The 69,672-nt window shown below is 58.9% G+C and overlaps 2 protein-coding genes and 1 pseudogene across 2 annotated transcripts; all 3 read right to left on the bottom strand.

The window, feature by feature from the left end:
* Positions 1–406: 406 nt before the first annotated feature.
* On the bottom strand, positions 407–9,632 carry LOC143696199 (Fc receptor-like protein 2). Its single transcript, XM_077191888.1, has 11 exons — positions 9,495–9,632; positions 4,459–4,540; positions 3,755–3,775; positions 3,436–3,666; positions 2,960–3,214; positions 2,581–2,859; positions 1,742–2,011; positions 1,350–1,652; positions 1,177–1,264; positions 602–681; positions 407–516 (listed from the first exon to the last, which is right to left on the bottom strand). Exons 1-11 carry the CDS (start codon positions 9,630–9,632, stop codon positions 407–409), a joined length of 1,857 nt encoding a protein of 618 aa, XP_077048003.1.
* A 24,974-nt stretch (positions 9,633–34,606) lies between these two features.
* On the bottom strand, positions 34,607–49,661 carry LOC129133520 (Fc receptor-like protein 3; annotated as a pseudogene).
* Positions 49,662–54,543: 4,882 nt separating this feature from the next.
* LOC143691871 (Fc receptor-like protein 4) lies at positions 54,544–58,898 on the bottom strand. The gene is given in 11 exon segments (XM_077191920.1): positions 54,544–54,615; positions 54,617–54,705; positions 54,708–54,799; positions 55,021–55,042; positions 55,594–55,680; positions 55,764–56,066; positions 56,156–56,425; positions 57,388–57,642; positions 57,864–58,094; positions 58,183–58,203; positions 58,868–58,898. Coding segments are annotated over 11 exon segments (1,473 nt in total).
* Positions 58,899–69,672: the final 10,774 nt, after the last annotated feature.

Raw genomic sequence — 69,672 nt, forward strand, 5'->3', positions numbered from 1 at the left:
TTGTGACATCCTCATGTGGGGAATATGGCAGAAGAGTTGTTTGGTACAGGGGAGAGGAGGATCCAGAGCCTCTTGAAGGCTCCTTTTGCCACCAGAGCAAGGAAGGTCCAGGGACCTTGCAGGTTCCACTGGTGGAGGAAACCTGCTGGGGGAAATATCTGGGGTTTGTTTCTTTTTGGTGGCTTTCCAAGGAAATCGTTCCTTTTTTCACCATTTAGACTCTGAACCTTGTTGTTGCTGTTAGTTTTATTCTCTCTCATTGCAGTTTCAGCAAATTGTTCTTCTCTCATCCCTTTGGGATCTTTGTGCCCCCACGGGGAGGGATTGGGGCAGTTTTTAGTGGCAGCACAGACATGAGTGGGTTCCCATGGGTGGGGACCCCCAGTGCCCCCAGTTCCCCCCAGTGTCACAGCACATTCCCGTAGATGTCACCGGGTTCCCACGGTCGCCCCTGGGGTCCCCGCAGCTCCGCGTAGGTCACCTGGGGATCCTGGAGGGTGGTGGCACGGGGGGACGCTGCGAGAGACACGGGCTGTGGGATCTGGGTGGGGTGACACTCGTGGGTGACGTGTCCCTCTGCGTGTGTCCCCCCCGTACTCACCCCCTGCCCTCTTGGTGACCACGACGTGGGTGTACAGCACCTCCCCCTCCTCTGGGGGTGCCGGGGGATCCGGGGGGGCCCTGAGGGAATAAAGGGGATGTGGGGGAGGGAGTGGGAGGTCTTTGGGGGTTGGGGTAAAAGGGGAGAGTGTGGTTTGAGCCTCCCACTCACCTTTCCTGGTGCTTCCTGGCAGCTGCAAACGAAAGAGGGAAGGGGTGATTGAGGAGTCCCCAGGGCCTTGAACCCTCTGAGGAATCCTGTACCCCCAGGGCACCCTCAATCCCCCTCAGTACCCCCAAGCATCCCTGAAGCCCCCGAGGATTCATGAACCTCCCCTTTGGCCCCAAACAAATCACCCTCAAGAACCCAAAGCCCAGCAGGGACAGAGACCCCCGAACACCTACAGGGCCCCTTAAGGAACCCCCAGCATCCCTGCAGGACTCTCCAGCACCTCCCCAAACCCCACAGGACCCTGAACCAAAGTCACAATTGTGGGTATGTGGGTCGTCACCTATGGTTCCCAAATTCTGTGGGCCTCTACAGCTCCCTGGGACCCCCCATCCACCCACTGTCACCCACCCACACGGTGCCACCAGTGCCAGGTCAGAGTGACAGCCATGAGGAGGACCAGGAAGGAAAGGGCCCCACCAACCCCTGCAGCCACTGCAAGAAACAGAGAGGGACACATCAGGGTTACCCATCCCCAGGGGTCCTGTACTCCCTGGTGACCCCACCTGTGTGACCCCACCTGTGACCCAGGGTGAGCCAGGTGTCACCTCCAGGGCCAGCTCAGGGCTGAGTGCCCGGAACACGCGGTGCCCGTCCTGTCCCAGCTGGTTGGTGGCCACGCACTGGTAGGTGCCCCAATGTCCCACTTCAACGTCACTGAGCTCCAGGTGGGGACCCCGGGCCACCTCCTGCCCATTGTGCAGCCAGGTGAAGGTGACAGGGGCTGAGCCCACCTGCACTGAGCAGCTCAGGGTCACATTGTCACCTGCATGCACCTGGTGTGCCAGGGGACCGGGGGTGATGGTGGCATTGGCCACGGGCACTGTGGGGACACAGACAGGGCTGGTACCTGGCAAGGTGGGATAGGAGTGCTCTGGGTGGGCTCATCCCCAGCCCGAGGGTCCCGCTCACCCAGGACGGTGACATTCAGGGGGTCACTCTCGGCCACGCTGTCCCCGTCACTGACCCGGCACCGGTACTGGCCGCTGTCATTGTCCCCAACGCGGCGCAGCTCCAGGTGGGGGCCGGTGCCTGGTAGTGCCCCCGAGCCCTCTCGGTGCCAGGAGAAGGACAGGGCACCTGTTCCCATGGTCACTGAGCAGTTCAGCACCAGGCTGTCCCCGAGTGCCACCTGTGCCCCGGGGGGCTGCGCTGACAGGGACACCCCCGAGGGAGGGACCCCTGCAGGAGAGGGGGACACCAGGGGACGGTGAGGGACCCAGGGGGTTCAGGGAGGGGCAGGGGAACTCCAGTGATGGAGAGCGGGCACAGAGATGGGGGGGGCGGGGTGGTTCTTCAAAAGGAACCCTGAGGGATGCTGGGGGGGTCAGGGAGGGAACACCTGGAGAGGGAGATGGGCAACACCATGGCAGGTACGGGGACCCAGGGAGGGGATGGTGTGATCTGGGGAATGTGTGGAGAACTCAGAGAAGGGTGACGGGAGGCAGGGAGGTGTGAGGGGACCCAATGTGGGATGGAGGGAAACACAAGCCAGGAATGGGGGGACCTGGGGAGGGACCCGGGGCAGCAATGACAGGACATGGAAACGGTGCCAGGGAAGGATGGGGGTACCCATGTAGGGGCTGGGGGGGTCCCAGGGAGGGACCCAAGAAAGGATGGTGGGAGCCAGGGAGGGATCCAGGAAAGGTTGGGTAGCCCAGAGCAGGCATCAGGGAGGGCTGGGAGATGCCAGGCAGTGTGGGGGACCCAAGGAGGCTGTGGGGGCTCCCCGTGCCCATCCCTGCACTCACTGCGCACCGTGACGCGGAGCCGGGCGCTGCTCTTCCGCACGGCCCCACCCTGGGAGTGCACCTCACAGCCATAATTCCCTGAGTGGGAGACCCCCACGGCGGGCACCAGCAGCTGCGGGGACCCCTGCGGGCCCCCCACCACCTGCCCGTCCCGGTAGAATACGTGCAGGAGGGGGGCTTGGGGCCGCAGGGGGCTGGGGGTGCTGAGGCAGCTGAGAGTCAGAGGGGACCCCTCGGTGGGTGTGGGGGGACCCTCCAGCACCGGCACCGAGAAGAGCTCTGGGAAGGAGAGGGGAGGTAAGGACTGTGGCTCTGAATCCACTGGGAAGTGGCTTTGGGGTTGTCAGGAGATTGGAGTTCCAGCCCTGGGGGTGCTCACCGTGCACTGTCACTGTCACTGGTGCTGACCGGGACTGCCAGGACCCCACCAAGCCTGCACAGCTGTAGCGGCCGCTGTGGTGCAGCTGCAGGGGGGACAGGGACATCTCAGTTCCCCTGAGGGACCCCCTGAGCTCCTTCTCATCCTGGTAAAATCGCACCCTGCTGAGATGGTTTTCTTGCCGGCACCGGCAGCGCAGTGTCACTGTGTCCCCCTCCAGCAGTGCCCGCGCTGGCACCTGCAGCACCAGTGGGTCTGTGGGACAGGAAGGTCACATTTTACTGATGAGGCCATTCTGAGGTGGGTGCCCATAGCACCAGGGACATCTGGGTGCTCTGGAGTGCACTGGGCTGCACTGGGATGTCCCTGTGTGCAGGGCACAGGCTCTCGCCACATGAGGGGTGTGAGGCCACCCATGGAGTGGGGCCCACCCTGACCTCTCAGGGGCCACCCTGATCATGAAAATCCACCCTCACCATCTAAGATTGTCACGGGGGGGCTGCGCCTGGTGCCGGGTCTGCCACATGTGTAGGTGCCACTCCTGGTGACACTGAGGCGGTCACGTCCCTGCTGCCCCCAGCGCTGCCCGTCCTTGTACCAGGTGGTGGCACCGGCGGTCCCCGAGCCCTGGCAGGTCAGGGTCACCCGGTCCCACAGCACCGCCGGCCTCCAGGGGGGCTCCACCAGGAGCTGGGTGGTCTGGGCACCTGTGGGTGACAGGGGACACCAGCCTGCCAGGGCCAGTGCGGGGCTGGGGACAGCGGAGAAGGGCCATGGCATCCCTTGAGGACTCACCAGCGAGGCCGAGGGTCTGGGCTAGAAGGGAGAAGGGACAGGGCTGGGTGGGGGTGGCACTGCAGGGAAGGAAGCACCAGGGTACAGGGTGTGGTGGCTGTCCCCAAAAACTGTCCCCATGGGGGCAGCATTTCTTGTGGGAAAGTGTGTGTGTGTGGTCTCAAAAAGATTTGGAGAGGTAGGGGGACATGTCTGTGTCACAGCCACCTGTGCACCACATCCCTGTGACACAAACACCTTGGGAACAGGCCACCCTGGGCTGAGGCAGAACATGGGGACACTGTGGATACCCCTGGCACGAGGACACCACAGACACAGCCCATGCTGGCCCAGGTCATCCCCACCAGCTCATGATCCCATCCCCATGATCCCATCCCCATGGCCACATCCTCATGGTTCTTGTCACTTTCTGTCCCTGCATCCCAGTTCCCTTGTCCTTATCCCCAGAGTTACATGACCCAAAGGTGCCAGTCCCCACATTCCTGTCCCCACATCCCCATCCCCAAATTCCTGCCCCCCTATCCTGTCCCCAAAGCCACCCTACATCCCCAGTCCCACCAAGGTCCACTGTGGTTAACATGGACTGGCACTGCTGGCATTGGGGACCTCAGGGGTCCCCACAGCTCCCCTGTGCCCCCTCCCCTCCCCATCCCTGGGGTGTCAGGCCCGTGCCTGGGGCACTCACCCCACAGGAGCAGCGCCACCTTCCCGGCCATCCCGGTGTCCCCAGCCATGTGCACTGGCTGTCACTCGCTGCTGTGGCCACCGCTCCCCTGGCTGGCGGCTCTTGGGATGAAGGGGAAGGAAGCGAGGTCACGTCCGTCCCCATGCGTAGGTGGCCCTTGGTGGGGGTAGGGTGGCCACAAGCTGGGGACAGGCTGTGGGCAGGGTGGGGACAGCCTGGGGACATGGTGGGGGATGCTGTTGCCAGGAGTGGGGGGCTCAGAGGATGTGGGGAACCCAGGATGGGTGTCCAGCAGAATTGGGGTCCACTGCAATTGGGGTTTCCATGCCTGGGGGAAATTCAGGGTTGGGGGTGCTGTGGGAACATGGTCCCCAGGGATTTGGGGTCATGGTGTGTGGGTGCCAGGGCTGGGGGTGCAGGGGGAAAAAGGGGACCCTCGGGAATAGGGGTTCCAGGTGAAGAAGTAGCCCATGGGATGGGATCAAGGCACTGGTGGTACTGGGCAATGTCAGTCCTGGGATGGGGGTCCCAGGGAGGAGAGACCAAGGCAATGGGGGTCCTATGGTTGGGTTCCCAGGGGAATGGGAGTGCCAGGGATGGGCAGTGGCTGGGTGGGCACGGGGATCACAGCTCCTTCATGGGGTACCTCAGATTTTGGGGTGACTCAGAGCCCAGCACAGTCCCCACCCTGGGGCACCCCATGGCTCTCCTGGGAGGTTCTGTGTCTCTGCCCCACTCACCCCTGGGCTTTTTCCTGTCTCCCCGCATTTCCTGGTTTAACCATCCCAGGGAACAGCTGGGAGAATCCCAGGAAGGGAAAAAAGGGGTTGGGGGGTGCAGGCAGTGGTTTCAGGGCTGTGGGGAATGGGGCTCCCTGTCTGTGACCCCCCAACTTTTTCTCTTTCCTGCAGCAGTTTGTGCTGAGGCAAGGACATGAATTCTGTCCAGGGGCACATCCAGAGGGGTCCAGCCTTTAGGGAAAAGGGCAGCTCTGCTGTGCTGACACCCGGCTCTTGTCCCAGGCTCTTGTCCCTGGGAGCTCCTCCTCGTTCTGGGGGTGCCACATCCTTGGGGATTCCTTTCCCAGAGGTGGCACATCCTGGGGTCCTCTGTCCTGGCTGGGCCTTGAGCATTCCTGCTGTCCCCAGTGGGTTCCTGTGACCTCTGGGGTGCCCAAACTTAAGGAGGCATCTTTTATGACCTTGCCCTGATGATGGTAAATCCCAGGATCAAGCTGGTTGAATTCCCTGATGCCCAATTGCTTTGGACAATTCTGGGGTCATATTTTGGTCTCAGATTTTGAGATGACTCAGAGCCCAGCACAGAGCCCACCCTGGGGCACCCCAGGCTTGTCCTGGGAGGCTCTGGGTCTCTGCCCCACAAATCCCTGGGCTTTTTCCTGTCACCCAAATTTCCTGTCTTAGCAATCTCAGGAAACACTTGATGCCCTATTGACTGTGACAAAATTATACATCAATAGAAAAAAGGCATAAATCTTTTCCTATACCAATTTTTTCCCAACAAAAAACAAACTCCTGAAAAATCAAAGTGACAAGGTATAATATTCTCTGGTTTATAGAATCCTTTTAATCATTGCTTTCCCAACAAGAGAAAATCAAAACACAATAAAAACAGAAATAAGTGGATATAAAAACCACAAGAAAACCACAAACAAATCACAGTGAAATGAGACTTTTTGGTTCCCTTTAGCAGCCCCCTGCTGCATCCCACAGCAGCATTTGCTTGTGGATAACACAGAGGGTGGAATCTCCCTGAGTGTCCAACAGCTCCATGGGATTGTTCCCTGCCTGCTGGGCAGCAACCCAGCCTCTAAAGGAACCTTTTCTTGGGCCGTATTAAGGAACTCTCCCCATTTTGCTCGTTCCCACCCTGAAACTTGATTGACTTCCCATGGAGGAAGGGGAGAAGCTCTGTCCATGCTTGGGACAGTGCACAGGAATCTGTGGAAATGCCCCTGTGTGCCTCAGGGTCTGATTCTCTGGTAAATCCACTCCAGCCTGCCCTGAATTCCCCTGCCTGGGCACTCCCTGCTCCTGCTGTGACACCCCTGTTCCCCAGCCCCTCGTGTGCAGCCCCTGCTCAATATTTCCACACTTTTCCCTCTCTTCTGGTGTGCACACCCAGAACACAAACATTCTTTCTAGGAAGTTCCAAAGGGCTGCAGGTTTTGTTCAAGAAGGAGGGCGCAGGTCAGGTTGTTGAGAAAATCGGTGTGGGATTTGCAGCAGTTCTGGGGCTCTCTCAGTCCCTTGCTGAGAGGGACAAAATGATCAATTGCTGCATTTCCGGACTGGGTCCCCCACAGCTGCCCCTGTAGGGGCGGTTTCCAGCCAGCCCTGCTCTGAAAACCATGACAGGCCCTCACAGAGCCACTGCTTGAGCTCCCTTTGGGTTTGTGCTTCTTGCAGCGCTGAGCAAACCACAGGCAGGGCCTTTTTCCACCCACAGAATTCTCACCTCTGCAGCAGCTCTAAAGCTGCCAGAATCAAAGCCAAGGGGGCAGGGGGGACCCTCAGGTGCTGGCTGCCACCTGGGGCTGGGCAGAGCAGGGCTGGGCAATGGCCATCCCTGTGCAGTGGGGCTGGGCCATGGCTGGGCCCCAGCCTTGCATTGACAGGGGTCCCCAGGATGTGCCACCCCTGGGACAGGCACCCGGCCAGGAATGTGCAGGGACATTTCTGGAACTGCCACACCTGGGACAGGACCCCCCATGCCAGGATGTGTCACTCCCTGGGACAGGATCCCCCCAGGACAGGAGCCTCTGGATGTGCCACCCCAGGACAGAACCCCCCCTTTCCCATCTGACTCTCAGCACAAACGGCCTCTTCCTTCTTGTCCAGGAAAAGGAAAGTGAAAGTGTTGAGGGGGCACAGCCCAACACCTCCATCCCCCCCAGCCTCCCCACCATTCCCTGCACCTCCTTCTCCCCATTTCCCCCTCCCCTGGGTCCCCCCAACCCATTCACTGCTCAGGTGCTCCCCGGGATTGCTGAGCCAGGAACCGGGGGTGAGGGACATGGCAAAAATAAGGAGAATAAGGAAAAAAAGAGAAATAAAGAGAGGAAAAAGTCAGGGGCAGGGGAGGGCATAGAGGCAGAGCTACCCAAGACCCCCATGCAATGCCTGACCAGGACACAAGCACCCCAGGGGTGATTTTGCAGGGCCCTGGGTCACTCCAAAATCTGAAGCATCCAGGGAAGGAGCTGTGACCCCCAGGCCCCCTCAGCCACCGCCCATCCCTGGCACCCCCATTTCCCTGCGACCCCAACCTTGGGACCCAATTTCCTTCTGTCTTCCCTTCCCTGAGACCCCCATCCCTGGACTGCATTTCCCCAGGATCTCCAACCCCAAGGAACCCCATCCCAGTAATTCCAGTCCCTGGGACACCCCTTTCCTTGGGGACCTTGATTTCCCCTGTGCCCCCATTCTCACAGGGACCCCCTTGCCCCTTGCACCCCCATGCCATGGCCCCCATCCCATGATCACAAATCTTTGGAGGCCACGTTGTTCTGGGACCATCATTCCCAAGTCTGAGTCCACCCAACCCTTGGGACCCCCATTTCCCCGGGACCCCATCCCTGGGCACCCCATTCCCCTGGACACCCATCCCTGGCTCCCTACACAGCCTTAGACCCCAGATTCTGGCAACACCATATCCCCACCATGTCCCACCCTGCCTCCCATGTCCCACAGCGTCCCCACCCTGCCCCCACCAAGGGCCACCTACACATGGGGACAGACGTGACCTCGCTTCCTTCCCCTTCATCCCAAGAGCCGCCAGCCAGGGGAGCGGTGGCCACAGCAGCGAGTGACAGCCAGTGCACATGGCTGGGGACACCGGGATGGCCGGGAAGGTGGCGCTGCTCCTGTGGGGTGAGTGCCCCAGGCATGGGCCTGACACCCCGGGGATGGGGAGGGGAAGGGGGCACAGGGGGGCTGCGGGGTCCCCTGAGGTCCCCAATGCCAGCAGATCCAGAGCAGGGCATGGAGCCCAGTGTGACCAGAGTTGTGGGGTGGCTTTAGGGACAGGAACAGGGGAACTGGGATGTGGGGACAGGAACAGGGGGATAGAGGTGTGGGAACAAGGATGTGGCAGAAGGAGCCTTGGGGCTTGGGTAGCTGTGGGGACAGGGACAGGGAAATAGGGATGCAGGGACAGGGACAAGGGGCACGTTGCAAGGGGATGGGCGGGGAGAACAGGTGCCATTGGAATGGGATGATGGGCACAGGGCCATGGATTATGGCTGTGGGGACAGGTGCTGTAGGGCTGCTGGAGGTGACGTGTGCAAACATGGGGTGTCCACAGTGTCCCCATGACCCCCACCCAGCCCTGTCCCTTCTCCCTTCCAGCCCAGACCCTCGGCCTCGCTGGTGAGTCCTTGGGGGATGCCATGGCCCCACCCCACTGTCCCCAGGTCCACACTTGCCCTGGCAGGCTGGTGTCCCCTGTCACCCACAGGTGCCCAGACCACCCAGCTCCTGGTAGAGCCCCCCTGGAGGCAGGCAGTGCTGTGGGACCGGGTGACACTGACCTGCCAGGGCTCGGGGACCGCTGGTGCCACCACCTGGTACAAGGATGGGCAGCGCTGGGGGCAGGAGGGACCTGAACACCTCACTGTCACTGAGAGTGGCACCTACACATGTGACAGACCTGGCATCTGTCTCAGTCCCCCTGTAACTGTCTCAGACAGGGAGGGGGGTTTGGGTGGCCCCAGCCTGGCACCCAGGGGACCCCGAGGGCTCTCCGTGGGCTCCACTCCATGGTTCACCTCCTGGTGTAACCAGAGCCTGTGCCCTGCTATGGGGACATCCCAGATTATCCTAGTGTCGGGGAAACCATGTGGGAATTGGGGACCCCTGGTACACTGGGTGTAACCCAGATGGGGTCCCAGTGCCATCGGGTGTAACAGGACCCCTCTGTCCCCCAGGCCCGCTGGTGCTGCAGGTGCCAGCACAGGCGCTGCTGGAGGGGGACACGGTGACACTGCATTGCCAGGGCTGGTGGAACTGCACGGTCACCTCGGTATCCTTCTACCGTGAGGAGAAGGGTCCGGGGGGACTCCATGATGGCACCGAGCTGTCCCTGTCCCCTCTGCAACTGCACCTCAGCAGTCACTACAGCTGCAGGGTCTGGTGAAATCCTGGTGGTCAGGGAGGTCATGAAATTCGGCATCGGTGACAGTGACAGGGCACGGTGAGCACCCCACAGCTGCCACCCTGACACCCCCACAGCCCCTCGCCAGGGATTCAGGCTCACAAATCCCCCTCCCCTCTCCTTCCCAGAGCTTTTCTCAGTGCCAGTGCTGGAGGGTCCCCCCGAGCACTCTGAGGCGTCCCCCCTGACTCTCAGCTGCCTCAGCACCCCCAGCCCCCTGCGGCCCTGAGCCCCCCTCCTGCACGTGTTCTACCGGGACGGGCAGGTGGTGGGGGGCCTGCAGGGGTCCCTGCAGCTGCTGGTGCCCGCCATGGGGGTCTCCCAATTGGGGAATTACAGCTGCCAGCTGCACTCCAAGGGGGGTGCTGTGCAAAAGAGCAGCGCCCGGCTCCGTGTCACGGTGCGCAGTGAGTGCAGGGATGGGCACGGGGAGCCCCCACAGCCTCCTCAGCTCTCCCAGGCCTTCAGGGGATGCCCAGTCCTTCCAGACACCTGCCCTGTGGCCCCAACCTTTCCCGGATCCTACCCTTGCTCCCCTGCTCCCTTCTCATGTCCCTCTCAGGGTCCCCCACCCCTAGAGGGATGCCCCCATCCTACCCCTACACATTTTCCCTGTCCTGCCATCCCTGCCCCGGGCCCGTCCCCAGGTCCCCCCATTCCTGGCTTGTGTCTCCCCATCCCTCTCTGAGTCCCCTCACCCCTCCCAGCATCCCCCCCATCCCACTCTGAGGTCACCACACATTCCCCAGGTCACATCATTCCCTCCCTGAGTCCCCATACCCACCCTGGTGTCATCCCCCCACCCCTCCAGGTGTCGCTTGGGGTTCTTTCCAAGCCCCACCAATCTCTGCGCCCCCTCTCCCTCACTGGGGTCTCCCTGCCCCTCCCCTACCACCCCCCCGGGTCCCTCACTGGCCCTTGCTATCCTCCCCTCCCGCAGGGGTCCTGCCCTCCGGGGTGGCCCTGTCAGCACAGCCCCCCGGGGGACAGATGGCACTTGGGGACAGCCTGGTGCTGAGCTGTATGGTGGCCGTGGGGACAGGTCCCCTGTCCTTTTCCTGGCACCAGGAGGGCTCGGGGGCACCACCAGGCACCGGCCCCTGCCTGGAGCTGCGCCACATTGGGGACAATGACAGCGGCCAGTACCGGTGCGGGGCCAGCGACGGGGACAGCGTGGCCAAGAGTGACCCCCTGAATGTCACCGTCCTGGGTGAGCAGGACCCTCGGGCTGGGAGTGACCCTACCTATGGCACTCCCATCCGACTTCACCAGGTGCCAGCCCTGTCTTTGTCCCCACAGTGCCCGTGGCCAATGCCACCATCACCCCTGGTCCCCTGTCACACCAGGTGCATGCAGGTGACAACGTAACCCTGAGCTGCTCAGTGCAGGTGGGCTCAGCCCCTGTCACCTTCACCTGGCTTCAGAACAGGCTGGAGGTGCCCCAGGGTCCCCTCCCGGAGCTTGGAGACATCAATGTGGGACATTCAGGCACCTACCAGTGCGTGGCCACCAACCAGCTGGGACAGGACGGGCACCGCGTGTTCCAGGCACTCAGCCCTGAGCTGGCCCTGGAGGTGACACCACGGGGACACTGCAACAAAGGTGGGGTCCCACAGGGTCAGCAGGGAGTGCAGGACCCCTGGGGTGATGTGTTACCCTGATGTGTCCCCCTCTGTTTCTTGCAGTGGCCGCAGGGGTCAGTGGGGCCCTTTTGTTCCTGCTCCTGCTCGTGGGTGTCATTGTGGCCTGGCACCAGTGGCACCGTGTGGGTGGGTGACAATGGGGGCACAGGTGTCCCAGGGAGCTGTAGAGGGCCCCAGTGTTGGACAATAATTGGGCAGCACCCACAGCCCCAAAACTGTGGCATTGTCTGGGGGTCCTTTAGGGTTTGGGGAGGTGCTGGAGGGTCCTGCAGGGATGCTGGGGGTTCTCTCAGAGGCTGTTGGAGTTAGGAGGTCTCTGTCCCTGCTGGGCTTTGGGTTCTTTTGGCTGAGTTGGCTGGGGACACTGGGGAGGTTCCTGTATTCTGAGAGGCTTCAGGGATGTTTGAGGGTTCTGTTGTAAATTGAGCATCCCGTGGGGGGTCAGGAATCCTGGGAGGGTTCAGGGCCCTGCGATCCCACAGTCACATCTCCCCTCTTTCCTCTGCAGCTGCCAGGAAGAACCAGGAAAGGTTGGTGAAGGGCTTCCGACATGTGTCCCCTTTTACCCCCACCTCACAGCTCTCCATTCTCTCCCCCACATCCCCTTTATTGCCTCAGGGCGCCCCTGGATCCCCCGGCTCCCCCAGAGGAGGGGGAGGTGCTGTACACCCACGTCGTGGTCACCAAGAAGGCAGGGGTTGAGTACGGGGGGGACACACGCAGAGGGACACGTCACCCACCAGTGTCACCCCACCCAGATCCCACAGCCCGTGTCTCTTGCAGTGTCCCCCCGTGCCACCACCCTCCAGCATCCCCAGGTGACCAACGTGGAGCTGCGGGGACCCCAGGGGCGACCGCGGGAACCTGGTGACATCTACGGGAATGTGCTGTGACACTGGGGGGAACTGGGGGCACTGGGGGTCCCCACCCATGGGCACCAACTCCTGTGTCTGTGCTGCCACTAAAAACTGCCCCACTTGCTCCCCGTGGGGGCACAAAGATCCCAAAAGAGCTAAAAGATGAACAATTTGCTGAAACAGCAATGAGAGAGAATAAAACCAACAGCAACAAGGTTCAGAGTCCAAAGGATCACAGAAGGAGCAATTTCCAGGGAAAGCCCCCAAAAAGGAACAAACCCAAGACATTTCCCCCAGTAGGTTTCCTCCACCACAGGAATCTTGCAGAGCCCTGGACCATCCTGGCCTTCAGGAGGCTCTGGATTCTCTTGTACCCTGTCCCAAACCCTCCTCTGCCATGTTCCCCACACGAGGATGTCAGAAAGGCCCTCTGGGGGTTCCAGAGTCTCCCTCTTTTCCAGGGCAGTCAGGATCAGGCCATGGCACAGGGTGGGTGTCAGAGACAGGAAAAGTTTGATGTCTGGAGGTATTTTGGAACACCTCCATGTGGCAGGGGTGGGTCAGGCCTTGCTTATGGTGAGACAGGGCCCCGTCTGTCAATCAGTCTGTCAGCCTTGGCACATTGGGGACAGTGCGACACTCTGCCAAAGCCAGCTCCTCAGTGGCCGGGTGAAAGGAAGTGCCAGCTATGGAGAGGGCCCTTGCTGGCCCAACTGGCTTAAAAGGTAGAGCATGAGGTGGCCAAGTCCCTGACCATGTCTGCTCATGGGTTGTCTTTCCCATCCAGGCTGGAATCCTGGCTGGAGTTGGCAACTCGTTTAAATGAGAAATATCTGCCAAGCTAAATGGGAGCGTTCCTGGAATGGAAGGAAGACCCATGTCTAAAAATCTTTTTAATTTCAAAACTGATGGGGCTTCCAGGCAAAAGTGTAGGAAAAGGAATACCAGCTCTTTACTGGGAAATTTATAAAGCAGAACAGAACCAACAACACAAACCCAGAACTTTCCCTCCTGCTCAGCGCTGTTGGTTTTTGTGGCAGTTATAACCGCGGCCAGCAGGGGGCGCTGCAGGGAGCACTCCCGGCCAGCAGGGGGCGCCCCGCTCCAGCTCCATCCCCTCAGGGGCCATGGCGGCCTCGGGCGGGAGGGAGGAGGGGAAATCGCTCCTTTTGCAAACTTGCAGATTGTTGTTGTCTTTGCAGTAGTTCTTGGGTCTCTCATTCCCTTACCAAGAGGAACACATGATCACCTTATGGACTGGTTGCCTCAGAGCGGCCCCTGCAGGGGGGGGTTTCCAGCTAGCCCCACTCTGAAAAACCATCAAAAGCCCTCCATGTTGTCATCTTATTGCAAAGGTTTCCATACCTTCTTGGTGATTTCTTATGGGCACCTCCTAGCAGCACTGAATCTTTCATCTTCACAACACAGCTAAAAAACACCAACTCTCTTTACCCAGCTAACTCACTCTTTTGTAGCACTCATCTTCTCATTAGACAGAGCTGTGGCCTGTTAAGGGCAGGCTTGTTCTTAATCTTTGGTGATTAGTACAGCTGCAACTCTTCAGGTGTGAGGCTACTTTCTGCAGTATCTTTACTTTCTTACATTCTATCCTTCCACACTCTCAGAGCCACTGCTTGGGCTCTCTTTGTGTTTTGTGCTTCTTGCAGGGCTGAGCAAACCACAGCCAGGCCTTTTTCCACCCACAGAATTCTCACCTCTGCAGCAGCTCTAAAGCTGCCAGAATCAAAGCCAAGGGGGCGGAGGGGACCCTCTGTGACTGTGGTCACAAGGGTTTTCAGGGTGAAGAAGAGACGAGAATGTTGACTCTATGATCAGAAGGCTTGATTTATTATTTTATGATATATGTTACATTAGACTATACTAAAAAGCAATAGAAAGGAAAAGGTTTCTTGAGAAGCTAGCTAAGCTAAGAATAGAAAAAGAATGAATAACAAAGATCTGTGTCTCAGACAGAGCAAGAGCCAGCTCTGCCATGAGTGGTCAAGAAATCCAAACACCCACAGGAGACCAATCACCTGTTGCATTCCACAGCAGCAGATAACCATTGTTTACTTTGGTTGCTGAAAACTGCAGCTTCTCACAAGGAAAAATCCTAAGAAAGGATTTTTCATGAAAGATGTCTGCGACAACCCTCAGGTGCTGGCTGTCACCTGGTGCTGTGCAGAGCAGGGCTGGGCAATGGCCATCCCTGTGCAGTGGGGCTGGGCCATAGCTGGGCCCCACCCTTGGATGGCCTCTGGCTTCAAGGAGCAGGAGTTATGGAGCTCCTTCCTGTCCTGGGCTCCTTTCCCCAGCTGCTCTTGCTGGCTCAGATCCTGCAGGGGAGGATCAAGAATGGAGAAGTCTGGAGTCCCCCAGAGCTGCCATGCCCCAGGACAGGACACCCATGTCCAGCCCATGTCCCCCCTGGGACAGGATCCCCCCCAGCACAGGACAGGAGCCCCCTGATGTCCCCCCAGGAGAGAACCCACCCCCGTGTGAGAAAGGTGTCAAACGGCCTCTTCCTTCTTCTGCAGGAGAGAGAAAGTGAATGTGTTTGGGGGGGGGGGGGGGGTAAAAGCTGGACCTCCCCATCCCCCACAGCCTCCCCAGCCCTCCCTGCAGAGCCCTCACCCCTGCTTCCCCCACCCTGGGCTTCCCCAGCCCATTCCCTGCTCAGGTGTCCCCTAGGATCATCAAGGCATGAACTGAGGTCTTGTGAAATTGAGGGATAAAATGATGGAAATGGAAATAAAGAGAGGAAAAGTCACTGGGAGCTGTGGGGGCACAGACCCAGAGCCCCTCAAAATCTTTCTGGGGTGATTCCCTGGCTGCTGGCACCTTGTGGGGCCTGTGCTGGCTCTGGGTCACCCAAAAATCTGAAGCACCCAGGGAAGGAGCTGCAACCCATGGGCTCACCCAGCCACTGCCCATCCCTGGCACCCTCATTCCCCTTGAAATCAAACATGGGAGCACCATTCCTTATGTCCCACCTTGCCTGGGACCCCCATCCCAGTAATGCCATTCCCCAGGATCTCCATGGCCCAGGACCCCATTCCCAAGGAACCCTCTCCAGTTCATTCCATCCCCTGAAACCCTCCTTCCCCCAGGACCTTGATTCTCCCAGGACCCCCATTCCCACAGGGACCCCCATTCCCTCAGCATCCCCATCCCATGACCCCAAATCCCTGGAGCCCACTTTCCCCTGGGACTCCCATCCCTGAGTGCCCTCCCATCCCTGGGAACCCCCCATTCCCTTGGACACCCATACCAGGGTCCCCAAACCCACCAAATCCCCCACTATTGGGAACCCCATGTCCCGCTGTGTCCCACCCAGCCTTGTCCCCATCCTGTTCCCAACCTTCCCACAGCCTGTCCCCACAGCCACATCCCCATGATCCTGTGCTTGTGGCCACCCTGTCCCCACCAGGAGCCACCAACACATGGGGACAGACCTGACCTCACTTCATTCCCCTTCATCCAAAGAGCCGCCACCCAGGGGACAGCCACCCCCGGCAGCGAGTGACAGCCAGTGCACATGGCTGGGGACACCGGGATGGCCGGGAAGGTGGCGCTGCTCCTGTAGGGTGAGTGCCCCGTGCATGGGCCTGACACCCAAGGGATAGGGAGGGGAGGGGGCACAGGGGGGCTGTGGGGTCCCCAGAGGTCCCCAAGGCCATCAGAACCAGCGCATGAGGTGACTGGGGTTGTGGGGTGGCTTTAGGGACAGGGGAAGGGAGACAGGAATGTGGGGACAATAACAGGGGGTCAGGGATTTGGGGAGGCAACATGGGGCAGGTGGGGGTGACCTGTGCCAGCACGGGGTGGCTGTGACATCCCCAGTTCAGGGGTGTCCACAGTGTCCCCATGTCCTGCCTGAGCAAGGGGTGGCCACAGTGTCCCTGTCCCCAAGGGGTCCATGTCGCACAAGGACACTTTGGGCACATCCCCCACACCCCATGCCCCTGTGCCTCTGTCCCCATGGTGTCACCCCCACCCAGCCCTGTCCCTTCTCTCTTCCAGCCCAGACCCTCGGCCTCGCTGGTGAGTCCTCAGGGGATGCCATGGCCCCACCCCACTGTCCCCAGCCCCACACTGGCCCTGGCAGGCTGGTGTCCCCTGTCACCCACAGGTGCCCAGACCACCCAGCTCCTCGTGGTGCCCCCCTGGAGGCCGGTGGTGCTTTAGGACCGGGTGACACTGACCTGCCAGGGCTCGGGGACCGCCGGTGCCACCACCTGTTACAAGGATGGGCAGCGCTGGGGACAGCAGGGACGTGGCCGCCTCATTGTCACTGAAGGTGACACCTACACGTGTGACAGACCTGGCACCGGGCACAGCCCTACGGTGACAGTCTTACATGGTAAGGGGGGTTTGGATGTCCCCAGCCTGGCTCCTATGGGGACCCCAAGGGCTCTGGGTGGGCTCTGCTCCATGGGTCACCTCCTGTGTGACCAGAGCCCGTCCTCTGCTCTGGGGACATCCCAGACCATCCCTGTGCAAGGAGACTTCTCTCTCACAATGGGCGGCTCCTGGTGCCTCCTGGTGCCATCATGACCCTCCAGACACCCCTAGTGTGACAGGACCCCTCTGTCCCCCAGACTGGCTGGTGCTGCAGGTGCCAGCACGGGCACTGCTGGAGGGGGACACGGTGACACTGCTCTGCCGGAGCTGGCAGAACAAACCACTCACGGATGTGTACTTCTACCATGATGAGAAGAAACTGGAGGGGCTCCCTGATGGGACTGAGCTCTCCCTGTCCCCCCTGCGGCTGCACCACAGTGGCCGCTACCTCTGCGGGGGCCGGGTGGTGTCACAGTGGAGAGAGTCAGAGCAGGTGACAGTGACAGTGCACAGTGAGTGCAAGGATGGGGACAGGGAAGCCCGACATCCTCTGAGGGTTTCCCCAGCACTGCCTGAATCCTTCATCCCTCCCTTTACTCCTCCCTGGGTCACCCCAAATTTCCGAAGTCCCTCTTGGTTTCCCCCATGACTGCCCAGTTCCCCCTGCACATCCCTCATTCCTCTCTTTGTCCTCCCCAGCCCTCCCTGGATTCCCCACCCCTTCCAAGGTCCCTGCTCCACCCTCTGGTCTCTGTGCCTTCCCTGGGTCCTCCCGCCCATCTCTAAACCCCAAATCATTCCCTGAGGCTCCTCAGTCTCTCGTCTGGTTCCCCATCCCTGCCTGGGTCTCTCCCCCTTTCCATGGGGTCTTGCCATTGTCCCCAGGTCCCAACGTGCCTCCCAGGGTCCCCTGCTGCTCACTGGGATCCTCTCTGGTCCCCTTCTTTCCCCTCTTTCCCCTCCCGTGTTTCCTACCTCCCCTGGGTCCCCAATGCCTCCTGTGTCCCCCCATAGAGGTCCCGCTCTTGGGGGTGTCCCTGTCAGCACAGCCCCCCCCTGTCCTTCTCCTGGCACAAGCAGGGCTCATGGGCACCTCTGGGCTCCTGCCCCCTGCCTGGAGCTGCACCATATTGGGGACAATGACAGCGGCCAGTACCGGTGCCAGTTCAGTGACGGGAACAGCGTGGCGAGAGTAACCCCATGAATGTCACTGTCCTGGGTTAGCAGGACCTTTGGGCTGGAGATGACCCAACCCACGGCACCCCCATCCCACCTTTCTTTGTGCCAGCCCCGTCTGTGTCCCCACAGTTCCCGTGGCCAATGCCACCATCACCCCTGGTCCCCTTGTCACACCAGGTGCATGCAGGTGACCCTGTGACCCTGCACTGCTCTGTGCAGGTGGGCTCAGCCCCTGTCACCTTCACCTGGCTGCACAATGGACAGGAGGTGGCCCAGGGTCCCCTCCTGGAGCTCAGGGACTTCGATGTGGGACATTCGGGCACCTACCAGTGCATGGCCACCAACCAGCTGGGACAGGACGGGCACCGCGTGTTCCGGGCACTCAGCCCTGAGCTGGCCCTGGGAGTGACACCCTGGGTCACAGGTGGGGTCACACGGGGTCACCAGGGTTTTCAGGACCCCCGGACTTCCAGGTGACCCCAATGTGTCCCCTCTGTCCCCAGCAGTGGCTGTGAATGTCGGCAGGACCCTCCTGTTCCTGCTCCTGCTCCTGGCTGTCATCGGGGGCTGTCACTGGTGGCACCACCGGGGTGGGTGACAATGGGGGGGGATGGGGGTCCTGGAGTGAGGGGAAGCCCCAGAGTGGGGGCAGAGATTGGCAGCACCCAGGGCCCCTGAGCTGGGGGACACTGAGCCTGCAGTGACCTCGGCTGGGGATCCTGGGGGATGTGGGAGCAATTTGGAGGATCTTGGTTGGGCTCCAGGGTCATTGCTGGGTGGGCTTTGTGGCACATTGGGGTGGCACTGGGAGCTCCTGAAGGATTTGGGGAGCTCCTGGATGTCTGTGCAGGGATGTTGGGGGATCTTTCTGGCGTCCTGGGGGAGTTTTGGGGTGCTCCTCCCTGCCAGGCTTGGGGTTCTGGGGGCTCAGAGGGTTGCAGACACCGGGGGTGTTGGGGGCCCTGTAGTGGTGCAGAAGTTCCAGAGGGTTCAGGGGCGCTCAGAGTGTCTGGGGAGAATCAGGGTTCTGGTGGGAATCAGGGCTGCAGTGGGGATTTGGGGGACCCCTGGGTGGTTGGAGCTGCAAGGTCCCAGGAAGGTTCAGGGGTCCCGGTGTCCCCTCGGTCACCCCCTCCCCTTTCCCTTGCAGAACCCAGGAAGCTCCAGGACAGGTGAGTCGGGGCTTGGGCTGGGACTCCCCTTTTCCCTTCCCCAGACTACTGAGACCCTCCCTTATCCCCACAGGACCCCCCCACTGGAGGAGAGGGCTGTGCTCAACACCCACATCATGGGCACTGAGTGGGCAGTGGGAGAATTCGGGGGGGACAGGGACACGTCACCCACGGGTGTCACCCCCCCCCCCCACCCAGGTCCCAACAACCGGAGTCACTCTCACAGCCCCTACAGGTGTCCCCCAGCCCTGCCCCACCTCGGGATCCACAAGTGACCAACGTGGAGCTGTCGGGACCCCACAAGGGACAGTGGGACCCCTGTGACTACGAGAGCGTGCTGTGACACTGGGGGCACTGGGGGCACTGGGGGCACTTGGGTCCCTGCCCCAGGGCACTTCCCGTGTGTTCCCCCCCAGATCCTGTGCTCCCATACTCAGGGGTTGCCCACAAGTGGGGGGCTCCCATGTGGGGCTGCCCAGAGCTCCTCGTTCCAGTGCTCCCAGTACCCCCAGGGGCTCCCCATTCCCTCCCCCAGTGCCAGGGGGCACAGCACCCCTGTCCCTCTTATTGGACCCAAAATGCAGCTTTGTGATTATACTGGGAGAAATGGTTTTTGTTTGTTCAGCTCTGCCTGACGAGCTCCGGATTGAGGAGGGTCCCAGTCAGGTTGTTGAGCAGATCCTTATGGGATTCGCAGGATTTTTGGGGCTCTCTCAGTCCATTGGGAACAGGAACAAAATGATCAATTGGGGCATTTCCGAACTGGTTCCCTCACCCCTGCCCTGCAGCGGGGAAGGAGCTGCCGCTCCCTGTTTGTCCCTCTTGGTGACACCGACCAAGGGCTCGGGCAGCTGTGGCGGTGCCGCCCCGTTACCTCGGGCACCGATCCGGCAGCTGCCGAGCCCCTCGGGCCCACCCCAGCTCAGCCCATCCCTGCCCGGTGCCCAAACCCCGCACCCGGCACTCCCCGAGCGGCGTCTGAGCCCTGGAGCTGCTGCGGAGCCCCGGCCGGGGGCACTGGGAGGGCGGAGGGGACCGGGGACCCCGGGGAGGAGCCCCCGGCGCTGCGGGAGCGGAGTCCCGGCCTCGGGTCACTGTCGCCGGTCGCGGCTGCCATCGCCCTGCGAGAGCCGGGACTGTCCCGGGCTGCGGGGACCGACGGTGTCGCTGTGTCCCGAGGGGGGATTTTGGGGTCTCACCCCGTCCTTTCCGGGACCCCCCGATCCCCCATCCCCCCGCGCCTCCGGGGCTGTTGGGGACGTTGGGGACAGCGCCGCTCGCGCCAGGGGCCGTTGGGGCCATCTCGCGACAGCCGCTGCCGCTGCCCACGGCCGGGCCTGGCGGCAATCGCGACATCCGCATCCCCCAATGGCGACACGCGACAGCCGCCCCTGCCCGGGATCCGCCTCCCTCCATGCTGGGGACACCCCGGGGTCCCGGGTCCCCCAAAACCCTCCTGGGGACACCTCGGGCCCCCCTGACCCCCCCGGTCCCTCCCGGGCTCGGCGGAGGCTCCGCAGAAGCTTCGGGGCTCGGAGCCCACCCGGGAAGCGCCGGGTGCGGGGTCGGGCACCGAGGGGGCACGGGGAGGGGAACCGGGCAGGGCTGGGGAGGGAGGATCTAGCACCGAAGGGATTTTGGCAGGATTTGGGAAGATTTTAGGGTGATTTGGGGGATATGGAGGGCATTTTGAGGTGCTTTGGGATTATTTTGGGGGCCATTTGGGGGATTAGGAGGGGTTTTGGGGTGATTTTAAGAGATTATGGGGGTGATTCAGAGGTGATTTTTGGGAAGTCTGGTGAAATTTGGGGTGATTTTGGGCAGATTTTGGAGAGTTTGGGGTGATTTGGGGGATTTAGAGGATATTTGGATATTTTGTGCAGAATTTGGAGGATGTTGGAGTGATTTGGAGGATTTTGGAGGCTTTAGGGATGATTTGGGGGAATTTTGGGATAATTTGGGTTGTAGGGATTTTGAGGAGTTTGGGGGTGATTTGGGGTTGATTTTGGTGGATTTTCAGGGGATTTTTATGGTATTTTGGAGGCGATTTTTACGGGATATTTTCATGGGAATTTGGGAGAATTTGGGGGGGATTTTGGGGTCTCACCCCATCCTTTCCCACAGCCCGAGGGCCGCTCCAGCCCCATTGTGCTGCTCCATGATGTCACCAATGTCACCACCGCCCCCAGAGCGCTGCCCTCGCTCTGGGACAAACCCAAAAGTATCCGAGTCATCATCAGGGACCTGATCCAGGAGCTCATGTGAGGATCCCAAAATCCAACATTTTTCCCCCAACATCTGCTATTCCTCCCCTTCCCCGCCAAAATCTGGGATTTTTTGCCCCAAAATTCATGATTCTTTCACTGAAAATTCAGGATTTTTTCACTGAAAATTCAGGATATTTTGCCCCAAAATTTAGGAATTTTTTGCCCAAAATTCAGGATTTTTTCATTGAAAAGTCAGGGGGTTTTTTTCCTCCAAAATTCAGGATATTAAAAAAAAAAGGATTTTTTTGGCTGAAAATCTGGTGGTTTTCCCCCCCAAAATCTGGGATCTTTTTCCCCTGTCAGTGATCTTGGCCCATGTCCCCCAGAATTACCAGGGATCGACCCCTGGCCTCGCTCATCATTGGCACCGATGAATTCCAGCGGATCCAGGAGGAGGCTCAGCCTCCGCGGCAGCTCGCGGATCGGCTGCGGATCCTCAAATCCCACCAGGACGCGGCTTTTGAGGGCATCTCCTGATTCCCTGAGCCCCAATTTCCCAATCCCAAATTTTCTGATCCCCCTTTTCCTGATCGCAAATTTCCCAATCCCACTTTTCCTGATCCTGATTTTCCCGATCCCGCTATTCCTGGTCCCAAATTTCCTGAGCCCGATTTTCCCTATCCCAAATTTCCCAATCTCGATCTTCCCAATCCCAAATTTTCTGATCCTGCTTTTCCCGACCCCACTTTCCCTGATGGCACTTTTCTGATCCCAACTTTCTCCCAGTCCCGATTTTCCCAATCCCACTTTCCCTGATCCTGATTTTCTGGATCCCGTTGTTCCTGATCCTGATTTTACTGATTCAGGGAATGCCCCGGGATGTCCCTGGGAATGTTGCCAAGAATGGGTCTGGGAATGTCCCCAGGAATGCCTCAGGATGTTTCAGGGATGTCCCCAAAATGTCTGCGGGCTGTCCCGGGGACATCCCTGGGAATGACTCCCAGGAAGACACCGGGAATGCCCTGGGCTGTCCCTGCGATGTCCCCGGGCTGTATTAACATTGTTTGTGATTCTCTTTATGGTACAGGAATCATTGAGAGAATTCAGCACTCATTCCTGAAGGAAGTCTCTAACAAAGTTCTTTTTCTGTTATTACCCTCTCTGTACAACTTTTCACTTCCCAGGTCTCAGCAATACAACCTTCTGCACTTTGGATCACACACCCCTCTGCCTGGACCTGCACTGGAAGGTGATGTGAAGGCGGATGGCCTCGCCACGACAGTCACTATACCACAAAAGTTAGGGCAGGCCAAACTTTCTCATGATTTCTACCATCAAAATGCCCGAGCACTGGGAAAACAATTCCACCTGACTTTGCCACAAGCACGGGATGTAGCGAATCCTTGCTCACAGTGTCAGCAGACTCTTTCTTTGCCACAAATGTTAGGTACAAACTCACAAGGGTTGAAACCTAATGACATCTGGCAAACAGATGTAACACACTTTTCGAGCTTTGGGACTTTTAAATATGTCCATGTTCCTCCTGAGACCTTTTCTGGATTCATAGAAGCGACAGTACACAAGGGTGAGAAATCCATGGGAATTTGATGGGAATTTCCCATGCCATGGGAATTTGATAGAAATTTGGGAAGGGAACTGAAGGATTCTAAATGCCTGGAATGCTTTCATTCCTTGGGAATATTGGAGGGGAGCTGCAGGATTCAAAATTCCCAATGTCCAGAATGCCAGTATTCCATGGGAGTTCCATGGGGAATTTGGGAAGGGAGCTGAATCATTTGAAATTCCTGATGTCCAGAATGCAATTATTCCATAGTTTTGGTGGGAATCTGGGAGGAGAACTGGAGCATTCTAAATTCCCAACACTCAGAATACCCTTATTCCTCGGGAATTTGGGAGGGGAACTGAAGGATTCCAAATTCTGTATGCCCCAAATGCCATTATTTCATGGGAATTTGGGAAGGGAGCCGCAGGATTCAAAATTCCCAATGCCCAGAAGGCAATTATTCCATAGTTTGGGGGGAATTTTGGATGGGAACTGGAGGATTTGAAATTCCCAATGCCTGGAATGCAGTTATTTCATGGGAATTTGGGAAGGGAACTGGACGATTCTCAATTTCTGATGCTCAGAATGCAATTATTCCATGGGAATTTGGGAAGGGAACTGAAGGATTCAAACTTCCTGATGCCCAGAATGCCATTTTTCCATGGGAATTTGGGAGGGGAGCTGGAGGATTTGGGATTCCTGGTGCCCGGAATGCAGTCATTCCATTTTCCAGTTTTGGTGGGAATATGACATTGGAGCTGGAGGATTCAAACTTCCTGACACCCAGAATGCTGTTATTCCATGGGAATTTGGTGGGAATTTGGGAGAGGAGCTGGAGGATTTGAAATTCCCAACACTTTGAATGCCATTATTCCGTGAGCATTTGGGAGAGGAGCTGGAGCATTCAAAATTTCCAATGCCCGGAATGCCATTATTCCATAGTTTTGGGGGGAATTTTGGAGGCGAACTGGAGGATTTGATGCCTGGAATGCCATTATTCCATGGGAATTTGGAGGGAGAGCTGGAGGATTCAAATTCCTCATGGCCGGAAAGCCATTATTCCATGGGAACTGGGGAGAGCAGCTGGAGCATTCAAAATTCCCAATGCCTGGAATGCCGTTATTCCATGAGAAATTGGAAGGTAAATGGGAGGATTGAAAATTCCTGACGTCTGTGCCTCTCATGTGCCTTTGCAGCTGCCAAAAGTGCAGTTTTGATCTGTGCTAATCATGCTCGTGCCAAACATTGGCACCAGTGCTTGTGCATTTTGATGGGAAAAAGCATGACTCAGTTTTGCTTGTTCAAAATGTTTGGCAAAGTGTTTGAAAAAAACATTGTCAGTTTGTCGGCTCTTGCATTTCCTTCTGCCTGCCATGAATCCTGGAAGCGAGAAATGAACCCTGATATGAGAGAGAAAATATTGGTTAGTTCTGAGTGTCAAAATTGTAGAAAGACATGAAAGCCAACAATATCATTTGTGACATCCTTTAAAACTGATGCTTCTATTCTTTTAAGAATACTAGCAACATAAGATAAATCTGTAATTAAATTCAAAAGTTCTGAAAAGAGCTGAAATGCTCTAAACTACTGCAGCCAGTTCAACAATCTGAGGAGAGCCCTCTATAGTTTGAACATCTGACTCCCAGGTTTGTGTTGTTTGATTTTGCCATACTATTACTGATTTGTGTGTTTTCCCTGCTCCATCAGTGAGGAGAGTTATAGCACTTAAAGGCTCCTCACTTAGCATGGGTTTTTCTCTAAAACTTAATTTAGCTTGTAACAATTTCTGGCCTGGGTAATGAATAGAACAAACACCTGAATAACTTAGCGATGCAATTTGCAAGTCTGAATTTTGCAAAGCCCGATCAACCCTTTTCACAGGTAAATAAATAAATACAAAATCTTGGCTTGCCATCGTTAGCAATCTCGTTCTGGCTCTAATTATGATTTCAGCTGTCATCTCCATGGTTGTAAAAATTGTTTTTGGAGACCTATAAGGAAGAAAAACCCACTGTGTGATTAACAAAGGATCTTTCTCAGAAGTCTTCCATTGAAAAATGAGACCATAAAGTTGCATTTTTTCTCCTAACACTGCAAGAAATGCAGTGTCTACGGAATTTATTTCTAGCTTTACAAGAAAAGAGTAAGATGTTGGAGTCAACCAAACTAAGGCATAGGGTCAGCTGGACTTCACACCAAACAAACCAAGCCTGATCTTCAAGGTCTGGGAAACATTCATCTAAATCAGGGCAAGCCTCAGATCTCCTCCCAAGAGCCTTTGGAGTAGTTATGCTCATTAGTCCAAGTTCCACTCCCCTATTGGTTACATGTGTTCCATATATAGTATGGTTTCTAGATTGTTCCACCCCCAAGACTATATATTCTTACCTCTTGCTTGTTTGTGGCCCTTGGAGCTTCTCCCTATGTTGTGTTCTGTTCCTAAGCATAGTTCCCATTTTTATTTCTCATTTAAAGTAATTTCCTTGTTGGGCACTCCATTGTTCCCTCTCCTTCTCTCCTATTTTGCACCACGTTCACCCTGAAGTCAGGGGACCCAAAGGTTTGTCACAGCCACCCTCACTGCGACAGGCAGTGCCCGGAGCGCTGTCAGGCAGTGCCGGGATCCCGGCTGTGGTTCTGGTCCCCACAAGTGAGGAATGGCAGCCCCAGGCTCAGACCCAGGCAGAAAGCCAACCAAGGGAGAGCAGAGGGAGGGCACCCTTCCAGTCTCTCTTGGGCATGGCCGCAAAACAGCCCCTGCTGCTTCTTCCTCCACCTGTGTTTGGGCTGTGCAGGTGGCAGAGCCAGCCAGGTTGTGCTCTGTGTTCCAAAGCCTGTTGGGAGCGGGCATGAAAAGCGCTGTGTGCACAGCACAGAGTCCTGGAAGGTGCTGGCAAGAGCATCCTGCAGGAGCAGGGCTCTGGTCCCTGGCCAGGAACAGCCTGGTTTTGGTGCTGTGAGCGCAGGCAGGAGCTGAGGCAGGTGAAGAGGCAGCGGGCAGCTTGTGTTTGTAGAGGACCTGGGGCTGCACGTCTAAACCTGCACCTGGAAACTCACTTGGGGGAATAGGAGCTAGTGCTGGAGTGCCTGTCCTGAAAGGACCTGAAGTCATTCAGCCTTGCCAGCTTTTCTTAAGGGTGTGTTGGTGTTCTCTAGGAAAGCTGCACATTTGGGGAAACGCCTTTGGAGGAAAGGGGCTTGCTTCTCAAGGAAAGAGCTTCCCAGGGAGCTCCCAGTGAGGCAAGTGTGAGTGTCCCCCTCTGGCTCTCTTCTGTGCTCCTTTCAGTCCGTGAGGCCTGTTGAACTTGGCAGAGGGGCAGGGAAAAGGCAGTGAAGTGTAGGTTTGGCATCTGCCTGGACCTGTGGAAACCAACCCAAGCACCTGCAGCAGGGTGTGTTACCCTCTTTGGACAAAGGTGTGAGCAGGAGCATCTCTGTCCAGCCATGAGCCCCAAAGCCCTCTGTGAGAGCTGTGAATTAAAAGGCCTTTACACAAACACTTTTCACATCTTTCCTGTCTGCTGTGTTTCAACTCTTGGCAATATGCATTTGCCTCCTGCTTGGTGGGAGCTGCTGTGACCCAGGGCAAGCACAGAGCGCGGATGTATGGGCCAGGGAGCGCGGAGAGTCTTGGCTGATCTTGGTGTGTCCCTGGCCTAGGAAAAGGCCTCCCAAGGTGTCCTGCTCATTGGCTCACCCTGTGCATCTTGGAGAGAACAAGGCAGGGATTTCTGGCAGCTGGGCATCAGCCAGCCTTAAAATGGGGGTGTGTGGTGGAGTGAGCCCAGCTGAGATAGGCTGAGAGCAGCCCAGTGCTCCTTGCTCCTCTCTGCTGAGCCGGGAGCGTTTGTCTGCTTTCGGCATGGCCCTGGCTGTGTGTCAGGGCTGCTGCGTGGACACGAGACAGCCGGTCCTGTCCCGCTGGGTGCCAGCGGTGCCTGGCAGCAGCCCTGCATCCACATCAGGATGCTGGCCAAGAGAGGCCCTGGAAGCTGAGGCAGCTGATTTGAAGCTTTTGCAGATACGCACAGGGGATGGCCAGCAGCGTTCCCTCAGGATACAGCAGTGCTGAGGGGTCTCCCCAGAGCTGCCTGATGCCCCCCAGTTCTTGTGGCAGCAGTGTCTTTCCTGTGGGATGTTCTAGCTCCCCCAAGAGTGAAGAAGGAGCTGGAGAAAGAGCTTGCCAGGCTGCTCTGGATCCTTTCCCAGCAGGCCTGCCAGAGTGGAGAAGTGCGAGCTGAGCGCAGATGTGCCCATGGAAGAGCCGTGCACGGGAAGGCTGGCTGGCAAGGATGACCCAGGAACCATAGGCCTGGCAGGCTGGCTTTGCTCCAAGCCAGGGAAGGCCTTGGAGCAGATCCTCCTGAGTGCCATCCCACGGCAGGTGCAGGGAAGCAGGGGCCCTGCTGGAGGCTGGGAAAGCTCTGCGGAGGGACGGGCAGAGCTGGGGGTCCTGGCGGGCTGTTGAGGGCTTCTGTGGGGGTGTTTGGGGGGTGGGTTTTGGGGAAGGAGTTGTCTGGAAGGTGAGAGGTCTGGGCTTGAATTTGAGTCCCTTTGAAGGCAGCATCTGTGCTTTGGCACAGCTTTGGTTCTGGAGGGCAGAAAAAATCTCTGTGACTATTTCTTTTCCTGGTCCTGTTTCTCCTGCAGGGAACAAGAGGGGAGAGCTGTACTTTCTTGGCCACTTAGATATCTGTACTGGGGGAGGATTAGCCCATTTGCCATCTACTCATTTGTTTGGGTTACTCTTGTAACGCTGAGTGGTCTTTCATTTCTTGAGAGCTTTTATTCCTTTAAGAGAATGAGGAGATAATAATCCCTTCTTGGAAAGCACTTGCCAATCAAAGAACAGCCTTCTTTTTGGCTCTGTGTAGTGTTATGTTTGGTCAAGTGACTTGCAGTGGATGATGTTAAGGCAAAGGAGTTGCTGCTTTGAGAAGGGAAGAAACTTCCAAAGCATTCCCATTCTCGTGGCTATTAATTGGAGAAGTTTGCAACTTTTGGAAGGACTTGAGTTGCTGATGTTTGGAGCAGTTGCAAGAGATCCTGTGGGGCTGCCTGAGACACGTGGGTGCAGGGATTGCTTCCAGCCTGGGCCACTATGGCCGGGCTGGGGGCGGCCCCGGGGCAGGCGGCAGTGTGTGCAAGGGCCCTGGCTGGCACGCTGCAGCAGGGTCGGCGTTGCATGGAATGGAAGCCGGTGACCAAGGGCCCTTTGTGACACGTGGGAAATAGAAGCTTGCCCGGGTGCTCGGAACAGGCGACGGGACAGAAGGGGACAGAGCGGTGCCGTGAGGAGCCCCCGCACAGCGCGCTCGTTCCCGTCTCAGCCAGAGCTTTTCCGCAGCGTCATTCCCGCAGCTGAGCTCAAGGCCAGCCTGCGGGACTCTGTGACTCGGAGCTTTCCCGAGGCGTCTGCCATTCCTGCGGCCAGCGCCATCAAGTCCAGACGGTGGGATTTGGTCACCTGAATGGCTTAGGAGGAGTCTCCTGCCACTGTGGCAGGAGTCCTCAAGACCACAGTGCAGGACTTGCTGTCCTGCAGCCTTTCTGAGGCTTGTCTGTCACAGGTGCCTTGAAGGCACAAGTGCAGTTGTTGACTTGGCGATATCCTGAGGCATCTCTCTTGAAGGCGCCCTCAAGAACAGACTCTGGCATGGCAGCCAGATTGCCCGGCTTGTTGAAAGTGTTCAGGGGGGAAAAAAAGAGAAGCCCTGGATCCGCCCCAGCACAAGAGCCTGAAGACCCGGAGCAGATCCAGACGCTGCAGGATGGTGAGTAGCAGAGCTGGGCCATAGGGCTGATGGCTACAGCCAGCATGGCCCCATGCCATCCCATCCCATGCCCTGGGGACATGCCCATGGACAGGATGGACAAGGGGCAGAGCAGACAGCCCACAATGGCCGCGCTCCATCGCCTGGGTCATGCCGGGGCTCTCCCTGCCTGGGGAGCGCAGGGCTGGGCTGTGTTCTCCGGCCTCTCCCGCAGCCCCTCAGCTCTGGCTGCGCTCGCTCTTTGCCAGGTGCAGCCCTGGAGAAGACACAAGAGCAGGAAGCCGGCCGTGGCCGCTTGTGCAAAACCCTGAAGGTACCTGCAGTTACCCCCGGCTGGGCTGGGCCTGCTGTCCCTGCTGAGCCCAGCAGCACGCTTGGAGCATGCCACGGAGCATGCCTGGCTTCCCTGCCCTTTATTCTCCTGCAGATGTTTGGGAAATTGCTGCGCATTCGACGACCTAGAAAGGTGGGCCCCACAGCAGCTGAGGGCACAGCCCGGCCTGCCTCGGGGCTGACCGAGCTCCAGGCAGAGCCTGATGTCAACCCAGATTGGGCTGAGCGCTCAGCAGACTCTGAGGCTGCAATGAACGAGGACAGGGCAAAGGCAGACAAGGCAGCAAGTGAGGATGTGGCCGTGACAAAGAGCAACACCGCCGAGACTGAGGACATCTCAAATACTGGCAGCAGGCCCACTCTCACTGGGATTCATGCTCCCACTAAGGATCTTTTGGAGGACAGTGCTGCTCCTTCTCAGGAGCAGGTAAGCAGCCTGGGGCCGGGCCTGGAGGCCTGCCAGGACGGTGTGTCCCCTCAAGCCGTGGTCCCTGGGCCCCCTCAGCCTTTGAGGCCAGCAGAGTGTGGTGGGAAGGGAAGCACTTCTTGGGGGAAGCTGGGCAAGTTGCTCCCTTGGACAGCACTCCAAATCTCCCCCATGCCTCCTCCAGGTGCCGGCTGAGATGAAGGACTACATTTTGTTCATCACGAAAAAGAGACCAGTGTGTTACAAGAGTTGTCTGCTGACTATTTCTGTACTACTTCATGAGATATGAGCTACAAGGATACCAGGGAAGGGGTTGCAGGAGCCCACACATAGTCCCACCCAGCAAATGGTACAAACAGATAACTAACAGAAATAACGACCAGGGAAAGGCTGGGGAAAGGGCAGGGGCAGATTAACACCCAGCAGGGAAACCTTTCCCGCTGACAAATGGTACAAGCAGATAACTCACAGAGATAACGACCAGGGAAAAGCTGGGGAAGGGGCAGGGGCAGATAAACAGTCTGCAAGGCAGGATATTTGCTTGCTGAAACTTGATAGGGCACATATTGCGTTAATCATAAGATTTTGGTAATTTTCCACGGAGAAGTCACCAAATAAAGACATAGGGTGAAGAAGACGCAGCTGAGGAAGACTCCGCAGCCTTTTATCACCGACCACCAGGACACAGAAGGATGACCCTCTAGCAACAACCAGCGCAGGCGCAGAGAACTCCGAGATAACATGGACTCCTGAAGGATGGAGAGGATAAAAGGACTGAATCAGAAACTAGTTGGCGCGGCAGTAGGTGGAGCTGAGACTCCCCTGTCGCCCAGCGCTGAGCCTTTGCTTACGTAGTATAACTGCTTCAATAATTAATAAATTCTTTGATTGGAAATTGCTCGTTTTGAGTCAATTTTATAACACCGGCCATGGTAAGAAACATCCACCAGACTCTACTGTCCCATGGCACTGTGGATGCCAGGCTGCACAGCCACATTGTGAGGCGGGCTGAAGAGCACCCTGCCGACGTGGTGCTGACCCTCCTGCGCTGTGCCCCAACATGTGACAGGTGCGGGGCCCACGTGCCTGGGGAGCTCAGGGCTCAGCAGCCTTTAGGGCCCGTGGCCCTGTGCAGCCTGTGCTATGGGGTCTGCCGGACAGGCAGAGAGGTCCAGGAGCCTCGGGCCCCTCTGTTTCCCGAGCCTGCTGCCAATGCTCCCCCCTGCCCCCCAGGGCACCGGGGCTCTTTCACCTGCACTCGCACAGCTGCACAGGGCACGGTACTGTGACTGAGATGCCCCTGACACAGAGATCTGATCCCACAGAGCTGCTGCGAGGATATGGAGAAGCATTGGCTCGTCAGGAGTAACAATGCAGAAAGTGCTGCCAACACTGCTCCGTGTAATGGAGGATTGGCCACTGCACAGCGCATGCGCCTCTGATGGGGATGACAGGGACGTTTTTGCCCTGGCTGTGAGTTTCTGGGCCCATGCTCAGGGCCGCCAGGTGGCCTCTGCAGTAGCTCTCAGTGCTCTCAGTGCCGGAGTCACTGGGCTGAAAGCTGGGCTAGGGGCAGGCTCAGGGGGCACCAGGCCCGCTGTTCCTCCTGCATCTGCCCTTGGGCCCTGCCCCATGGACACCTTGGCACTGAGCGCTGTCTCTGGCTGCTTCTTTTGCAGGCAGCTCTGGTGACTGTGCAGGTGCTCGGGTTGCTCAAGGCCATGATCCCTTATTCTGAGCAACTGTTTCTGGCACTGCTCTTCCATATTGTCATCACTACGCAGCAGCCGCCAGCAGAGGAAGTTGATAGCTTCTGGGGAGCGTGCCAGGAGGAGCAGCGCCTTCCCATCACGCTTAACAGGTGCCAGTCCTCCTGTCCTTGCCATGCCCTTGTGGCCAGCGCCAGCGCTCCTAGTGTGACCTGGGCTTTGCTCTGCACACAGGTTTGCAGTGCAGGCCATGAAGGTTCTGCTCTGCCGACTGCGGTGTGAGCACGTGGTGATGTCTATGGAGCGCAAGTGTGCCTGGGAGACGCTGCTGTGTGCTGACAGCCAGCACTATGCCATGGCTCTGCTGGCCAGGTGAGACCCCCTTGTCCCCGCTGTCCCCGGCATTTGTGCCCTGTGCTCCAGGCAGTCCCTGTGGGCATGGGCCACAGAGGCTCGTCACTGAGGGATGGCCAAGGAGGCTGAAAAAGGCTGGGATAGAAGAGTGCCCAGAAGGGGCCACCTCCCAGAGCAGCCACATCCCCTGCAGCGATGCTGGGAAAAGACCAGGCCTCTGTGAGTCAGTTCTGGGAGAGGTTTGTCCCCCACCTCAGGCTCTCGGTGCCTTTTTTCCCCCTGCCAGGGAGATGCGTTATGACTTGAGCCCACTGTGTTCCCATGTGGCATATGGCCTTCTCCTGCTGCTCAGCAGTGAAAAGCCAAGCTGGGATCTGCCCTTGCTGGCATTCCTTGTGGAGGTGAGCCTGGTGGCCAGCAGTGCCTGGCTGAGCTGCCTCGCAGCTCTCTGGCCTCTCAGAGCCACAGCTGCCTGGGCCAGTGGCCACGCCCTGTGCTGCTGCCTGGGCCCGGCCCTGTGGGGTTCTGGGCTCCTGCTGGATGGTTCCCCTGTCACTGCCCCGTGCCTTTCAGGTCCTCAAGTACCTGCACTGGAGGAAATGTGCTGGCACTGTTGTGAAGATGATGTCAAGTTGCCTGCAGATGGAGTGCAGGGAGCAGCGGCGCCTGGCGCTCAGAGGCCTGGTGGTGCTCAGCAGGGAGCCCTGGATGGTGAGAAGGGGGCTGTGGCTGAAGCTGCGCTGTGGAAAGCAGCCCCTTGGGCGTGCAGGGCTTCAGGAGCTGAGGCAGCTGCTCCCAGCTCTCGTGCCTCAGCTGCCCCAGTGCTTTGGCTCAGGCCTTTGGCCTGTGGGCCCTGCAGCAGCAGCAGCAGCAGCAGCAGGGTGGGCTTGCAGTGCCAGGGCGGTGTTGGCGGTGCAGCCGTCCATGGCTTTGCAGTGCAGCCTTGTGTTCCACCCAGGCCAGGAGAATGTGCAGCCTTTCTGAGAGCCTTCTGGAGCTGCTGGCTGAGGCCGATGGAAAGGTGGTCAGCATGTCCATGCATGTGTTGACAAATGTGCTCCAGGCAGACATGCTGGTATCCAGCTCCACTGCCCCCAAGCTGGCTGAGGCACTGCTGCTGCTCTTTGACCACGTAAGGCTCTGTGTGCCCAGCTGCGGGCACTGGCTGCTGCCCAGAAACTTTGGCCAGGTGAGCATGGAGAATTTGGTGTAAAGGCCTGATCCTCTTGCATTCCTCCAGGACAACAGCTCTGTGCAAGTGCTCTCCCTTGAGCTCTTCTTCAGGGTGATGGAGTCGGTAGTGGAGGAGGGAAAAAAGCCCCTTGCGAAGATTTTGAGCCAAAGCCTCCTTCCACTCTTCTTCCAGTGCCATGATGAGAAGCGGTGTGTGGCAAAGGTGAGGTTTTGTGTGATGCTGGTGGATCTTGGGGAGGGGGCTGGGCTGCCTCCTGCCCTGGTACCTCCAGGAGTGCAGCCTGGTGCAGGCCTTGGCACAGGGATGTGGGTCCTGGGCCTTGGCCCGTGGGGCCATCTGTGGGTGTCTGGTGCCCTGCAGGCCTCTCGGGAAACGCTGCTTGGTGTGGCCAAGTTCCTGAAGAGGAGGAAGCTGAAGCAGCTGGTGAAGAAGGGGCAGCTGTCAAAGTTCAGCGAGGTGCTGGTAAGGAGGGCCTGGAAGGCCCAGGCTGAGGCTGGAGAAGGCCCCTGAGGGCGGTGCTCAGGGTGCGGGGCTGGCAGCTGTGCCCGTGGCCGCTGCTGCAGGCAGAGGCCGCGCGGGCTCTTCTCCAGGCTCCCGTGGGCCCGAGGCGGGTGCCCATGGAGCCCCGGCCCGGCGGGGCTGCGGGGCGGCACGGCGGCTCCCCGGGCAGCAGCCGTCCCTCTGCCCCCTCCCCTCGGGAGCCCTTGGCCAGCGGCTGCTGTGGCCGCGCCTCAGGGCGGTGCGGGCAGGGGAGGCCGGGGCTGGGCGCAGGCAGCGCCCGGCCCAGGGGCTGAGCCCGCGCCAACGCTTCCCTCCTGCAAAACGCGCTCTGGAGCCCCCGGATAAGCTCTGGCAGAGTCAGCACAGAGCACCAGCTTTCCTCAACATCGCAGGGCAATTCAACATTCCCAGAGCTGCTGTACGAGGGCTGGAAAAGGAAAGAGGAGTGAAAGGATGAGGGTTGGCAGGAATTGTGGCACAAAGCCACCAGAGATGCTGCTGTGGATCCAAGACCTGCCTGAGCTCGGGCGCTGCCTTCCTCCCATTCGGGATCATGGAGAGCGGTCGCGGGTGTTGTGCAGGGCATGTGCCTGGCCCCGGGAAACTGCTATGCTGCCAGTGGGCACCGGGTTCCAACCTGCTGCCTTGGCGGCTTCTGCCCGCTGCCGGTGGTGGTGCCGGGACCGATTGGTGGCCGTGAGTTTGCAAAAGGAGCGATTTGCCCTCCTGCCTCCCGGCCGAGGCCGCCATGGCCCCTGAGGGGATGGAGCTGGAGCGGGGCACCTCCTGCTGGCCGGGAGTGCTCCCTTCAGCGCCCCCTGCTGGCCGCGGTTATAACTGCCACAAAAACCAACAGCGCTGAGCAGGAGGGAAAGTTCTGGGATTCTGGGTTTGTGTTGTTGGTTCTGTTCTGCTTTATTAATTTCCTAGTAAAGAGCCCTATTACTTTTCTTACACTTTTGCCTGGAAGCCTTATCATTTTTGAAATTAAAACAAATTTTAGACAAGTGTCTTCTTTCGATTCCAGGAATGTTCCCACTTTCCAAGGCAAATATTTCTCATTTAAATGAGTTGCCAACTCCTGGGTTCCAGCGTGGATGAGACAGACAACCCAAGAGCAGACACGGTCAGGGAGTTGGCCACCTCATGGTCTGCCTTTTGAGCCATTAGGGCCACCAAGGGCCCTCTCCCCAGCTGGCACTTCTGGTCATGTGGACACTCAGGAGCTGGCTTTGGCAGAGTGTCACGCTGTCCCCAATGTGCCAAGGCTGACAGACTGATTGACAGACGGGGCCCTGTCTCACCAAAAGCAAGGCCTGACCCACCCCTGCCACATGGAGGTGTTCCAAAATGTCTCCAGACATCAAACTTTTCCTGTCTCTGACACCCCACCCTGTGCCATGGCCTGATCCTGACTGCCCTGGGACAGGGAGAGGCTCTGGAACCCCCCCAGGGCCTTTGTGACATCATGGTGTGGGGAACACAACAGAGGAGGGGTTTGGGACAGAGAATCCAGAGCCACCTGAAGGCCACTTCAGAACAAGGAAGGTCCAGGGCCCTGCCAGGTTCCCCTAGTGGAGAAAATGTGCTGGGGCAATCATCTGGGATTTGCCTCTATTTTGGGGGCTTTCCCAGGAAATCATTCGTTTTCTGATCCTTTGGACTCTGCACCTTGTTGCTGTTTCTGTTGGTTTTATTCTCTCTCATTGCAGTTTCAGGAAATTGTTCTTCTCTCAGCCCTTTGGCATCTTTGTGCCCACACGGGGAGCAGGAGGGGCAGTTTTTAGTGGCAGCACAGACACGAGTTGGTGCCCATGGGTGGGGACCCCCAGTGCCCCCAGTTCCCCCCAGTGTAACAGCACATTCCCGTAGATGTCACCGGGTTCCCGCGGTCGCCCCTGGGGTCCCCGCAGCTCCACGTTGGTCACCTGGGGATGCTGGAGGGTGGTGGCATGGGGGGACGCTGCGAGAGACACGGGCTGTGGGATCTGGGTGGGGTGACACTGGTGGGTGACGTGTCCCTCTGCGTGTGTCCCCCCCGTACTCACCCCCTGCCCTCTTGGTGACCACGACGTGGGTGTACAGCACCTCCCCCTCCTCTGGGGGGGCCGGGGGATCCGGGGGGGCCCTGAGGCAAAAAAGGGGATATGGGGGAGGAAATGGGAGGTCTTGGGGCGTTCGGGTAAAAGGGGAGAGTGTGGTTTGAGCCCCCCACTCACCTTTCCTGCTGCTTCCTGGCAGCTGCAAAAGAAAGAGAGGAGGAGTCACTGTGGGGGTCACAGGGCCCTGACCCCTTTCAGGATTGCTGAACCCCCATGGGATGCCCAAGCGTCCCTGAAACCCCCCAGAATCTGTGAACCTCTCCAGTGGTCCCAACCAAGTCAGCCTCAAACACCCAAACCCAGCTGGGACAAAGACCACCCAAATACCCCCAGGGCCCCTGAAAGAACCCTCAACATCCCTGCAGGACCATACAGCAACTGCCCAAATCCTACAGGACTCCCAGCCAAAGACACATTTCTGGGGCTGTGGGTGCTGCCCTATCGCTCCCCAACTCTGGGGGCCTCTACAGCTCCCTGGGACCCCCGTCCCCCATTGTCACCCACCCAGGCGGTGCCACCGGTGCCAGGCAACAATGACACCCACGAGCAGGAGCAGGAACAAAAGAGCCCCACTGACCCCTGCAGCCACTGCAAGAAACAGAGGGGGACACATCAGGGTCACCCATCACCCCCGGGGTCTTGCATGCCCGAGTAACCCTGTGTGACTCCACCTGTGACCCTGTGTTTCTCTGTGTCCCACGCTGTCGCCTCCAGGGCCAGCTCAGGGCTGAGTGCCTGGAACACGCGGTGCCCGTCCTGTCCCAGCTGGTTGGTGGCCATGCACTGGTAGGTGCCCGAATGTCCCACATCGATGTCCCTGAGCTCCAGGAGGGGACCCTGAGCCACCTCCTTCCCGTTGTGCAGCCAGATGAAGGTGACAGGGGCTGAGCCCACCTGCACTGAGCAGCGCAGGGTCACAGGGTCACCTGCACGCACCTGGTGTGATGGGGGACTGGGGATGATGGTGGCATTGGCCACAGGCACTGTGGGGACATAAAGAAGGCTGGCACTGGGTGAGGTGGGATGGGGGTGCTGCGGTTGGGTCACCCCCAGCCCGAGGGTCCCGCTCACTCAGGACGGTGACATTCAGGGGGTCACTCTCGGCCACGCTGTCCCCATTGCTGACCCGGCACCGGTACTGGCCGCTGTCATTGTCCCCAACGTGGTGCAGCTCCAGGTGGGGGCTGGTGCCCAGCAGTGCCCCTGAGCCCTTCCGGTGCCAGGAGAAGGACAGGGGACCTGTCCCTGTGGCCACTGTGCAGCTCAGCACCAGGCGGTCCCCGAGTGCCACCTGTCCCCTAGGGGGCTGTGCTGACAGGGACACCCCCGAGAGCGGGACCCCTGTGGGAGGGGGTGACAGAAGGGGACAGTGAGGGACCTGGGGGGTAAGGGAGGGGAAGAGGAATCCCAGTGAGGGAGAGGGGGCGAAGAGACTGGGGGGTCTTGAAAGGGACTCCAAGGAAGGATGGGGGGTCAGGGAAGGGACACCTGGTGAGGGAGGGGGCTGACACCAGGGAGGGTACAGGGACCCAAGGGAGGGGATGGTGAGAGCTGGGGAATGGATTGGAATTCAGAGAGGGGGGAGGGGGCCTCGGGAGGGGTGAAGGGACCCAGTGAGGGATGGGGTCTCCTGGCACTGATGGAGGTCCCCAGACAGTGATGGGGGACCCGAGCAGACCATGAGGGCTCCCCGTGCCCATCCCCACACTCACTGTGCACCGTGACAGGGAGCCGGGCTCTGCTCTTCAGCACGACCCCCCTTCAGAGCGCACCTGGCAGCTGTAATTCCCCGAGTGGGAGACCCCCAGGGCAGGCACCAGCAGCTGCAGGGACCCCTGCAGGCCCCCCACCACCTGCCCGTCCTGGTAGAACACGTGCAGGAGGGGGGCTCGGGGCCTCAGGGGGCTGGGGGTGCTGAGGCAGCTGAGAGTCAGGGGGACCCCTGGGTGGGCTTGGGGCAACCCTCCAGCACCAGCACCGAGAAGAGCTCAGGGAAGGAGAGGGGAGGTGAGGACTGTGACTCTGAGTCTGCCTTGAAGGGGCTTTGGAGGTGTCAGGAGATGAGAATTCCAACTGTGGGGGTGCTCACCGTGCACTGTCACTGTCACTGCTGCTGACCGTGAATGAAAGGCCCTCACCAAGCCACTGCAGCTGTAGTGACCGCTGTGGTGCAGCTGCAGAGGGGACAGGGACAGCTCGGTTCCCCTGAGGGACCCCCACAGATCCTTCTCCTCCTGGTAAAATCGCACCCTGGTGTCCGGGTTGTCCTGCCGGCCCCGGCAGCGCAGTGTCACTGTGTCCCCCTCCAGCAGTGCCCGTGCTGGCACCTGCAGCACCAGCTCATCTGTGGGACAGGAGGGTCCCATCTCACTGAGAGGCTTGAGACAGGTGCAAGGAGGGTCCCCATGGCACTGGGGACATGTGGGTGCACTGGGATGAACTGGGATGTTCCTGTGTGCAGGGCACCACACAAGGGGTGTGAGGCCACCCACAGAGTGGAGCTCACCCAGATCTATCAGCGGCCACCCAGATGATTTAAGATCCCCACTCACCATCTAAGACCCTAACGGGGGGGCTGTGCCCAGTGCCAGGTCTGTCACACGTGTAGGTGCCACTCTCAGTGACACTCAGGTGGTCGAGTCCCTGCTGCCCCCAGTGCTGCCCATCCTTGTACCAAGTTGTGGCACCGGCAGTCCCCAAGCCCTGGCAGGTCAGTGTCACCCGGTCCCACAGCACCGCCGGCCTCTAGGGGGGCACCACCAGGAGCTGGGTGGTCTGGGCACCTGTGGGTGACAGGGGACACCAGCCTGCCAGGGCCAGCATGGGGCTGGGGACAGTGGGGTGGGGCCATGGCATCCCCCGAGGACTCACCAGTGAGGCCGAGGGTCTGGGCTGGAAGGGAGAAGGGACAGGGCTGGGTGGGGGTGGCACCATGGGGACAGAGGCACCGGGAGCACAGGGTGTGGGAGATGTCCCCAAACTGTCCCCGTAGGGGACAGCAGTACATTCCTGTCCCCCTTCCTCTATCCCCACAGCCACCCCATGGCTCTGGTGACCTCATGCTCTGGCTCTGCTTGCATTGGAGACCTCAGGGGACCCTGCAGCCCCCCTGTGCCCCCTCCCCTCCCCATCCCCTGGGTGTCAGGCCCGTGCCCGGGGCACTCACCCCACAGGAGCAGCGCCACCTTCCCGGCCATCCAGGTGTCCCCAGCCATGTGCACTGGCTGTCACTCGCTGCTGTGGCCACTCCTCCCCTGGCTGGCGGCTCTTCGGATGAAGGGGAAGGAAGCGAGGTCACGTCTGTCCCCATGCGTAGGTGGCCCTTGGTGGGGGCTGGGTGGCCACAAGCTGGGGACAGGCTGGGGACAAGGCTGAGTGGGACAAGGTGGGACATGGAGTTCCCAGGAGGGAGGGGCTCAATGGGTTTGGGGAGCCAGGGATAGGTGTCCAGGAGAATGGGGGGTCCCAGGGATGGGGTCCCTGAACAATGGGGGTCCTGAAGAGGTGGAGTCACCTAGGATTGGGGTGGGGGGCATGGAAATATGGATCCCAGGGCTGGGGAGACTCAGGGATAGGAATCCTAATGGAACGTGAGCTCCAGGGATTTGAAGTCATGGGATGGGGGTTCTTTGGATGTGGATGATGGGAGAATGGGGGAGCTGAGAGGATGAAGGTCCTGGGGGATGGGAGATTTCAGGGCTTGGAATGAACAGGACAGGGTTCCTTGGGAATGGGTTCCTGGGCCATGGAGATCGTGGGGAATGTCAGTACAGGGATGGGGCTCCCAGGCAAGGTGGGACATATGGAATGGGGGTTACATGGTTGGGATCCCAGGGGAACGGAGGTGCCAGGGATGGGCAGTGGCTTGATGGACACAGGGATCACAGCTCCTTCCCTGGGTGCCTCAGATTTTGGTGTGACCCAGGGCCCAGCACTACCCCCCCTGGGGTGCTCATTTCCTGTGCAGGCATCACATGGGGGTCCTGGGTAGCTCTGCCTCTGTGCCCTCCCCTGCCCTTGACTTTTTCCTCTCTTTATTTCTCTTTTTTCCTTATTTTCCTCACTTTTGTGCCAGGTGCCCTCTGCCCCCGTTCCTGGGTCAGCAATCCCGGAGAGCACCTGAGCAAGGAATGGATTGGGGGGAGCCAGGGGAGGAGAAAAATGGGGAGCAGGGGGTGCAGGGAAGGGTGGGAAGGCTGTGGGGGATGGAGGTGTTGGGCTGTGCCCCCTCAACACTTTCACTTTCCTTTTCCTGGACAAGAAGGAAGAGGCCGTTTGTGCTGAGAGTCAGATGGGAAAGGGGGGGGGGGGTTCTGTCCTGGGGGGGCACATCCAGAGGCTCCTGTCCTGGGGGGATCCTGTCCCAGGGGGTGACACATCCTGTCATGGGGGGTCCTGTCCCAGGGGGTGGCAGTTCCAGAAATGTCCCTGCACATTCCTGGCCAGGCGCCTGTCCCAGGGGTGGCACATCCTGGGGACCCCTGTCAATGCAAGGCTGGGGCCCAGCCATGGCCCAGCCCCACTGCACAGGGATGGCCATTGCCCAGCCCTGCTCTGCCCAGCCCCAGGTGACAGCCAGCACCTGAGGGTCCCCCCTGCCCCCTTGGCTTTGATTCTGGCAGCTTTAGAGCTGCTGCAGAGGTGAGAATTCTGAGGGTGAAAAAGGCCCTGTCTGTGGTTTGCTCAGCCCTGCAAGAAGCACAAACCCAAAGGGAGCCCAAGCAGTGGCTCTGGGAGGGCCTTTGATGGTTTTCAGAGCAGGGCTGGCTGGAAACTGCCCCTGCAGGTTCAGCTGTGGGGGAACCAGTCCGGAAATGCAGCAACTGATTATTTGTTCCTGTCCCCAAGGGACTGAGAATACCACAAAACAACTGCAAATCCCACACCAATCTGCTCAACAACCTGACCTGGACCCTCCTTCTTGAACATAACCTCCTGCCCTTTGGAACCTCATGGAAAGAATGTTTGGGTTCTGGATGTGCACACCAGAAGAGAGGGAAAAGTGTGGAAATATTGAGCAGGGGCTGCACACGAGGGGCTGGGGAACAGGGGTGTCACAGCATCAGCAGGGAGTGCCCAGGCAGGGGAATTCAGGGCAGGCTGGAGTGGATTTACCAGGGAATCAGACCCTGAGGCACACAGGGGCATTTCCACAGATTCCTGTGCACTGTCCCAAGCATGGACAGAGCTTCTCCCCTTCCTCCATGGGAAATCAATCAATTTTCAGGGTGGGAACGAGGAAAATCGGAAGAGTTCCTAAATATGGTCCAAGAAAAGGTTTCCTTAGGGGCTGGGGTGCTGCCCAGCAGGCAGGGAACAATCCCATGGAGCTGTTGGACACTCAGGGAGATTCCACCCTCTGTGTTATCCACAAGCAAACGCTGCTGTGGGATGCACCAAGGGGCTCCTAAAGGGAGCCAAAAAGTCTCATTTCTTTGTGATTTGTTTGTGTTTTTATTGTGAGGGACTTGTTGGGACAGAAAGCGTTATAAGGATTCTACAAACCAGAGCATTTTATACCTTGCCAGTTTGATTTTTGCTGAGTTTGTTCTTTATTAGGAAAATAACGGTGTGGGAAAGATTTTTGCTTTTATTCTATGGATGTGTAATTTTGTCTGAACCAATTGGGCATCAAGTGTTGCCTGGGATGGCTGAGCCAGGAAATGGGGGGACCTGACCCAGGGGTGAGTGGGGCAGGGACACAGAGACTCCCAGGAGAGCCATGGGGTGCCCCAGGGTGGGGACTGTGCTGGGCTCTGAGTCACCCCAAAATCTGAGGCACCCCAGGAAGGAGCTGTGACCCCCGTGCCCACCCAGCCACTGCCCATCCCTGGCACCCCCATTCCCCTGGGAACCCAACCATGGGACCCCCATTGCCTTGGTCTCTCCTCCCTGGGGACCCCCATGCCAGGACTGACATTGCCCAGCCCCACCATTGCCTTGATCCCATCCCATGGGCTGCTTCTTCCCTGGAACCCCTATTCCCGAGGGTCCCCTTTTTCCCCCTGCACCCTCAGCTCTGGCACCCACACACCATGACCCCAAATCCCTGGGGACCATGTTCCCACAGCACCCCCATCCCTGAATGCCCCCAGGCATGGAGACCCCAATTCCCCTGCACCCCCATTCTGCTGGACACCCATCCTTGGTTCCCCACATCCCCTGAGCCCCCCAGTCCTGGCAAGACCATCCCCCACCATGTCCCCAGGCTGTCCCACCATGTCCCCAGCCTGTGCCCATCTTGTGGCCATCCTGCCCCCACCAAGGGCCACCTCCATGTTGGGACAAGATGTGACCTCGCTTCCTTGCCCTTCATCCGAAGAGCCGCCAGCCAGGGGAGCGGTGGCCACAGCAGTGAGTGACAGCCAGTTGTCACAAGCCGTCCTCATGGATGGGTTTCGTGATGGTTTGTGATCTCAGAGTGCAAGAAGAACCAACACGGTCGAAGGGGGTTTGCAGTGATAATCAAAACAAATCACCTTTATTGAAATAACCACAGTGAAAATTACTTCGGGAGGAATTGGGGGCAAGGGAAAAATAAAAGGGAAAAGAGGGAGGAAAAAGAAAAAGGTATGTAGCTACCAAACGTAGTACTGCGGTGTCCTTTTGTGTCCAGCCGATGGAGTTCACCAGGTCACGTCCAGGGAGATCTCAGGGGTGCAGCCCATCTGCACTCTAATAATACCCTTTTTTGATGGGGGGAGGGGAATAGATCTGGAAACCGAATCAAAGGTAGTCTATTCTATCCTCGGGGAAAAGAATGGTATTTGGAAAGGGTACACACAGTCCATATTCTCTGCAGTGGGTGAGAGCCATTGTCTTCGTGGTCCAATGCTCCCACCTGCAACATCCATCTTGCTTTGGTCAGCTTGCCTCCCCCCGCACTCCTCCCCGGGGTTGGGGGTTTCAGTCCCAGGCCTTGGAAAGTATGAGAGGGGGGCCTTCTCACATAGGGGTTTCATGTCTGGGTTTTTCTCTGCTGAAGAGGCTTCTTACATTTCAGTTTGTCTGTCACGGTGATTGCAAACGAGCCAGAGGGGTCTTCTTAGGAGGACCAGCCAGAACTCAGGAGAAGTTCAGCCAGGCCAAGAGAAAAATCCCACAGCTATTGTTGCAAAAGGTCAGAATGTCCTTCTTTCTTCTTGTTGAGCTCAGTGTAGCATATAGTAAATACACCTGTGAAAACAAAACTTTGACAATGCTCTCAGCTGTCGGGGCCTGGCTGGCATATGACTTTCTCCTACAGGGCTAGACAGGGGGGTCTTTTCTTCAGTGGGCCCCAATGATGATCATGAGGCAGATGAGGGATATTTCAGACAGACTCTCACACCAGTCCACATGGCTGGCAACACCGGGATGGCTGGGATGGTGATGCTGTTCCTGTGGGGTGAGTGCCCTGGGCATGGGCCTGAAAGCCTGGGGATGAGGAGGGGAGGGAGCAAAGGGGGGCTGCGGGGTCCCATGAGGTCCCAAGTGCCAGCAGTGCCAGTCCGTGTTAGCCACAGTGGACATTGGTTGGACTGGGGATGTAGGGTGACTTTGGGGACAAGAACAGGGGGCCAGAATTTGGGGATGGGGATGTGGGGACAGGAATGTGGGGTCTGGCACCTTTGGGCTCCGGTAGCTGTGGGGATAGGGTTGGGGACAAGGGAACTGGGATGCAGGGACAGAAGGGGACACGTTCCTGTTCCCAAGGTATCTGTGCCACACAGATGTGGTGCACAGGTGGCTGTGACACAGAAATCTGCCCCTGCTTTGCCAAATCTTTTGGGGGCCACCCCCACACACTTTCTCACAAGAACGGCTGTCCCCATGGGGACACTTTGGGGACAGCCCCCACACCCCGTGACCCATGAGCCTCTGTCCCTGCAATGCCACCCCCACCCAGCCCTGTCCCTTCTCCCTTCCAGCCCAGACCCTTGGCCTCGCTGGTGAGTCCTCAGGGGATGCCATGGCCCCACCCCACTGTCCCCAGCCCCACACTGGCCCTGGCAGGCTGGTGTCCCCTGTCACCCACAGGTGCCCAGACCACCCAGCTCCTCGTGGAGCCCCCCTGGAGACCTGTGATGCTGTGGGACCAGGTGACACTGACCTGCCAGGGTTTGGGGACCGCTGGTGCCACGACCTGGTACAAGGACAGGAAGCGATGGGGGCATCAGGGACCTGACCATTTCACTTTCACCGAGAGTGGCACCTGTGAGTGTGACAGACCCGGCACCAGGTTCAGCCCCCCTGTGACTGTCTTATATGGTTAGGGAGGTTTGGGTGTCCCCAGCCTGGCACCCACAGGGACCCCAAGGGCTCTGGGTGGGCTCTGCTCCATGGGTCACCTCCTGTGTGACCAGAGCCCATCCCCTGCTCTGGGGACATTCCAGAGCATCCCAGACTGGGGGGATCCCAGTGTTGGCATTGGGAACCCCTGGTGCACTGGGTGTGACCCAGTGGGGAGGTCTTGGTGCCATGGGATGTGACAGGATCCCTCTGTCCCCCAGACTGGCTGGTGCTGCAGGTGCCTGCGCAGGCGCTGCTGGAGGGGGACACGGTGACACTGCGCTGCTCGGTGCAGGTGGGCTCAGCCCCTCTCACCTTCACCTGGTTGCACAACGGGCAGGAGGTGGCCAGGGGTCCCCTCCTGGAGCTCAGGGACATCAATGTGGGACATTTGGGCACCTACCGGTGTGTGGCCAACAACCAGCTGGACCTGCACTGCGTGTTCCAGGCACCCAGCCCTGAGCTGGTCATGGCTGTGACACTGCAACAAAGGTGGGGCCACACGGGGTCATCAGGGAGTGCAGGACACTCAGGGTTCAGGGTAACCCTGATGTGTCCCCCTCTGTTACTTGCAGTGGCCACAAGGGTCGGTGGGGCCCTTTTGTTCCTAGTCCTGCTCGTGGGTGTCATTGTAGCCTGGCACCCGTGGCAGCACCTGGGTGGGTGACAATGGGGGGACAGGGGTCCCAGGGAGCTGTAGAGACCCCCAAAGTTGGGGAGCAATAGGGCAGCACGCACAGCCCCATATTTGTGACCTTTGCTGGGGGTACTGATGGGGTTTGGGGAGGTGCTGGAGGGTCCTGCAGGGATGTTGGGGGTTCTTTCAGGGGCCCTGGGGGTAATTGGGGGCTCTCTATCCCTGCTGGGCTTTGGATATTGAGGCTGAGTTGGTAGGGGGCACTGGGGAGGTTCATGGATTCTGGGAGCTCCAGAGATGTTTGGGGGTCCTGAGGAAAATTGAGGGTCCTGTGGGGGTTCAGCAATCCTGAGAGGGGTCAGAGCCCAGGGAACCCCCACAGTCACCCCTCCCCTCTTTGCTTTGAAGCTGCCAGGAAGCAGCAAGAACGGTGAGTGGGGGGCTCAAACCACACTCTCCCCTTTTACCACAACCCCCAAGACCTCCCATTCCCTCCCCCACATCCCTTTTATTCCCTCAGGGCCCCCCTGGATCCCCCGGCTCCCCCAGAGGAGGGGGAGGTGCTGTACACCCACGTCGTGGTCACCAAGAGGGCAGGGGGTGAGTACGGGGGGGACACACGCAGAGGGACACGTCACCCACCAGTGTCACCCCACCCAGATCCCACAGCCCGTGTCTCTCGCAGCGTCCCCCCGTGCCACCACCCTCCAGCATCCCCAGGTGACCAACGTGGAGCTGCGGGGACTCCAGGGGCGACTGCGGGAACCCGGTGACATCTATGGGAATGTGCTGTGACACTGGGGGAACTGCGGGCACTGGGGGTCCCCACCCATGGGCACCCTCTCATGTCTGTGCTGCCACTAAAAACTGCCCCTCCTGCTCCCCGTGGGGGCACAAAGATGCCAAAGAGCTTAGAGAAGAACAATTTGCTGAAACAGCAACGAGAGAGAATGAAACCAACAGCAACCGCAACAAGGCTTAGAGTCCAAATGGTCACGCAAGGACCGATTTCCAGGGAAAGCCACACCGAGGAACAAACCCCAGATGTTTCCCTCAGCACGTTTCTCCACCAGAGGAACTGGTAGGGCCCTGGACCTTGCTTGCTCTGGTGGCCAAAGCAGCCTTCAGGAGGCTCTGGATTCTCTTGTTCCCGGTCCCTAACCTCTCCTCTGCTGTGTTCCCCTCACGATGATCTCACAAAGGCCCAAGGGGCGTTCTGGAGTCTCCCCTATTGCCAGGGTAGTCGGGATCAAGCCATGGTACAGGGCGGGTTGTCAGAGACAGGAAAATTTGATGAACGGAGACATTTTGGAACAGCTGTGTTTGGCAGGGGTGGGTCAAGGCTTTCATTTAAATGAGAAATCTCTGTCAAGGAAAGAGGGAATTTTCTCGGAATGGAAAGAAGACCCATGTCTAAAATTTTTTAAATTTGAAAAATGATGAGGCTTGCAGGCCAAAATGTGGGAAAAGGAATAATAGCTCTGTAGTAGGAAATTTATAAAGCAGAAGAGAACAAACAACAGAAACCCAGAACTTTCCCTCCCGCTCAGCGCTGTTGGTTTTTGTGGCAGTTATAACCGCGGCCAGCAGGGGGCGCTGCAGGGAGCACTCCCGGCCAGCAGGGGGCGCCCCGCTCCAGCTCCATCCCCTCAGGGGCCATGGCGGCCTCGGCCGGGAGGCAGGAGGGCAAATCGCTCCTTTTGCAAACTCACGGCAACCAATCGGTCCTGGCACCACCACCGGCAGCGGGCAGAAGCCGCCAAGGCAGCAGGTTGGATCCCAGTGCCCACTGGCAGCGTAGCAGTGTCCCGGGGCCAGGCACATGCCCTGCACAACACCCGTGACCGCTCTCCATGATCCCGAATGGAAGGAAGGCAGAGCCTGACCCCAGGCAGGTCTCGGGTCCACAGCAGCACCTCTGGTGGCTTTAAACCACAATTCCTGCAAACCCCCAGCCTTTCACTCAGGTGAGGAGGGCAGGGATGGAGCAGCTTTGGGGACACCTGGAATCCAGACAGGGTCACTCCCCACAATGGCCAGAGCTCCTGCTCGATATTGCCACACTTTTCTCTCTTATCTGATGACCACAGCCTGCGGCCAAACATTCTTTCCATCAGGTTTCAGAAGGCCGCAGGTTTTGTTTAAGAATGAAGGCCCACTTCAGCTTGTTAAGCAGAGAGTTGTTGTCTTTGCAGTAGTTCTGGGGCTCCCTCAGTCCCTTGCCAAGAGGGACAAAATGATCAATTGCTGCATTTCTGGACTGGTTCCCTCTCAGCTACCCCTGCAGGGGCAGTTTCCAGCCAGCCCTGCTCTGAAAACCATCAAAGGTCCTCACAGAGCCACTGCTTGGGCCCCCTTTGGGGTTTGTGCTTCTTGCAGGGCTGAGCAAACCACAGGCAGGGCCTTTTTCCACCCACAGAATTCTCACCTCTGCAGCAGCTCTAAAGCTGCCAGAATCAAAGCCAAGGGGGCAGGGGAGATCCTCAGGTGCTGGCTGCCACCTGGGGCTGGGCAGAGCAGGGCTGGGCAATGGCCATCCCTGTGCAGTGGGGCTGGGCCATGGCTGGGCCCCGGCTGGGCCCGAGTCTTAAATGGACACCCCAACAACATCAGCCACTCCACAATACACATCACTGTCCCAACACTAAAAACATCACAATATTTAATCAACAATATCATCAATAATGTAATATCAATTCATATAATATCCAGCAAAAGTCAACTTCCATTAACTTGTTTCTCACAGTACATACCAGTAAAGAACTCTTATTCCTGTTCCCACATCTTTGCCTAAAAGCCCCGTAATTTCAATGTTACAATAATTCAGAGTGAGGGGGGTTGTATTTTCCATTCCAATGGAGGTTCCCACCTTGTTCAGCTTCCTTGACAGAGCAGAACAAAGAAACACCATTTCTGCCTGTTTAACAAAATAGTTGGATTTTTATCCCAGGAGCAGGGAACCAGGTCCTGCACCCCTTTGGAACTGGGACGGCCACCAGTAAGCCACCTTAGTGGGAGCACTGGGAGGGGGATTGCAGAGCCACTAAGCACACTGGGGTTAAGAGGAACAAATCTGAATTTGATTTATGTCTTAACATATGCTACACATGACTGATTAATTACTCTGTGGTTGTCCATGTGCTGGGAACCCTGTCCCTGGCAAGGCATCACACAAAAGAGAATCAGGGGAGAGAAAGCTTCAGTGATCTGGCTGTGAGTGACCCACACTGGCTGGTGGGACAGATGCCCGGGAAAAATGTCTGTGAAAAAATGCCCAGGAAATCGGGCTGTGGGAGGAGCCTTTGCAAATCAAAGCAGCAAACTGTGACACAACAGGAGCGTTTTGCTTTGGGTTTCTTGGAGGGATCAGGGGCTTGCTCAGAGGGTCAGCTTGGCCCTCCTCCCCTGTGGGATTGACATTCTCTGAACCTGGGAGAAGCAGTGAGAGAAGCAAAGAATGATCCAAAGAGTTCTTATCTCAGTTACTGCTCCTGTGATTTTCACAAGTGGAATGCATTGTGGAAGATTGTTTACCTGAAGGGAATTGGTAATTGGATTCTGGTGTGAGTGTTTTGATTCACTGACCAATTGAATCCAGGTGTGTGTGTGTGTGGGGACTGTTGGCTGACAGTCATGAGATTGTGTGCAGTGGAGGGCAGTTGAGTGCTTGGCAGATTCAGTTTAGATGTAATGTAATATGGCATAGAATAATAGAGTATAATAAAGTAAACAATTAGCCTTCTGAAAAGATGGAGTCAGATGCATCACTCCTCCCAGTTGTCAGGCAAAAATATCACGATACTCCCCCTCCTCACCTTTTCCTCCTGGTGGTCCTTCTTCCCTGTCCGCACCCGTTCTTCCCTGCTTCGCTGCTTCCCCGAGGCAGCTCATTCCTGCTCCTCCTGGACGTTCCTTCATTGCTTCCCCGATGGAGCGGATGCTGCCTGCACCCACCCGTCGCCTCTGCCGCGTTTCCCACGCTGCCCACAGCCCCGAGCCTGCTGCACCTGCCCACGGCAGCCCCAGCCCGCGGCAGCCAGCCCAGAGCCACCAGTGCCCAGCACCAGCCCGCAGCCAGCCCGCAGCAGCCCCTGCAGCCATCGCTTGCAATGCCAGAGACACGCAGGGGCCGTCCTTGGAAATCACGCTCAGCCACTCACAAAAGCCATGTGGGCTCGCCCTGGCTTGCAACACACACACTCCATCTGCCGAGCTGATGCCCACAGAGCGCCCGGGCTTCTTGTGCTAACGCTGTCCCTGTCTTCTGTTTCTCTCTCTGTCCTTTTCCCTTTCTGCTCCCTTCTCTGCCCCTTTGGTAAGAACCCTTACCCTCCTTTATCAATAAACAGTTCTCAGATATAATATTTCCATGTTTGTGCTTCATTTTCATCCGAGAAACCTTTCAGCAAGAATCCTCCCCAAATCCCCCTTTTACAGTGGGATGGGACAGGGGTAGTGGGAGGGGGAATGGGGAGCACAGGGTGCCCTGTGTAGCCTCCCCCTGACCCATGACCACCTCCCTTGGAAGGATGGGCAACCACAGGAGCCATGGAGGGAGCACCCCCAGTGTCACCCAGTGCCTCCCACTTCCCAGAGCATCACAACTTTTGGTGTAGATTGTCATAGATGTCACTGGGCTCCCACGGTTGCCTTTGCAGCTCCATGTATGTCGCCTGAGGATCCTCCACTGAGGGTGCCAGGGGGTCTTGGGGAGCCCTGTGGGAATAAGGGGGTGTGTGGAAGGGGATGGGAGGTGCTGGGGGTTTGGGTAAAAGGTGTATCATGGCTGGAGCCTGCACCCACCTTTCCTGGTGCTTCCTGGTATCTGCAAAGGAAAACTGGGGGGTGACTTGGAGACCCAGGGGCCCCCATCCACCCTTGGGAATGCTGAACCACCACCAGACACACAATCCTCCCCAGGCCCCCCCAGTATCCCTGATGCGCCCCCACTTGCACCAGCAGCCTGAGCCCCCAGAACCCTGAGCCTGGCAGGGAGGGGAACCCCTGATAGAACCCCCAACATCCCTGCAGGACCCTCCAACAGCTCCCAGGGCTCGGAGCCATGGACACTGGGGGCTCAGCCCCTCCCAAGTCAGGGGCTGTGGGTGCTGCCCTATGGCCCCCCTTCTGTGGGGCCCTTCCCAACTCTCTCCATGACCCCCGTCCCCCCATTGTCACCCACCCACACAGTGCCACCAGTGCCAGGCCACAATGACACCCACGAGCAGGAGCAGGAACAAAAGGGCCCCACCGACCCCTGCAGCCACTGTAAGAAACAGAGGGGGACACATCAGGGTCACCCATCCCCCCAGGGGTCCTGCACTCCCTGGTGACCCTGTGTGACCCCACCTGTGACCCAGGGTGAGCCAGGTGTCACCTCCAGGGCCACCTCTGGGCTGAGTGCCTGGAACACGCGGTGCCCGTCCTGTCCCAGCTGGTTGGTGGCCATGCACTGGAAGGTGCCCCAATGTCCCACACTGATATCCCTGAGCTCCAGGAGGGGACCCTGGGCCACCTCCTGCCTGTTGTGCAGCCAGGTGAAGGTGACAGGGGCTGAGCCCACCTGCACCGAGCAGTGCAGGGTCACGTTGTCACCTGCATGCACCTGGTGTGCCGGGGGACCAGGGGTGATGGTGGCATTGGCCACGGGCACTGTGGGGACAGAGAATGGGCTGGCACAAAGAAAGGTGGGATGAGGGTGCCATGGGTGTGGTGATCCCCAGCCCGAGGGTCCCGCTCACCAAGGACGGTGACATTCATGGGGTCACTCTCGGCCATGCTGTCCCCGTCGCTGACCCGGCACCGGTACTGGCCGCTGTCATTGTCCCCAATGTGGTGCAGCTCCAGGCAGGGGGCTGGAGCCCAGCAGTGCCCCCGAGCCCTCCCGGTGCCAGGATAAGGACAGGGCACCTGTCCCCACGGCCACCGTGCAGCTCAGCACCAGGCTGTCCCCGAGTGCCACCTGTCCCCTGGGGGGCATTGCTGACAGGGACACCCCCGAGAGCGGGACCCCTGCAGGGGGACAGTGAGGGACTGGGGACCCCGGAGGGGTGGAGGACATGGAGGGGAAAGAAGGGGATTGGAGGGGAGCAGAGAGGATCCCAGTGAGCAGAAGGGGACCCTGGGAGGCACGTTGGGACCTGGGGACAATGGCAAGACCCTGTGGAAAGGGGGAGAGACCCAGGCAGGGATGGGGAACCAGATGAGAGACTGAGGAGCCTCAGGGAATGATTTGGGGTTCAGAGATGGGCGGGAGGACCCAGGGAAGGGAGGGAGACCAGAGGGTGGAGCAGGGACCTTGGAAGGGGTGGGGAATCCAGGGAGGGCTGGGGAGGACAAAGAGAGGGATGAGGGATCTGGACAGGGAACTGGGCAGTCATGGGGGAAACCAAGAGGGACTTGGGAAATTTGGGGTGACCCAGGGAGGAGTAAAGGGAGGGATGAAGGATTCAGGCAGTGCTGGGGAAACCCTCAGAGGATGTTGGGCTTCCCTGTCCGCATCCTTGCACTCACTGTGCACTGTCACTGTCACTGTCTCTGAATCTCTCCTCTGTGACGCCACCCAGCCCGTGCAGTGGTAGCGGCCACTGTGGTGCAGCTGCAGAGGGGACAGAGAGAGCTCAGTCCCATCATGGAGCCCCTCCAGTTTCTTCCCATAGTGGTAGAAGTATACATCTGTGAGTGGTTTGTTCTGCCAGCTCCGGCAGCGCAGTGTCACCGTGTCCCCCTCCAGCAGCGCCCGTGCTGGCACCTGCAGCACCAGCCAGTCTGGGGGACAGAGGGGTCCTGTCACACCAGGGCCATCAGGAGGGTCATGAATGCACCAGGAGGCACCAGGAGCCGCCCATTGTGAGAGAGAAGTCTCCTTGCACAGGGATGCTCTGGGTTGTCCCCAGAGGAGGGGATGGGCTCTGGTCACACCAGGAGGTGACCCATGGAGCGGAGCCCAACCAGAACCGTCGGGGTCCCTGTGGGTGCCAGGCTGGGGACATCCAAACCCCCCTTACCATGTAAGACTGTCACCGTAGGGCTGTGCCCGGTGCCAGGTCTGTCACACGTGTAGGTGCCACTCTCGGTGACAATGAGGCGGTCACGTCCCTGCTGCCACCAGCACTGCCCGTCCTTGTACCAGGTGGTGGCACCGGCGGTCCCCGAGCCCTGACAGATAAGTGTCAGCCGTTCCCACAGCAATGCTGGTCTCCAGGGGGGCACCACGAGGAGCTGGGTGGTCTGGGCACCTGTGGGTGACAGGGGACACCAGCCTGCCAGGGCCAGCGTGGGGCTGGGGACAGTGGGGTGGGGCCATGGCATCCCCCGAGGACTCACCAGCAAGGCCGAGGGTCTGGGCTGGAAGAGAGAAGGGACAGGGCTGGGTGGGGGTGGAACCATGGGGACAGAGGCACAGGGGCATGGGGTGTGGGGGATGTGCCCAAAGTGTCATTGTGTGACATGGACCCCTTGGGGACAGGGACACTGCGGCCACCCCTTGCTCAGGCTAGACATGGGGACACTGTGGGCACCCCTGAACTGGGGATGTCACAGCCACCCTGTGCTGGCACAGGTCACCCCCACCTGCCCCATGTTGCCTCCCCGAATCCCTGACCCCCTGTTATTGTCCCCACATTCCTGTCCCCCTTCCCCTGCCCCCCCAGCCACCCATGGCTCCGGTGACCTCATGCACTGTTTCTGATGGCCTTGGGGACCTCAGAGGACACCACAGCCCCCCTGTGCCCCCTCCCCTCCCTATCCCTGGGGTGTCTGGCCCGTGCCCGGGGCACTCACCCCACAGGAGCAGCGCCACCTTCCCGGCCATCCCGGTGTCCCCAGCCATGTGCACTGGCTGTCACTCGCCGCTGGGGGTGGCTGTCCCTGTCCCCCCGGTGGTGGCTCTTTGGCCAAAGGGGAAGCAAGTGAGGTCAGGTCTTGTCCTCATGTGTTGGTGGCCTCTGGTGGGGGCTGGGTGGCCACAAGCACAGGATCAAGGGGATGTGGCCATGGCGACAGCTGTGGGAAGGGTGCAAACAGTCTGGGTACAAGGCTGGGTGGACAAAGTGGGACATGGGGTTCCCACGAGTGGGGAGCTCAGGGGTTTGGGGAGCCAGGGATGGGGTGCCAGGGAATGGCGGTCCTGAACTGGGGGAGTTACTGGGAATGGGGGTGCCATGGGAATGGGGGTCCCCAGAACTGGGGGGACTCAGGGATGGGAGTCCCAGGGGAACGTGGGCTCCAGGGATTTTGGGTCATGGGATGGGGATGCTGGGGGAATAGTGGATCCCGTGGGAATGGAGGTCCTGGAAGAATCAAGGTCCTGGGGAAAGGAGGATTTCAGGGGATGGAATGAACTGGAGAGGGTTCCTTGGGAGTAGGGTGCTGAGCCATGGAGATCCAGGGGAATGTCAGTACTGGGATGGGGGTTGCAGAGGGGAGGGACACAAGAAATGGGGGTCCCATGATTTGATTTCCAGGTGAATGGAGGTCATGGGGATGGGAAGTGGCTTGGTGAGCCTGTGGTTCACAGCTCCTTCCCTGGGTGCCTCAGATTTTGGGGTGACCCAGGGCCCAGTCCTGCCCCCACAAGGTGCTGGCAGCCCGGGGGTCACTCCAGACAGAGTCTGAGGTGCTCTGGGTCTGTGTCCCCCCAGCCCCCAGGGACTTTTCCCTCTCTTTATTTCCATTTCCATCATTTTACCCCTCAATTTCACAAGTCCCCAGTTTGTGCCCTGATGATCCTGGTGGGTACCTGAGCAGGGAAGGTGTTGGGGAAAGCCCAGGGTGGGGGAAGCAGGGGTGAGGGGTCTGCAGGGAGGGCTGGGGAGGCTGTGGGGGATGGGGGTGTCCAACTGTGCCCTCCCCAACACTTTCACTTTCTCTCTGCTGCAGAAAAAGGAAGAGGCCGTTTGTGCTGAGTGTCACACGGGGGGGAGAGGGGGGGCAGGTTCTGTCCTGGGGGGGCACATCCAGGGGGCTCCTGTCCTGGGGGGATCCTGTCCCAGGGGGGACATGGGCTGGACATGGGTGTCCTGTCCTGGGGGATGACAGCTCCAGAGGGGTCCAGACTTCTCCATTCTTGCTCGTCCCCTGCTGAATCTGAGCCAGCAAGAGCAGCTGGGGAATGGAGCCCCAGGCAGGAAGGAGCTCCCAGACTCCTGCTCCTTGAAGCCACTGGCCATCCAAGGGTGGGGCCCAACCATGGCCCAGCCCCACTGCACAGGGATGGCCATTGCCCAGCCCTGCTCTGCCCAGCCCCAGGTGGCAGCCAGCACCTGAGGGTCCCCTCCGCCCTCTTGGCTTTGATTCTTGCAGCTTTAGAGCTGCTGCAGAGGTGAGAATTCTGTGGGGTGAAAAAGGCCCTGCCTGGGGTTTGTTCAGCCCTGCAAGAAGCACAGAACCCAAAGAGAGCCCAAGCAGTGGCTCTGCGAGGGCCTTTGATGGTTTTCAGAGCAGGGCTGGCTGGAAACCGCCCCTGCAGGGGCAGCTGAGAGGGAACCAGTCTGGAAATGCAGCAATTGATCACTTTGTCCCTGTCCCCAAGGGTCTGGGAGAGCCCCAGAACTACTGCCAATCCCACACCAAGCTGCTCAACAACCTGGCCTGGACCCTCCTCCTCCTCCCTGCCTTGCCATGCATGGACAGTGCCCGGATGCCCCGCACCCACCACAGCCGCTCTCTCACTGCCCTCCACACCCGGATGGGGAGAGAAAATTGAATGAAAGGTTCCTGGATTGAGACAAGGACTAGGAGAGATCACTCATCAAATCCTGTCATGGGCAAAACTGCCTCGGAATTAGAGATATGAATTGAATATATTGCTGACAAAATCAGAACAGGTTAAGGAGAAATCAAATACACCCTTCCATACACCTTCTCCCTGTTATGAATAACTATGTAGTCATTGGTTTTCACTATTATATTGGTTTTTCCAAATTATTTTGGTATAATACAGTTTGTAATCACTTTTTAACTGCTTTTGATACACTACAATTTTTGTCAGCCTTTTACCCTAATCCCTGTGTAAAATATATATTTATAGTGTAATAAATATATTCTAGTTTAGGCACTCACAAAGTATCAAGGTAAAGACAATGGGCTGTGTATTGCAACATTACTGTTGCAGAAGTAGCTAATACCTTTCTTTGTGTAACTAAGTGACAATGGTGAGAAAGCTCAGATAATTTTGTGAAATAACTAATGTTAATTTAATGTACTAGTGGATTATCTTATCTGTATGAGAAGAACACATTGAAAAGTAGTGAGTAAATAAACATCAAAAAAGAGAATGAAAGAGGAATTTACCACTGACCCTTCATTTATCAAGAACTGTCAAACCACAGAACAGGGGGGACTTGTGAGAATATAAAATATTTAAATTTAATCTACAGTATGGTGTGTACTTTATGAAAATTAATCAAGGGTCAAACTAAGGAAAAGAATTCCCAGAACATGTAAACTGGAAAGAGTGTTTGAATATGTATAACCCTCCTTAGTATGTATTTATCCAATATAATGAAAAGGTATGTAAGGAGAATTGTTGTAGTTAACTGTAGGCCTCTGGCAGTTGCCAAGCACCCAGCCCACTGTTTACTGTCCCTTTTATCCCTTATTAAACATTTACAAATTTTAAAGAGTGAGCCTTGTTTCTCACACAGTTTAATCAAACGTGTCATTTTGTGTACAGTAAGAGGGAAAAACATTGTGTGCCCCCCTGGCTCTGGGAGAGGGAATGAGGAGCCCTGTGGGGTGCTGTGAAGAGGAAGAAGAGACCCCTGAGGGGAATCGATGCCCCCAGTGCCCTCAGTGTCACAGCCCATCATTGTAGTCACAGGGGTCCCACTGTCCCTCGTGGGGTCCCGACAGCTCCGTGTTGGTCACTTGTGGATCCTGAGGTGGGGCAGGGCTGGGGGACACCCGTGGGGGCCCTGAGAGAGACACCGGTTGTGGGGATGTGGTTGGGGGGGTGACACCTGTGGGTGACGTGTCCCTGTCCCCCCTGTACTCACCCTCTGCCCACTCGGTGCCCCTGATGTGGGTGTTGAGCACAGCCCCCTCCTCCACGGGGGCATCCTGTGGGGATAAGAGGGGGTCTGGATGGTGTCTGGGGAGGGGGAAAGGGGAGTCCCAGCCTGAGCCCCCCACTCACCTGTCCTGGAGCTTCCTGGCAGCTGCAAGCGAAAGAGGAGGGGGTGACCGTGGGGACACCGGGACCCCTGAACTTTCCTGGGACCTTGCAGCTCCAACCACCCATGGGACCCCCCAAATCCCCACTGCAGCCCCAATTCCTGATGGATCCCTGACTCCCTCCGGAGACTCTGATCACCACTGAACCCCCCGGAATTTCTGCATCACTGCAGTGCCTCCAGTCCTCCAACCCTCTGAGCCCCCAGAACCCCAAGCCTGGCAGGGATGGGCATCCCCAAACTCCCATAGGACACCAGAAAGATCCCCCAACATCCCTGCACATCCCTCCAGGACCTCCACAAATGCTCCACGAGCTCCCAGTGCCACAGCAATGCTCCTCAAAGCCCACCCAGGGAAGGCCCTGGAGCCCAAGCAAGACCCTCCAAATTCCCCCCAAATCACTCAGGACCCCCAGCTGAGGTCACTGCAGGCTCAGTGTCCCCCAGCACAGGGGCCCTGGGTGCTGCCAATCTCTGCCTCAACTCTCAGGGCTCCCCCTCACTCCAGGACCCCCATCCCCCCCATTGTCACCCACCCCGGTGGTGCCACCAGTGACAGCCCCCGATGACAGCCAGGAGCAGGAGCAGGAACAGGAGGGCCCTGCAGACATTCACAGCCACTGCTGGGGACAGAGGGGACACATTGGGGTCACACATCACACATCACGGGGGTCATGAACATCCTGGTGACCCTATGTGACCCCACCTGTGACCCAGGGTGAGCCAGGTGTCACCTCCAGGGCCAGCTCTGGGCTGAGTGCCCGGAACACGCGGTGCCCGTCCTGTCCCAGCTGGTTGGTGGCCATGCACTGGTAGGTGCCCGAATGTCCCACATCGATGTCCCTGAGCTCCAGGAGGGGACCCTGAGCCACCTCCTTCCCGTTGTGCAGCCAGATGAAGGTGACAGGGGCTGAGCCCACCTGCACTGAGCAGCGCAGGGTCACAGGGTCACCTGCACGCACCTGGTGTGATGGGGGACTGGGGGTGATGGTGGCATTGGCCACGGGCACTGTGGGGACACAGACAGGGCTGACACCTGGAAGGGTGGGATGGGAGTGCTCTGGGTGGGCTCATCCCCAGCCCGAGGGTCCCGCTCACCCAGGACGGTGACATTCAGGGGGTCACTCTCGGCCACGCTGTCCCCGTCACTGACCCGGCACCGGTACTGGCCGCTGTCATTGTCCCCAACGTGGCGCAGCTCCAGGTGGGGGCTGGTGCCAGGCAGTGCCCCCGAGCCCTCTCGGTGCCAGGAGAAGGACAGGGGACCTGTCCCCATGGTCACTGAGCAGTTCAGCACTAGGCTGTCCCCGAGTGCCACCTGTGCCCCGGGGGGCTGCGCTGACAGGGACACCCCCGAGGGCGGGACCCCTGCAGGAGAGGGGGACACCAGGGGACGGTGAGGGACCCAGGGGGTTCAGGGAGGGGCAGGGGAACTCCAGTGATGGAAAGCGGGCGCAGAGATGGCGGGGGGGGGGGGGGGGGGGGGGGGGGAGAGCTTCAAAAGGAACCCTGAGGGATGCTGGGGGGGTCAGGGAGGGAACACCTGGAGAGGGATGTGGGCAACAGCATGGCAGGTACGGGGACCCAGGGAGGGATGGTGTGATCTGGGGAATGTGTGGAGAACTCAGAGAAGGGTGACGGGAGGCAGGGAGGTGTGAGGGGACCCAATGTGGGATGGAGGGAAACACAAGCCAGGAATGGGGGGACCTGGGGAGGGACCCGGGGCAGCAATGACAGGACATGGAAACGGTGCCAGGGAAGGATGGGGGTACCCATGTAGGGGCTGGGGGGGTCCCAGGGAGGGACCCAAGAAAGGATGGTGGGAGCCAGGGAGGGATCCAGGAAAGGTTGGGTAGCCCAGAGCAGGCATCAGGGAGGGCTGGGAGATGCCAGGCAGTGTGGGGGACCCAAGGAGGCTGTGGGGGCTCCCCGTGCCCATCCCTGCACTCACTGCGCACCGTGACGCGGAGCCGGGCGCTGCTCTTCCGCACGGCCCCACCCTGGGAGTGCACCTCACAGCCATAATTCCCTGAGTGGGAGACCCCCACGGCGGGCACCAGCAGCTGTGGGGACCCCTGTGGGCCCCCCACCACCTGCCCGTCCCGGTAGAACACGTGCAGGAGGGGGGCTTGGGGCCGCAGGGGGCTGGGGGTGCTGAGGCAGCTGAGAGTCAGAGGGGACCCCTCGGTGGGTGTGGGGGGACCCTCCAGCACCGGCACCGAGAAGAGCTCTGGGAAGGAGAGGGGAGGTGAGGACTGTGGCTCTGAATCTGCTGGGAAGTGGCTTTGGGGTTGTCAAGATATTGGAGTTCCAGCCCTGGGGGTGCTCACCGTGCACTGTCACTGTCACTGGTGCTGACCGGGACTGCCAGGACCCCACCAAGCCTGCACAGCTGTAGCGGCCGCTGTGGTGCAGCTGCAGGGGGGACAGGGACATCTCAGTTCCCCTGAGGGACCCCCTGAGCTCCTTCTCATCCTGGTAAAATCGCACCCTGCTGAGATGGTTTTCTTGCCGGCCCCGGCAGCGCAGTGTCACTGTGTCCCCCTCCAGCAGTGCCCGCGCTGGCACCTGCAGCACCAGTGGGTCTGTGGGACAGGAAGGTCACATTTTACTGATGAGGCCATTCTGAGGTGGGTGCCCATAGCACCAGGGACATCTGGGTGCTCTGGAGTGCACTGGGCTGCACTGGGATGTCCCTGTGTGCAGGGCACAGGCTCTCGCCACATGAGGGGTGTGAGGCCACCCATGGAGTGGGGCCCACCCTGACCTCTCAGGGGCCACCCTGATCATGAAAATCCACCCTCACCATCTAAGATTGTCACGGGGGGGCTGCGCCTGGTGCCGGGTCTGCCACATGTGTAGGTGCCACTCCTGGTGACACTGAGGCGGTCACGTCCCTGCTGCCCCCAGCGCTGCCCGTCCTTGTACCAGGTGGTGGCACCGGCGGTCCCCGAGCCCTGGCAGGTCAGGGTCACCCGGTCCCACAGCACCGCCGGCCTCCAGGGGGGCTCCACCAGGAGCTGGGTGGTCTGGGCACCTGTGGGTGACAGGGGACACCAGCCTGCCAGGGCCAGTGTGGGGCTGGGGACAGTGGGGTGGGGCCATGACATCCCTTGAGGACTCACCAGCGAGGCCGAGGGTCTGGGCTAGAAGGGAGAAGGGACAGGGCTGGGTGGGGGTGGCACTGCAGGGAAGGAGGCACCAGGGTACAGGGTGTGGTGGCTGTCCCCAAAAACTGTCCCCATGGGGGCAGCATTTCTTGTGGGAAAGTGTGTGTGTGTGGTCTCAAAAAGATTTGGAGAGGTAGGGGGACATGTCTGTGTCACAGCCACCTGTGCACCACATCCCTGTGACACAAACACCTTGGGAACAGGCCACCCTGGGCTGAGGCAGAACATGGGGACACTGTGGATACCCCTGGCACGAGGACACCACGGACACAGCCCATGCTGGCCCAGGTCATCCCCACCAGCTCATGATCCCATCCCCATGATCCCATCCCCATGGCCACATCCTCATGGTTCTTGTCACTTTCTGTCCCTGCATCCCAGTTCCCTTGTCCTTATCCCCAGAGTTACATGACCCAAAGGTGCCAGTCCCCACATTCCTGTCCCCACATCCCCATCCCCAAATTCCTGCCCCCCTATCCTGTCCCCAAAGCCACCCTACATCCCCAGTCACACCAAGGTCCACTGTGGTTAACATGGACTGGCACTGCTGGCATTGGGGACCTCAGGGGTCCCCACAGCTCCCCTGTGCCCCCTCCCCTCCCCATCCCTGGGGTGTCAGGCCCGTGCCTGGGGCACTCACCCCACAGGAGCAGCGCCACCTTCCCGGCCATCCCGGTGTCCCCAGCCATGTGCACTGGCTGTCACTCGCTACTGTGGCCACCGCTCCCCTGGCTGGTGGCTCTTGGGATGAAGGGGAAGGAAGCGAGGTCACGTCCGTCCCCATGCGTAGGTGGCCCTTGGTGGGGGCAGGGTGGCCACAAGCTGGGGACAGGCTGTGGGCAGGGTGGGGACAGCCTGGGGACATGGTGGGGGATGCTGTTGCCAGGAGTGGGGGGCTCAGAGGATGTGGGGAACCCAGGATGGGTGTCCAGCAGAATTGGGGTCCACTGCAATTGGGGTTTCCATGCCTGGGGGAAATTCAGGGTTGGGGGTGCTGTGGGAACATGGTCCCCAGGGATTTGGGGTCATGGTGTGTGGGTGCCAGGGCTGGGGGTGCAGGGGGAAAAAGGGGACCCTCGGGAATAGGGGTTCCAGGTGAAGAAGCAGCCCATGGGATGGGATCAAGGCACTGGTGGTACTGGGCAATGTCAGTCCTGGGATGGGGGTCCCAGGGAGGAGAGACCAAGGCAATGGGGGTCCCATGGTTGGGTTCCCAGGGGAATGGGAGTGCCAGGGATGGGCAGTGGCTGGGTGGGCACGGGGATCACAGCTCCTTCATGGGGTACCTCAGATTTTGGGGTGACTCAGAGCCCAGCACAGTCCCCACCCTGGGGCACCCCATGGCTCTCCTGGGAGGTTCTGTGTCTCTGCCCCACTCACCCCTGGGCTTTTTCCTGTCTCCCCGCATTTCCTGGTTTAACCATCCCAGGGAACAGCTGGGAGAATCCCAGGAAGGGAAAAAAGGGGTTGGGGGGTGCAGGCAGTGGTTTCAGGGCTGTGGGGAATGGGGCTCCCTGTCTGTGACCCCCCAACTTTTTCTCTTTCCTGCAGCAGTTTGTGCTGAGGCAAGGACATGAATTCTGTCCAGAGGGCACATCCAGAGGGGTCCAGCCTTTAGGGAAAAGGGCAGCTCTGCTGTGCTGACACCCGGCTCTTGTCCCAGGCTCTTGTCCCTGGGAGCTCCTCCTCGTTCTGGGGGTGCCACATCCTTGGGGATTCCTTTCCCAGAGGTGGCACATCCTGGGGTCCTCTGTCCTGGGTGGGCCTTGAGCATTCCTGCTGTCCCCAGTGGGTTCCTGTGACCTCTGGGGTGCCCAAACTTAAGGAGGCATCTTTTATGACCTTGCCCTGATGATGGTAAATCCCAGGATCAAGCTGGTTGAATTCCCTGATGCCCAATTGCTTTGGACAATTCTGGGGTCATATTTTGGTCTCAGATTTTGAGATGACTCAGAGCCCAGCACAGACCCCACCCTGGGGCACCCCAGGCTTGTCCTGGGAGGCTCTGGGTCTCTGCCCCACAAATCCCTGGGCTTTTTCCTGTCACCCAAATTTCCTGTCTTAGCAATCTCAGGAAACACTTGATGCCCGATTGACTGTGACAAAATTATACATCCATAGAAAAAAGGCATAAATCTTTTCCTATACCATTATTTTCCCAATAAAAAACAAACTCCTCAAAAATCAAACTGACAAGGAATAAAATGCTCTGGTTTATAGAATCCTTTTAATCATTGCTTTCCCAAAAAGAGAAAATCAAAACACAATAAAAACAGAAATAAGTGGATATAAAAACCACAAGAAAACCACAAACAAATCACAGTGAAATGAGACTTTTTGGTTCCCTTTAGCAGCCCCCTGCTGCATCCCACAGCAGCGTTTGCTTGTGGATAACACAGAGGGTGGAATCTCCCTGAGTGTCCAACAGCTCCATGGGATTGTTCCCTGCCTGCTGGGCAGCAACCCAGCCTCTAAAGGAACCTTTTCTTGGGCCGTATTAAGGAACTCTCCCCATTTTGCTCGTTCCCACCCTGAAACTTGTTTGACTTCCCATGGAGGAAGGGGAGAAGCTCTGTCCCTCCTTGGGACAGTGCACAGGAATCTGTGGAAATGCCCCTGTGTGCCTCAGGGTCTGATTCCCTGGTAAATCCACTCCAGCCTGCCCTGAATTCCCCTGCCTGGGCACTCCCTGCTGATGCTGTGACACCCCTGTTCCCCAGCCCCTCGTGCGCAGCCCCTGCTCAATATTTCCACACTTTTCCCTCTCTTCTGGTGTGCACACCCAGAACACAAACATTCTTTCTAGGAAGTTCCAAAGGGCAGGAGGTTTTGTTCAAGAAGCACGGCACAGGTCAGGTTGTTGAGAAAATCGGTGTGGGATTTGCAGCAGTTCTGGGGCTCTCTCAGTCCCTTGGTGAGAGGGACAAAATGATCAATTGCTGCATTTCCAGACTGGGTCCCCCACAGCTGCCCCTGTAGGGGCAGTTTCCAGCCAACCCTGCTCTGAAAACCATCAAAGGCCCTCCCAGAGCCACTGCTTGGGCTCCGTTTGTGTTTGTGCTTCTTGCAGGGCTGTGCAAACCACAGGTAGGGCCTTTTTCCACCCACAGAATTCTCAACTCTGCAGCAGCTCTAAAGCTGCCAGAATCAAAGCCAAGGGGGCAGAGGGGACCCTCAGGTGCTGGCTGCCACCTGGGGCTGGGCAGAGCAGGGCTGGGCAATGGCCATCCCTGTGCAGTGGGGCTGGGCCATGGCTGGGCCCCACCCTTGCATTGACAGGGGTCCCCAGGATGTGCCACCCCTGGGACAGGCACCCGGCCAGGAATATGCAGGGACATTTCTGGAACTGCCACACCTGGGACAGGACCCCCCATGCCAGGATGTGTCACCCCCTGGGACAGGATCCCCCCAGGACAGGAGCCTCTGGATGTGCCCCCCCAGGAAAGAACCTGCCCCTTTCCCATCTGACTCTCAGCACAAACGGCCTCTTCCTTCTTGTCCAGGAAAAGGAAAGTGAAAGTGTTGAGGGGGCACAGCCCAACACCTCCATCCCCCCCAGCCTCCCCACCATTCCCTGCACCTCCTTCTCCCCATTTTCCCCCTCCCCTGGGTCCCCCCAACCCATTCACTGCTCAGGTGCTTCCCGGGATTGCTGAGCCAGGAACCGGGGGTGAGGGACATGGCAAAAAGTAAGGAGAATAAGGAAAAAAAGAGAAATAAAGAGAGGAAAAAGTCAGGGGCAGAGGAGGTCACAGAGGCTGAGCTACCCAAGACCCCCATGCAATGCCTGACCAGGAAATGAGCAACCCAGGGGTGATTTTGCAGGGCCCTGGGTCACCCCAAAATCTGAAGCATCCAGGCAAGGAGCTGTGACCCCCAGGCCCCCTCAGCCACCGCCCGTCCCTGGCACCCCCATTCCCCTGCGACCCCAACCTTGGGACCCAATTTCCTTCTGTCCCCCCTTCCCTGAGACCCCCATCCCTGGACTGCAATTCCCCAGGATTGCCAACCCCAAGGAACCCCATCCCAGTAATTCCAGTCCCTGGGACACCCCTTTCCTTGGGGACCTTGATTTCCCCAGGGCCCCCATTCTCACAGGGACCCCCTTGCCCCTGGCACCCCCATGCCATGGCCCCCATCCCATGATCACAAATCCCTGGAGGCCACGTTGTTCTGGGACCCTCATTCCCAAGTCTGAGTCCACCCAACCCTTGGGACCCCCATTTCCCTGGGACCCCATCCCTGGGCACCCCATTCCCCTGGACACCCATCCCTGGCTCCCTACACAGCCTTAGACCCCAGATTCTGGCAACACCATGTCCCCACCATGTCCCAGCATCCCCCCCATGTCCCACAGCGTCCCCACCCTGCCCCCACCAAGGGCCACCTACACATGGGGACGGACGTGACCTCGCTTCCTTCCCCTTCATCCCAAGAGCCGCCAGCCAGGGGAGCGGTGGCCACAGCAGCGAGTGACAGCCAGTGCACATGGCTGGGGACACCGGGATGGCCGGGAAGGTGGCGCTGCTCCTGTGGGGTGAGTGCCCCGGGCACGGGCCTGACACCCTGGGGATGGGGAGGGGAGGGGGCACAGGGGGGCTGCGGGGTCCCCTGAGGTCCCCAAGGCCAGCAGAGCCAGAGCAGGGCATAGAGCCCAGTGTGACCAGATTTGTGGGGTGGCTTTAGGGACAGGAACAGGGGAACTGGGATGTGGGGACAGGAACAGGGGGATAGAGATGTGGGAACAAGGATGTGGCAGAAGGAGCCTTGGGGCTTGGGTAGCTGTGGGGACAGGGACAGGGGAACAGGGATGCAGGGACAGGGACAAGGGGCACGTTGCATGGGGATGGGCCGGGAGAACAGGTGCCATTGGAATGGGATGATGGGCACAGGGCCATGGATTTATGGCTGTGGGGACAGGTGCTGCAGGGCTGGTGGAGGTGACGTGTGCAAACATGGGGTGTCCACAGTGTCCCCATGACCCCCACCCAGCCCTGTCCCTTCTCCCTTCCAGCCCAGACCCTCGGCCTCGCTGGTGAGTCCTCGGGGGATGCCATGGCCCCACCCCACTGTCCCCAGCCCCACACTGGCCCTGGCAGGCTGGTGTCCCCTGTCACCCACAGGTGCCCAGACCACCCAGCTCCTGGTGGAGCCCCCCTGGAGGCCGGCAGTGCTGTGGGACTGGGTGACCCTGACCTGCCAGGGCTCGGGGACCGCTGGTGCCACCACCTGGTACAAGGACAGGCAGCGCTGGGGGCAGGAGGGACCTGAACACCTCACTGTCACCATGAGTGGCACCTATACATGTGACAGACCTGGCATCAGTCTCAGTCCCCCTGTGAGTGTCTCAGACATTGAGAGGGGTTTGGGTGTCCCCAGCCTGGCACCCAGGGGACCCCGAGGGCTCTCAGTGGGCTCCATTCCATGGGTCACCTCCTGGTGTAATCAGAGCCTGTCCCCTGCTATGGGGACATCCCAGAGCACCCTAGTGTTGGGGAAACCATGTGGGAATTGGGGACCCCTGGTGCACTGGGTGTATCCCAGATGGGGTCCCGGTGCCATCGGGTGTAACAGGACCCCTCTGTCCCCCAGGCCCGCTGGTGCTGCAGGTGCCGGCACAGGCACTGCTGGAGGGGACACGGTGACACTGCACTGCCAGGGCTGGTGGAACTGCACGGTCACCTCGGTGTCCTTCTACCGTGAGGAGAAGGGTCCGGGGGGGCTCCATGATGGCACCAAGCCGTCCCTGTCCCCTCTGCAGCTGCACCTCAGCAGTCACTACAGCTGCAGGGTCTGGTGAAATCCTGGTGGTCAGGGAGGTCATGAAATTCGGCACTGGTGGCAGTGACAGGGCACGGTGAGCACCCCACAGCTGCCACCCTGACACCCCCACAGCCCCTCGCCAGGGATTCAGGCTCACAAATCCCCCTCCCCTCTCCTTCCCAGAGCTTTTCTCAGTGCCAGTGCTGGAGGGTCCCCTCGAGCACTCTGAGGGGTCCCCCCTGACTCTCAGCTGCCTCAGCACCCCCAGCCCTCTGCGGCCCCGAGCCCCCCTCCTGCACGTGTTCTACCGGGACGGGCAGGTGGTGGGGGGCCTGCAGGGGTCCCTGCAGCTGCTGGTGCCCGCCATGGGGGTCTCCCAATTGGGGAATTACAGCTGCCAGCTGCAGTCCGAGGGGGGTGCTGTGCAAAAGAGCAGCGCCCGGCTCCGTGTCACGGTGCGCAGTGAGTGCAGGGATGGGCACGGGGAGTCCCCACAGCCTCCTCAGCTCTCCCAGGCCTTCAGGGGATGCCCAGTCCTTCCAGACACCTGCCCTGTGGCCCCAACTTTTCCCATATCCTACCCTTGCTCCCCTGCTCCCTTCTCATGTCCCTCTCAGGGTCCCCCACCCCTAGAGGGCTGCCCCCATCCTACCCCTACACATTTTCCCTGTCCTGCCATCCCTGCCCCAGGTCCGTCCCCAGGTCCCCCCATTCCTGGCTTGTGTCTCCCCATCCCTCTCTGAGTCCCCTCACCCCTCCCAGCATCCCCCCCATCCCACTCTGAGGTCACCACACATTCCCCAGGTCACATCATTCCCTCCCTGAGTCCCCATACCCACCCTGGTGTCATCCCCCCACCCCTCCAGGTGTCCCTTGGGGTTCTTTTCCAAGCCCCACCAATCTCTGCGCCCCCTCTCCCTCACTGGGGTCTCCCTGCCCCTCCCCTACCACCCCCCCGGGTCCCTCACTGTCCCTTGCTATCCTCCCCTCCCGCAGGGGTTCTGCTTCCGGGGTGTCCCTGTCAGCACAGCCCCCCGGGGTACAGATGGCACTCAGGGACAGCCTGGTTCTGAGCTGCATGGTGGCCGTGGGGACAGGTCCCCTGTCCTGTTCCTGGCACCAGGAGGGCTCGGGGGCACCACCGGGCACCGGCCCCTGCCTGGAGCTGAGCCACGTTGGGGACAATGACAGCGGCCAGTACCGGTGCGGGGCCAGCAACGGGGACAGCGTGGCCAAGAGTGACCCCCTGAATGTCACCGTCCTGGGTGAGCAGGACCCTCGGGCTGGGAGTGACCCTACCTATGGCACTCCCATCCGACTTCACCAGGTGCCAGCCCTGTCTTTGTCCCCAAAGTGCCCGTGGCCAATGCCACCATCATCCCTGGTCCCCTGTCACACCAGGTGCTTGCAGGTAACTCCATGACCCTGCACTGCTCAGTGCAGGTGGGCTCAGCCCCTGTCACCTTCACCTGGCTGCAGAACAGGCTGGAGGTGCCCCAGGGTCCCCTCCCGGAGCTTGGAGACATCAATGTGGGACATTCAGGCACCTACCAGTGCGTGGCCACCAACCAGCTGGGACAGGACGGGCACCGCGTGTTCCAGGCACTCAGCCCTGAGCTGGCCCTGGAGGTGACACCACGGGGACACTGCAACAAAGGTGGGGTCCCACAGGGTCAGCAGGGAGTGCAGGACCCCTGGGGTGATGTGTTACCCTGATGTGTCCCCCTCTGTTTCTTGCAGTGGCCGCAGGGGTCAGTGGGGCCCTTTTGTTCCTGCTCCTGCTCGTGGGTGTCATTGTGGCCTGGCACCAGTGGCACCGTGTGGGTGGGTGACAATGGGGGCACAGGTGTCCCAGGGAGCTGTAGAGGGCCCCAGTGTTGGACAATAATTGGGCAGCACCCACAGCCCCAAAACTGTGGCATTGTCTGGGGGTCCTTTAGGGTTTGGGGAGGTGCTGGAGGGTCCTGCAGGGATGCTGGGGGTTCTCTCAGAGGCTGTTGGAGTTAGGAGGTCTCTGTCCCTGCTGGGCTTTGGATATTGAGGCTGAGTTGGCTGGGGACACTGGGGAGGTTCCTGAATTCTGGGAGGCTTCAGGGATGCTTGAGGGTTCTGTTGTAAATTGAGCGTCCCGTGGGGGGTCAGGAATCCTGGGAGGGTTCAGGGCCCTGCGATCCCCCACTCACATCTCCCCTCTTTCCTCTGCAGCTGCCAGGAAGCACCAGGTAAGGTTGGTGAAGGGCTCCCGACATGAGTCCCCTTTTACCCCCACCTCACAGCTCTCCATTCTCTCCCCCACATCCCCTTTATTCCCTCAGGGCGCCCCTGGATCCCCCAGCCCCCCTAGAGGAGGGGGAGGTGCTGTACACCCACGTCGTGGTCACCAAGAGGGCAGGGGGTGAGTACGGGGGGGACACACGCAGAGGGACACGTCACCCACCAGTGTCACCCCACCCAGATCCCACAGCCCGTGTCTCTCGCAGCGTCCCCCCGTGCCACCACCCTCCAGGATCCCCAGGTGACCAACGCGGAGCTGCGGGGACCCCAGGGGTGACCGCGGGAACCCGGTGACATCTACGGGAATGTGCTGTGACACTGGGGGGAACTGGGGGCACTGGGGGTCCCCACCCATGGGCACCAACTCCTGTGTCTGTGCTGCCACTAAAAACTGCCCCACTTGCTCCCCGTGGGGGCACAAAGATCCCAAAAGTGCTAAAAGATGAACAATTTCCTGAAACAGCAATGAGAGAGAATGAAACCAACAGCAACAAGGTTCAGAGTCCAAAGGATCACAGAAGGAGCAATTTCCAGGGAAAGTCCCCAAAAAGGAACAAAGCCCAGACATTTCCCCCAGCAGGTTTCCTCCACCACAGGAATCTTGCAGAGCCCTGGACCATCCTGGCCTTCAGGAGGCTCTGGATTCTCTTGTACCCTGTCCCAAACCCTCCTCTGCCCTGTTCCCCACACGAGGATGTCAGAAAGGCCCTCTGTGGGTTCCAGAGTCTCCCTCTTTTCCAGGGCAGTCGGGATCAGGCCATGGCACAGGGTGGGTGTCAGAGACAGGAAAAGTTTGATGTCTGGAGGTATTTTGGAACAGCTCCATGTGGCAGGGGTGGGTCAGGCCTTGCTTATGGTGAGACAGGGCCCCGTCTGTCAATCAGTCTGTCAGCCTTGGCACATTGGGGACAGTGTGATGCTCTGGCAAAGCCAGATCCTGAGTGGCCGTGTGACCAGAAGTGCCAGCTATGGAGAGGGCCCTTCTGGTCCAACTGGCTTAAAAGGCAGAGCATGAGGTGGCCAAGTCCCTGACCATGTCTGCTCTTGGGTTGTCTTTAACATCCAGGCTGGAATCCTGGCTGGAGTTGGCAACTCGTTTAAATGAGAAATATCTGCCAAGCTAAATGGGAGCGTTCCTGGAATGGAAGGAAGACCCATGTCTAAAAATCTTTTTCATTTCAAAACTGATGGGGCTTCCAGACAAAAGTGTAGGAAAAGCAATAACAGCTCTTTACTGGGAAATTTATAAAGCAGAACAGAACAAACAACACAAACCCAGAACTTTCCCTCCCGCTCAGCGCTGTTGGTTTTTGTGGCAGTTATAACCGCGGCCAGCAGGGGGCGCTGCAGGGAGCACTCCCGGCCAGCAGGGGGCGCCCCGCTCCAGCTCCATCCCCTCAGGGGCCATGGCGGCCTCGGGCGGGAGGGAGGAGGGGAAATCGCTCCTTTTGCAAACTTGCAGATTGTTGTTGTCTTTGCAGTAGTTCTTGGGTCTCTCATTCCCTTACCAAGAGGAACACATGATCACCTAATGGACTGGTTGCCTCAGAGCAGCCCCTGCAGGGGGGGGTTTCCAGCTAGCCCCACTCTGAAAAACCATCAAAAGCCCTCCATGTTGTCATCTTATTGCAAAGGTTCCCATACTTTCTTCATGATTTCTTATGGGCAGCTCTTGGCAGTACTGAATCTTTCATCTTCACAGCAGAGCTAAAAACACCAACTCACTTTACCCAGCTAACTTACTCTTTTGTAGCACTCGTCTTCTCATTGGAAACAGCTGTGGCCTGTTAAGGGCAGGCTTGTTCTTAATCTTTGGTGATTAGTACAGCTGCAACTCTTCAGGTGTGAGGCTACTTTCTGCAGTATCTTTACTTTCTTACATTCTTTCCTTCCACACTCTCAGAGCCACTGCTTGGGCTCTCTTTGTGTTTTGTGCTTCTTGCAGGGCTGAGCAAACCACAGCCAGGCCTTTCTCCACCCACAGAATTCTCACCTCTGCAGCAGCTCTAAAGCTGCAAGAATCAAAGCCAAGGGGGCAGGGGGGTCCCTCAGGTGCTGGCTGCCACCTGGGGCTGGGCAGAGCAGGGCTGGGCAATGGCCATCCCTGTGCAGTGGGGCTGGGCCATGGCTGGGCCCCACCCTTGGATGGCCACTGGCTTCAAGGAGCAGGAGTTTGGGAGCTCCTTCCTGTCCTGGGCTCCTTTCCCCAGCTGGTCTTGCTGGCTCAGATCCTGCAGGGGAGGATCAAGAATGGAGAAGTCTGGAGTCCCCCAGAGCTGCCATGCCCCAGGACAGGACACCCATGTCCAGCCCATGTCCCCCCTGGGACAGGATCCCCCCCAGCACAGGACAGGAGCCCCCTGGATGTGCCCCCCAGGAGAGAACCCACCCCCGTGTGAGAAAGGTGTCAAACGGCCTCTTCCTTCTTCTGCAGGAGAGAGAAGGTGAATGTGGTTTGGGGGGGGGGTAAAAGCTGGACCTCCCCATCCCCCACAGCCTCCCCAGCCCTCCCTGCAGACCCCTCACCCCTGCTTCCCCCACCCTGGGCTTCCCCAGCCCATTCCCTGCTCAGGTGTCCCCTAGGATCATCAAGGCATGAACTGAGGTCTTGTGAAATTGAGGGATAAAATGATGGAAATGGAAATAAAGAGAGGAAAAGTCACTGGGAGCTGTGGGGGCACAGACCCAGAGCCCCTCAAAATCTTTCTGGGGTGATCCCCAGGCTGCTGGCACCTTGTGGGGCCTGTGCTGGCTCTGGGTCACCCAAAAATCTGAAGCACCCAGGGAAGGAGCTGCAACCCATGGGCTCACCCAGCCACTGCCCATCCCTGGCACCCTCATTCCCCTTGAAATCAAACATGGAAGCACCATTCCTTATGTCCCACCTTGCCTGGGACCCCCATCCCAGTAATGGCATTCCCCAGGATCTCCATGGCCCAGGACCCCATTCCCAAGGAACCCTCTCCAGTTCATTCCATCCCCTGAAACCCTCCTTCCCCCAGGACCTTGATTCTCCCAGGACCCCCATTCCCACAGGGCCCCCCATTCCCCCAGCGTCCCCATCCCATGACCCCAAATCCCTGGAGCCCACTTTCCCCTGGGACTCCCATCCTTGAGTGCCCTCCCATCCCTGGGAACCCCCCATTCCCTTGGACACCCATACCTGGGTCCCCAAACCCACCAAATCCCCCACTCGTGGGAACCCCATGTCCCACTGTGTCCCACCCAGCCTTGTCCCCATCCCGTTCCCAACCTTCCCACAGCCTGTCCCCACAGCCACATCCCCATGATCCTGTGCTTGTGGCCACCCTGTCCCCACCAGGAGCCACCAACACATGAGGACAAGACCTGACCTCACTTCATTCCCCTTCATCCAAAGAGCCTTCACCCAGGGGAAAGCCACCCCCG

The sequence above is a fragment of the Agelaius phoeniceus genome, chromosome 31 (assembly GCF_051311805.1).
Source record: "Agelaius phoeniceus isolate bAgePho1 chromosome 31, bAgePho1.hap1, whole genome shotgun sequence".
NCBI lineage: Eukaryota > Metazoa > Chordata > Aves > Passeriformes > Icteridae > Agelaius > Agelaius phoeniceus.

Coding starts and splice junctions, on each gene's coding strand:
- LOC143696199 (XM_077191888.1), bottom strand. CDS start 9,632: ATGCCGAATTTCATGACCTCCCTGACCACCAGGATTTCACCAGACCCT. Junction 4,541..9,494: donor CCCGGACCCTTCTCCTCACG/GTAGAAGGATAC, acceptor CTTCATCCCAAG/AGCCGCCAGCCAGGGGAGCG. Junction 517..601: donor GGTCACCAAGAGGGCAGGGG/GTGAGTACGGGG, acceptor TGTCTCTCGCAG/CGTCCCCCCGTGCCACCACC.